General features: G+C 38.3%; 2 pseudogenes; both read left to right on the top strand.

Annotated features, from left to right (window-relative positions):
• Nucleotides 1–35,310: 35,310 nt before the first annotated feature.
• Nucleotides 35,311–36,566, top strand: LOC149162086 (DEAD-box ATP-dependent RNA helicase 36 pseudogene; annotated as a pseudogene).
• Nucleotides 36,567–40,987: 4,421 nt separating this feature from the next.
• LOC149162087 (DEAD-box ATP-dependent RNA helicase 36 pseudogene) lies at nucleotides 40,988–42,242 on the top strand (annotated as a pseudogene).
• The last annotated feature ends 29,847 nt before the right edge of the window (nucleotides 42,243–72,089 follow it).

Below are 72,089 nucleotides of genomic sequence, written 5' to 3' on the forward strand. Positions count from 1 at the left end.
TATTTATTAAAAATCTATATTTATTATTATTCTTAAATTAATTAATTCCAAATAAATAGTATTAAAATACTATTAATCTTTAGAATTTAGTTACAATGGTAATTGCGTATTTAAAAATTGTTTATACCTAAGGATCCAATGGTAAAGATATAATAGTTAATAAATTATGGTAAATTCAATGGTAAACTACCTATAATGGTCATTAATAAATTATATTAATATTCCCAAATTATTTAACTCTAAATAAATGGTAATAAATTACTATTGTTTTTAGAATCAAGTTATAATAGGTAAAAGTTTAAACCAAAAAATCATTTTAATTTAAATTTTTTTTTTTTTTTTTAATTGTAAAGGCCCATTCGAAATTAAATTAATAAGTACTAACCACTAATCTATATTTTCTTAATAATTTATAGTTCTAATAATATTAAAAAACAATAAATAGTATTTTAGTTAAATTAATATTCCTAGAATGTAGTTTACCTAAGGTAAATGCCAAAATTAACATACATGTTTATTAATAATAGTATATTCATTAACCTAATATTATTGGTATATCATATATTATTCTAATAACTTTTTGTTTATCATTTAACCTTAAGGGTCATTAGGTAAAATTGGATTACCTCTTATCATTAATTATATTCAATAATTTATCAATAATAATTTACTAAAATTCTTATTAGAATTAATTATGTTATTAGTTATTAATCTTATCACTTATAAGGTTTAGAAAAGGAAGGCCTTTATTAATTCAATATAAGGAAATCAGTTAAAAGTAAAAATCAATGAAACAATCTAATCTAATTTAAAATACCCCTTGGAATAAGGTTAATACTAACAAACTAAAACCTCAAGCACTCCAGATTAATAAGGCAACCCGCCAAAACCAGAACTTGAGGAGAGAGAAGACAGAAACCCTAAGAAGGAACAAAGAGGGAAGGGTGGAGGCTAGGAAGACAACGTTGGGACCCAGCAATTGCTAATCTTCCAGCCATCATCCCTATTAAGATTGTTCGGCCTTTTCTCAATCTCCAGGGCCTCTCTAAATTTACGATGGTGAAACTGCGCAACTTTGGCAATGACTTGAGCATCTTCTATACAAACATGATGCATAGTCTTCCCCGCATGCTCAGCCAGGGCTGAGGACTTGGTCCTACCATGTCTTAAGTCAGCCGAATGCTCACTGATCCGTTGATTGATAAAGTGACCAGTCTCACCAATATAAGGGGTCCCACAGGAACAGGGAATGATATAGACGCCTTTCATGTCCTTAGGGTCAATAGGGTCTTTCACAGACCTAAGGGAGCTATGGATAGTGCGGAGGGGTCTAAACGTTGCGGGCACATCGTATCTCCTCAGAACCCTCGCAATCCTATCTGTAGTCCCTTGGATGTAAGGAAGGTTCACACCCAAGACATGGTCTTTGGGAACCTTTCGGATTGAAGGCTCCTTCTTGGCCTCGAGGAAGGCTTTTTTACCAAGGCGCCTATTATAACCATTCTTCTCAAAGACATCAAGGAGATGAGCCTTCTCCGCTTCCAGGCTCTCCTCATCCGAAATTCTTACAGCACGTGTGGCAAGCGTGCTAAGGACTCCTAACTTCTGAGCGGGGAAATGATGCGACGACGCATGCAAGTATTGCTCAGTATGCGTCTTCTTTCTAAACACCTGATGAGAAAAGGAACCATCCACCTTCTTAGAGATGAGAACATCTAAGAACGGAAGACAACCATTATCTTCTTTTTCCATCGTGAATTTAATGGCGGTGGACTAGTTATTGAGGTGACAGAAGAAACGCTCCAGCTCGACCGGACCATGAGACCAGACAACACCAGTGTCATCAACAAATCTTTTCCAAAGCTTTGGTAAGAGACGAGAGGAGGCCAAAGCCTTAGACTCAAAATCCTCCATGAAGAGATTAGCGACGACAGGGGACAAGGGGGAGCCCATGGCAACTCCGCAAGTCTGCTCATAGAATTCTCCCTCGAAGCTGAAAAAGGTGGAGGTAAGGCAAAGCTCAACTAACTTAGCCGTATCAGGGTCAGTTAGCTTATTAATTACCATCATGGCCTCATTGATAGGAATACAAGTGTAAAGAGTTAAATGATAAACAAAAAGTTATTAGAATAATATATGATATACCAATAATATTAGGTTAATGAATATACTATTATTAATAAACATGTATGTTAATTTTGGCATTTACCTTAGCTAAACTACATTCTAGGAATATTAATTTAACTAAAATACTATTTATTGTTTTTTAATATTATTAGAACTATAAATTATTAAGAAAATATAGATTAGTGGTTAGTACTTATTAATTTAATTTCGAATGGGCCTTTACAATTAAAAAATTTTAAATTAAAATGATTTTTTGGTTTAAACTTTTACCTATTATAACTTGATTCTAAAAACAATAGTAATTTATTACCATTTATTTAGAGTTAAATAATTTGGGAATATTAATATAATTTATTAATGACCATTATAGGTAGTTTACCATTGAATTTACCATAATTTATTAACTATTATATCTTTACCATTGGATCCTTAGGTATAAACAATTTTTAAATACGCAATTACCATTGTAACTAAATTCTAAAGATTAATAGTATTTTAATACTATTTATTTGGAATTAATTAATTTAAGAATAATAATAAATATAGATTTTTAATAAATATAATGACCATTATATTTATTATATTCAATTAACTAATAATAGTAGGTTTCGGTTAATAATAAAATTATTAGTTTGACTAAGTCAAAATTAGCCGTTACAATATAACCGTTGGGATCTCTGCACACTCTATTTAATCAGGCTTAGCCAGATCAGTCCTTCAACTTGTCCTGACGATGAACCACACTGGTTGGTTCGAAACGCGTCGACAAAAGATTGATTATGTGATTTTGCCGAAGACTATCTTAACAATTCCAGGAATGTCACAGTATCTCATTTCCCATCACCATTAGAATGGTGAACCCCATATGGGATATAGAAATTCATCAATTCCTTCTACTTCCATTGGCTTACCTAGTGTTCTACTCTACCATCTCTCTACATTATCTTAAGTCGTACCTTGCAACACTTGCAACAACCATATAAGTAAAAAATTTCTAGGTTTGATGATGCTATCAATGTCATCATATCATAACACTTTTTTGGAAATGTTCAAATTAGGTTCCATATATTATTCATCTCATAGAAGTTATTTACTATTATCTATTCCCATAAGGATGATGTAGATAACTACATCACTGATTTTCGAACCACAATGTCATCAGTCATGTTTTGAGATTATGTTATGACCAAATCAACCACTTTAGCCTCTTATCTATTACTGTAAATCATTTTTTTAATATCATGATTGTGGGAGATTCCTTCCTCATTGTATAAAGCAATAAATTTTCTAAGAATATTATGGTTTTGAAAGTCGTTTCTTCTCCTTTCTTCAAATCCATCGTTGGTTCTCTCTCTCTCCCCCCAATACCATGATGATGTATTTTGGCTATATATTTTCTCTTAACCTTACACATGAGGGGGGAAATATTATCACCTAAAAATATCTCATATCAAAACACAACTCTCTCTCTCTCTCTCTCTCTCTCTCTCTCTCTCTCTCTCACCCCAATACTGTGATGATGTATTTTGGCTATATATTTTCTCTTAACCTTACACATGAGGGGGGAAATATTATCACCTAAAAATATCTCATATCAAAATACAAGTGATTAATGAAACCAACATCATTAAGGTGAATTGTGGCATTAATATACCCACCAAAATGTGTGTTGAAAAGCTATGGAATATTGTATTTTGTATATTTGTGCTAGTTTCCTTCATAAAAATCATGCAATTGCACAAGTTTTCTCCACAAAACTAACACAATTTTCACATTATCCTTCAAAGACATGCAAGTTAGTAAATTCATTCAAAACGACATAATTGATTCAGGAAAATATGTCCACATTGCTTCAAGTCTAAGTTCCAAAAGGCTCTAGTCCATTTTGTCTTTGGTGCATGTAAATCATGAAGAAACATAGAGATCACTTTGCCTTAAGTGACCAAAAAATTGTCAAGTCCAACGGGCATGAACCTCCTCCACAATTCAACTATAAAACGATCCATGGGTATGCATTTCCAAAGTGTTCATCAGAGTTCATAGGTATTTTTATGATAGTACTTTAATTCTTGAGTTCCACCTTCTTGAGAATTATTGAATTTTGTGTATGTGTGTGGGGGAGGGGGGGAGAGAGAGACTCAGAATCATCAGGGACCCTCCTGAGGAGGAGGAAGATCCCATTGCTTGTTGCTTCTTCTTGGTGTTTTAAAAAGCCATTTTATGTTACCATTGGCTTAATAAAGGTATACTTGATTCATTATTCAATGTGTCATTTTTTCTTGGTCATTTTATTTTTTCATATTTGTTTTTCTTATTTATTTTTATGATGCAACATACTAAGTCCATTACTTGGACAGATACTTTTTTTCTCACCTTGGCTAAACAATTCTCCCAACACATATTCAGTAAAATCTCAACTCTCAATAATTCATTATGAGAAATAATGAAACACTTATGAATCGAGGACATCTACCTAAAATTGAGTGGGGTGTTCATTTAATGATCATCTTTGATTCGGATTTAAACAAGAATGAAAAAAATTATAGAGATAACCATAAACATAGATATGTAGCAGAAATAATACTTCATTTAATTAATGTAAAATACTGAAATATGCTTACAAACAGTAATGGAAAAAAACCAGCTAGGGCGATGGTAGCTTATTTCTGAGAAGAGATGTGGCGGCTACATGCCTCTGAATTGTCTTACAATGAGGCTCGAAGGCCTATTTATTGTTGAGAAACAATGGAAAACCTTGAACATCCAAAACCTAATCGTAGAAGATGAAACGCCAAACTATGGGCCCCGTTTGGGTAAATTGGTACATCAACTTCCCAGGGTCGTAACTTTGGCATATGATCTCCGTTTGACGTGCAAAATATCTTGTTAGAAAGATCTATCCGAGAAATACAACTTTGGGAAGAGCAACATTAGTCCCATGTTGCTCCCCGTTTTCCCAGAAAACATCATTTAGGGCCTCAAAATGGCTCCCGAAGTTCAGGACCTGAAAAACTACTAAAAATAGTAAGTTGTGCTACAATTAAGGAAACTAAAAATGCTGAGAGAAAAAATGGTGGGGGTCCAAGTGGACTTGGCAGGTGGCCACCAGTGTCCACCTAGATCATTCCTCCTCCCTTAGGAAGCAATGGTACCCATTGCGTTGAGTTCCTCCATGAGATGAGGAAACTTCTGCTGAACTTGGTCCTTGGTGAGCCACTTGACTTGGTAAAGGAGTTGGCCTGCTTTGACAACTCGATACAGTTGGATATTCTGTTGGCGGGTGTTCTTGATTTTTGTGTCCATGATCCGGTCAGTTGTAGCTTGTTCCATGAAATTTGGATTTAATTATGTGGGTGTGAGCTATTCTGCAATGTCAGATGTGTCTAGTAATGGTGGAAAGTATGGCCAAAGGCGGTCCACATTGAACATTGGGTGCAGGCCAAGGAATGGGGGAATTCTGAGCTCAAATGCATTATCTCCCACAACCTTAGTAATGGTGTAAGGACCATATCGGAGTGGTCTCAGTTTCCGATAGGCTCCAGTAAGGCGTTCCTTTTGCAAATGCAACCATACTTTGTTACCCACCTGAAACTTGTGTGGCACCCGATGTTGATCATGTCGCTACTTTTAATTGACATTTGATTTCTCTAGAATGTCATGGACCTATTGGTGAATATGTTGGATGTTCTCAATGAAGCTGGTTGCCTTGTCTATTTTGGACTGGACATGAGCCAAATCTTGTGAGTAGCTGCAAGTGGCATGGCCACATCAATGGGGCATAGTGGTTGGAATCCCAAGCCCACCTAAAAAGGGATGTGGTCAGTCGAGATGTGAAGAGCTCGATTGTAGCTGTGCTGAACATAGGGGAGGCTCTCGTCCCATGTACGTGGATGCTTTGAGTTGTACATGCATAGAATGTGTACAATCATCCTGTCGAAAACCTCTGTCTGGCCATCAGTTTGAGGATGGAAGGCTGTGGACTTAGTGAGTTTGGTGTCCAGCATGGACCAGAGACTAGACCAAAATATACTGAGGAACCAACTGTCCCATCTCAGATGATAGACTGTGGGATCCCAAGGTGCACCCACACTCGTTCAAAGAAGAGTTTAGTAGTGGCTTCTGCTGTGATATTCTTCTTACAGGCCGCCATAATGGCCATCTTTGAGAACCTGTCGACGACCACAAAAACATAGTCATTTCCATGCTTAGTGGAAGGAAGGCCTGACATGTAATCCATGGAGATGGATTCCTAAGGTTGACTAGGGGTAGGCAGTGGGGTATAGAGGCCTTGCTTCTTGGTGGTCGATTTTGTAATGGCGTAGGCAGTATATGATTTGATGTACTTCCCAACATCCTGTTGAAGATTCAGCCAATAGAAATACTTTTGTAGTACTGCCATCGTTTTCTCGACCTCGACATGCCCAACAGCCTTATTGTAGTGTGCTTCCAAAATTATCTTGGCATGCTCACTCGAAGGAACACAAAGGTTACCTAGGTGGCATAACAAGGCATCCTGGAGGTGAAAATCTGGAACATGCCGACCCTCCAAGAGTGTCTAGTATGTGTGGCTAAATTCTGGGTCGCTTTTGTATAGAAGTGGCCAATCAGAAGTCTCATGCCCACAAGAGTTGAGCACAGTGGTTAATGCCATGATCGGTGGTCGACTGTGTCTATCTGCAACATTATTGATGTTGTGCTTCTTATACTTGATATTCAAATGGAACTGTTGCAGGTATGTAGACCACTTCTGATGGCGATCATTCTGTAATTTCCCTTGGGTTTGTATGAATTGCAGAGGTCGGTGGTCTGTGTGGATGACCGTTTCCTTCCCCAAAATGTAATTCTTCCATTGTCGGCAGGCTTGCACAATGGAATACATCTCTTTGTCATAAGTGGGATACTTCCAAACTGTGTCTGAAAGTGTCTCACTGTGATATGCCACTGGATGCTCGTGTTGAGTAAGGACTGCCCTAATAGCATAGTCAGAGGCATCTATCTCAATCTCAAACGGTTGTTGCAAATCTGGTAACGCAAGCATTGGTGTCATGCAGAGGCGATCTTTCAACTCTATGAATGCCTTCTGTTGAGATTCAGACCAAAATAATTTTGCTTTCCCTCCTCCCTTGGTGACTTGACTCAAGGGCCAAGTGATATGAGAAAACCCCAACACGAACCTGCGGTAGAAGTTGGCAAGACCTAGAAAGCTGCAGAGCTCTGTTAGAATGGTTGGAGATGGCCAATCCCGAATGACTTGGATCTTGGCTGGATCCACATGCACCCCCTATTCATCAATAATGTATCACAGATATTGAACCTGGGTCATGCCAAAAGTACATTTCTCCAAATTGGCACATAGCTTGTGTTGCTGCAGTGTTTGGAGAACCTGTCGGATGTGGTGGAGGTGCTCTTCCCAACTTTGGCTAAAAATCAGAATGTCATCCAAGTATACCACTACAAATGAGTTGGTGAATGGCCGCAAGATGTCATCTATTAGCCTCATGAAGGTTGCAGGAGCATTCGTCAATCTGAAAGGCATAACCAACCATTCGAAAAGGCCCTCCTTGGCTTTGAAGGTAGTCTTCCACACATCAGAGGGTTCGATTGGTACCTAGTGATATCCTGGCTTCAGATTGATCTTATTGAACTATTTTCCCCCCTTTAGTTGGTCTAAGAGGTCATCAATCCGTGGGATCGGGTACCTATTACAGACAGTGATCTTGTTCAGCGCCTGATAGTCAATATAGAGTCTCCAAGTCCCATCCTTCTTCTGTACCAACACGACCAGGATCCCACAAGGCGATGAACTTGGACGGATGTGACCTTTCTGTAGTAGCTCCTGAATCTGCCTCTTGATTTCATCGTTCTCCAAAATGGAGCGTCGATAGATTGGTCCATTGGGTAGCGGTGCACCTGGGGTCAGATCGATGGAGTGCTTGACCTGATAGTGCAGAGGAACCCCTGCAAGGGAGGTGAAGATGTCCTCGTACTCCTCCACGACCTTGTCCATGTGTAGTTGTCATGCAGAGGGGCCCTGTCTGGAGGTCGTGGCCATTTTCTTCTTCTTTCCTTGAGGGTGTATCATTAGGAAAATAAATTTCCTAGTTTTGGAAATGAGCTTACTACATTGTTTTGTAGTAACCAAAGAGACGGTGGTAGGCAGTGTTACCTCCTGTATCCTGTACAAATTATTTCCAAATGTAATAATAACAACACGGGGCTGTGATTCATACACAACATGTCACTTCCACAAGTATGGTTGTCCTAATAATACATCACAAACTTTAAGGGGAGCAATGTCACACAATACCTCATCCGTGAAGGGCTTGATGTTGTATGGAAGGTGACACTACTGGCTCACGTGAAGATCCCGTCCTTGGTGAAGCCACCCAATGGTGTATGGTTATGGATGTGTTGTGGTCAGTAGGCCCAACCACTTCACGACCTTTGCCGAAACGAGGTTATTTTGGCTCCCACTATCGACAATGAATTGTAGCGAGGAGCCATTTACCCACATCTGGGAGTGGAAGAGATGCTCCTCCTCCTCTGGATCTTCAGGTTCCTCCTTCTGTATATTTGTGGTGGCAACGGTGGCGTTGGGCTTCGCATCGATAATCTGCTTCCCTTTGTCATTCCCCTTGTCGAGTTTTGACTCAGAGTCGGAACATGCATCTGATTCTGAAACCTTTAGTTCAGCCACCAGTGACTGCTTGGCCTGACACTCATTGTGTTGTGGGTGGAGCTCTTATGGAACTCACACCATTTTCTCGTGTCCTTTTTCGGCTTCACTGCATTGTTGTTTGCTTGCAGCTTTGGTGGGTTGTATTTGGTTTCCCCGCCTTGGCTTTGTCCCTTGTTTTGTGGTTTAGGGGCACCTTTCCCTTGCTTCAGATTCGCATATCCAAAGTCTCACTTCTTCTGTTTAAACTTTTTCTCGACCTTGACAGCATATCGGTATGCTATGCTAAGCGAGGAGATGTTCAGGAATTCTATTTCTTCCTAGATGTACTTGTGCAGGCAGCCATGATATTTTAGTATCAAATGTTGTTCCGAATCCTTGATACCCAACTTTGTGCAAAGGGTTTGGAAAAGATTGGTAAACTCTGGCACGTCTTGGTCCCTTCCCTACCACAGCGTGGTCCACTTTATGTATTGATCCTCATAGCTTCCGACAAGGTAGTACTGCTTCTTGATGGCATCCTAGAATGAATTCTAGGTGGGTGTGGCTGAAAATAGTGATCTAGCATTTTCATCCTTTTGCTTGCAGTAGGTTTCCCACCAGTCCTTGACGTGTGGGGCTGCTTTGAGAAGAGCGAAAACAATTTTTTTCAGACTCAAAAATTCATGAAGAGAAAAATAACCCTCTAGTAGATTTAACCATTTATATATGGCATCTATGTCTATCTGACCCTCGAATATGGGGATTTCAAAATTAACTTGTACCTTAAAGGGCGTGGTGTTTCCAGAGTAGCTACTGGAAGCCGATGCGTCGCTTCTAGGTATCCGTTGAAGGATCTGGGCAAAGCTGTCCATCATAGCATTCCTTTGTCACTTGAGGGTTTATTCGAGCAATATTTTGATAGGATCTCCTGCCCCCTCGTATTTCTTCTCATTCACCACGGGATTTGCGATGCTGGTCTTGCAAAGGTTCGACCAGTTCAAGCCCTAACTCCTTATATCCTGACCTCGTTGGGGACATGCAAAGAAAAACAGAGAAAAAGTTGACCGCTTTGATACCACTGATCCAGATTTAAACAGGAATGCAACAAATTATAGAGATAACCATAAACACAGATATGCAGCGGAAATAATACTTCATTTCATTAATGTAAAATACTGAAGTATGCTTACAAACAGTAATGGAAATAAACTAGCTAGGGCGATGGTAGCTTATCTATGAGAAGAGATGTGGTGACCACATGCCTTTGAACTGTCTTACAATGAGGCTCAAAGGCCTATTTATTTTTGAGAAATAGTGGAAAACCCTAAATATCCAAAAATCTAACCCTAGAAGATGAAACTCCGAACTGTGGGCCACGTTTGGGTAAATTGGTACATCAACTTCTCGGGGTCGTAACTTTGGCATATGAACTCCATTTGATGTGCAATCTCGTTAGAAAGATCTATTCGAGAACTACAACTTTGAGAAAATAAACATTGGTCCAAGGACCCATGTTGCTCCCAATTTTCCCAAAAAATGTCGTTTAGGGCCTCAAAACAGCTCTGGAAGTTTAGGACCCGAAAAATTGCTAAAAATAGTAAGTTGTGCTACAGTTAAGGAAACTGAAAATGCTAATAGAAACAATGGTGGGGGTCCAAGTGGACTTGGCAGGTGGCCACCAATATCCACCTAGATCAATCTTCCATGAATGATCACACCAATAAATTTAAGAAAGACATGAAATTTTAACTTTAATGCAAGTGGCAAGGAACATCAATCCATTTGTAATGGAGTATAATTTCTTGTAGCCCCATTATAGCTTCATTTGATTCTCTGATTCTCGGGAAAAGGAAATTCATTTTGGGCACTATGGTGGGTTTCATGTTGATGATTTTGGATTGAGGTGTGATTGAGAATTTTTTTTTTTTTGGTTGCATCTTGAGTTAAAGAACAAGCATCTTGATATGTGCTCAAATATATGATTTTGAACTTTTGGAGTTTTCATGTATTTTATTTGGAAGAATGATCTCTTTTGACTTTGTAGTGTACATTTCAAGGTTGAATCACTTGTATTTTTACCGATTATTAATGTAAAAAAACAAACTTTTGAATAGAGGGTTAGAGGAGTATTAGGATGCTACAAGAAGTAGACATTTTGATTGAGATACATGGTTTGAACATCTTCTAAGCATTACATAGTTTGCACAAATTTTCATATGAGTTGTGAATAAAGGCATAAGCTCCATTGGGCACCTAATATCTTGTAGGCCATTATGCAATTTTGTCTTTAATAGCTAATGGCACGGTTTTAGCCTGCACACAAAAGTAGACAAAAATAAATTAGATTGTCCTAATTTTCCCCATCTAGAACAGGCAATACTGGATAACGCTAACACCGGAAGGATAGACGAGTTTCTAGTCGATGTCAGAAGGTGTTAGTATGCCTCCTCCTTGGAAATGCCTTATTGGGAACATATTGACAGTCCTTTAGACTCTCAGGCTTTGGTGGGACAAGCTTTGTTTACATGTGCAACAAGCGGGACTCATCATAATATTACCAATTACAATGGAAAAGTGAAACATATATGTGAATCAGATGTTTAAACAACTGAATATTCAGTATTCTATCCACAAGGTGTCCTGCGGAGCCCGAAATCTGAAAAGAACGAGTTCATAGGTCGATCAGGCTTTTATTACCTTAATTCTATAGCCCCTCAAAGCCACATTATGAATCAAAAATTAATTAGACTGAGAGGACAGGGAAGGAAAATATGATCAATTCTTCATGCATAAAAATTAGCATCATCTACATGAATAAACAAATAGAAACACATCAAGAACTCAGTAAAATATAAGACTTTTTGGCTATACACCAATTAAATAGGTTCATCAATTGAATTTCATAGCAGTTTCCTTAGGATGCCTCTTATGTAGGGAAGTTAAATAGAAGATGCCATAAAATATTAAAAATTTCAGAGAATAATGAATACAGATACCTGAAACTTTTGAGAAATACATCGCTTTTGACAGTCAGATGGCCAGAGAGAGCGTATTCGGGGGCAACATAACCGAGAGTCCCAACAGTCTGGGTGCTGTAGTGGATTTTCTCCTCTTCTTCTTTCTTCAACTTGGCCAGACCAAAGTCTGTGACAACAGCATTGAGATGGGTGTCCAGCAACACGCTCACAACCTTTATGTCCCTGTGAATGATAGTTGTCATGGCGAATTCATGGAGATAAGTTAGCCCCCTAGCTATGCCCACTGTAATTTTTTATTGCTTGGACCATGATTGGCAAGTTGATTTTTTGGAATTGAAGAGGCAGTCAGCCATAGTGTCATTTTCCATTAAATCGTAAATCAATAGTGTAGATTGCTCGTTAATATGTTAGTCAGTGAAACTGCTTGCTAATCTGTCCATCTTCGTTGAATTTGATGCAGTAGCCTCTAAGAGGAAGGAGGTTGCAGTGCTTAATACTGCTATTGACACGCAGTTCGTGGTTCAAATCCGCACCTCCTTTTATCTTAGCAGAGTACTTTAATCTCTTCACGACTATTTGCGATCCATTTGGGAATGTACCTGGGTAAATAATGTTGAAACCTCTTTCACCTCTGAGGTGAGATGCATTGCAGTTCAACTTCATGTCGGAATAATCCACCTTGCTCTCAAAGGTGCTTAGATTTCTAATTTCAATGCAGATGCTAGAATTTGACACCAGGCTTTGAGGGCTCACATTGTAGGTGCTAAACAACTGGGCTCCTATCCCGGTCCATGTTTCCAGCTGCCTATGAAATTTGTTTAAACAAATAGTCGTCGTGTAGTTAGTGGGCAAGACGAAGGAACTGGTGGTGTGCATCCATGAAAAGTGAAGGATCTTGATTAAATTGCTGATGCTTTCGCAACAATGAGATTTTTCTGCCCTGGAACATTGGTCAACCATCCATGGATGAGCGTCAAGCTCTTCGCTTATGTTTAGCGGACAAGATCCAGCGTTGGATTCAAATGAAATGTTCAATGTCTCTACCTTAATTAATGCGAAATTAAGCAAAAATGTAATACATAACCAGAAGCTCTGGTCCATGACAACATTCATCGAATTGGTTCCTGCAGAAAGATTCATAAAACGGGAATAGAATCATATCGGTTGAATCGAAGCACATCTAAAGCTTGTGAAACTTGGCAATTGGCAAATAATTCTACTCACTCAGCTGTTGTGCCTCTTCCACTCACCCAGGATTAAAATGATGCTCTGTTTCTGGACAAATGCTCAGTTTATTACTACATTTCGAGAAGGATTCAGAATGGATCTGGTTACTACATCACCATAAATTTCTGAAGGAGTGGAATACCTTATTCAAACCATGATTTTCACAAATTTGCGCTTTCTTGGTATGGGATTGTGAGAGCAGCATTTTAGGGAATGAATTTTAATTGACCATTGCATTGAATTGTAACTAACTAATACCTATTTTCAATCTGATGGCATACAATATTTTAATTGTCTAACATCAAAATCAAAGGCCCACGACAACATAGGTGGCATGGGAGGTGAGTTTTTCTCAAAGGAATGTCTTACAATGTAACTACCCTAGTTCCATGTTAAATTCAGATCTATCAAGCCCGTAGAGGGATCAAATCTCTCAAGGTGAAAACCTATTTTTTGAGTGAAAAACTTGAGGAAAAGTTTGCACCTCCAAAAATTTGATCCCTCTTAGGTGATTGTTAAATCTAGAGGTAAGATGGATATATATATATATATAGATATATTTAACTAATTCAAAATGTTTACATAACATAACATTACAACATCTCTTCTATGCTTGGAAGGAGATTGTCTCTTGGCTCAACAAGATGAAAACAAAACAAATGAAAATGAAATTATTGATGTTTTATAAAGCTATTTTGTTTTTTATTATAGTGAACAATTTACACTTAAAGAAATTGGATCCCTCTCACCTCATGTTAAATTCATTTTTAAGATGGATCTATGCTGGTTTTATAGTGCCTATACCCTCTCTAGGATGGTTTCTAGTCTTCCTTCTCATCTGGGTTCGAAGCTCAAACTATGATATATTTATCTATAACGTGATTATCTACTTTGACTCTTTATAATAACAAGTAAATGTGATATATAGCGTCACCCTCTATCATCTTCTGGCAGGTAGTCTGTCCTCTGGGCAAAACCTAGGCTTTTCACATTTTTTTGAAGTGCTTATGCCCTCTCCAGGCTTCCACTGTGATCCTAAATATTTTATTTTATTTCCTTTGTAGGTTGTCCATAAAAGCCAATGAAATTTGAATGCCTTTCCTCAGAAAAGATTCAATGGTTCAACCTCATGATTGCAAATCGACATGAATGGATCAAACCTTTGAAAAGTACCGCTCTCATGCCATTTCATTAGACACTCATTTTATCTGCCTGTTCGTCTAAATCTACTGAACATTACTAAACAACCTAAGATGTAAGGTTTCCCAAACGCTTGGTGGTTGCAATTTCTTAAACATCCAAATGTCCTTGTTTGATTTTAAAAAAAAATCGTCATGCGTGACATCTCAAGCTTTCTATGAATAAAATTATTGTTCCTAGGTTCAACCATAACAAGCAAATACTATTTTTTAAAAGAAAAATGTTATAGTTTTTGTGAGGCCTTCCAAGATGTTTTAAAACATAAAATTCACATCCCTGTTTATATGGCAATGTATGAAAGGGTTTACATGCTTATTATTTGTGATTATTCTTGCAAGTTATTTTTTGGTTTTTTTGGGTTGAGTTTAGCTTGAATTCAATGTTAATGTTCCATGGAAAAGAATGTGTTTATACATAGATGTGACATTAAACAATGTGAGAGACTGGGTTGACTTTAAATACTTTTCAAAACAATTTTTTATCACCATAAATAACTTATAGTCTCATTTATTTTTCATAAATATTAACACAATTTCATAAGAAATGATTCTTAATATTCTTAAAAAAGTAGAATTTTTTACTGTTCAACTTAATTTTTTACAAGTTTTCTTGATCTCACGCTCCAAAACAAGATGTTGTTGTTATAGCTGTTAAACGTGAAGCTGAAATGAAGACTTTGGTGTCATCTGCCACCTACTGTAAAATGAAGACTTCGGTACTGTCCTTAGCCATCTGTCGCCAATGCCGAAATGAAGACTTTGGTGCCATTCTCAGCCGTCTGCCACCCACACCGAAAGATTTGTTGGGAAAAATACTGAGAGGGGGTCGGTGAATCGGTATTTAGAAATCAATAACTTTTTCCATTTCATAATTATATTTATATATGCTACTTCAATGAAGGGAACTCGCATGAGCATGCAATGGTTCTTAAGGCAACCAACGTATATCCAGTGAACTCATGATTCAGTTAATTCATCATATGTTGATCTTTAATCAGTGCATCAGTACTTTATTAAACATTAAAAAGTAACCATGTGCAGTAATAATAGAATAAACCATCACACATAAAAAACACACATAAACACCAAGAATTAAGGTAGAAACCCAATGTGGGAGATAAACCACCTGCTATTGTCGTCTCTGTCTTCTTTTAATATAAGAAAAACCTGTTTACATTCTTGTACTGCTGCATAATCATACTAGTATGCAAGAACCCGTTTGTAGAAGGATACAACCTTCTCTTGTTCTCCAACTTCTACTGGAAGTGAGCTACAACCCCCTATCTCTTGTACTAGCTGATATGTTTACTAGTACGTAGGCGTCAACCTCTACCTTCACTTGTTCTCCATCTGCTATTGGAAGGGAGCTCCAACCCGTTGGCTCTTGTACTAGCCAATATGTTTACAAGTACGTATGCGCCAGCCTATAGAAGGCTACTAACTTCACTCTTCCTCCAGGGACCACGTAATAAGCACTGGTATTGCAACAAGAATGCTGCAACTCCCAAGGCTACCGACTTCAATTATCAACTCGGGGTTCATACAAACTTAAGAGGTATCGACACTATATGTGCAACATACAACGTGTCCTTCCTTTGCTGTTATGATGTAATGGAGTGCATGTACTGAAGTTAAATCCTAAACTAATTATAGAAAATGAAATGTTCGAAATGGAACCTTAACCTATTACAAGAAAGAAATCACCATAAATACCATGAACTAAATGTGAAATAAACCTAGCTTAACCCTATTTATCACATGTGATGATTTAAATTAACTGAGCATGAAATATGATCTAGAGAGTACTAACTACTATGTGCATGTGTAAATATAAAAGAATTCATTTTTTAGATCCTTTGGCTTTATAAATGCAAATGATAATCTTGCCTTGACCTTTGGCAGGGGAGACAAATGTGGAGCAAGAGGGTTAAAATGGTCTTGATGGCATGGAGGTCAAGTAGAGGCCTAGTCCCAACTCCAATTATGATTTTTCTCAATTCGGGTTCAAAACAGGCTTTCCTAGAGGATGCTATAGGATTTCCTACACGATGCTACATGATTTCCTACAGGATCCCCTGATTTACTACAAGATGTTACAAATTTACTATATGAAATTATAATTCTTCGAATGACCAAGAAAATCAAATCCAAATTTGATGGGATTTTTTTTTTTTTTATTATTGACTAGGATGTCTTAGGTCCCCATTCTAGGTGGAATCACTCAAAAATACCTCGGTTAACCCATGCTAAAAAATAACACAAGATTACTAGTCGAAAATATAGAAATTCGAGAACTAGTGAGCTAGTAAATATATAAAATGCCTAACCTAATCAAGTGCAAATGCGATGGGGTATTTTTTCTATGAACTAGAATGTTTTTATGATCTAATTCAAGTGGAAACAACTTGACTGAAGCTCATTAGCATGATCTAAAAGATAGAAAAAATTTATTGTTCTTTGCCACAAAGGAGTTCCAGAAATATAGATTTCGGAATAAGAAAGCTAACCCAAGTAGCTCAATGATTTCTAGGACCTTCAAAATATTTTCCAAGGATGAAATGATGCTTTTGATCCTAGAAAGAAAATTATAAAAAAAAGCTCTGAAACTCCTGGGATGGCCAAGCCCATGGAAACTCGGAGACCTATGGAGGAGAACAAGGTTTAGAAGCTGAACATGACACCAATCTTCATTATTTTCATCAATACAATTACATCCCTGCAAGAAAATACAATGGAACTACAGTAATAAGAGTTCTCTACACAAGAACACTAATGAAAAATCTATCCCTAGCAGAAAATTTGACTTGGTACTTATACAAAATGATTAGGAATCATTCCCCATGAAAGGAGGAAGCTTTCCCCACCCAATACCTCAAGTTGAGAAAGGCAGGTCTAGGGTAACATCAAACCACGCTTAACCTGGTAGCTAGCCCTACCAGGCCGGGAGAGGGCTCTCTCCTTGTTAATCTCAACGAAAATTTATCAATGAAGGCTTGAGATGACTGATATAAAAACTAATTTTAGGCTAGGTGTACTTGCTCAGAGGAATTTGTTTGAATTTAATGGTTGGTTGCCGGATCAGATGGGGAAGGCAGCTTTGGGTCCAGGAAATGAACACAAATTTTCAGAGGTTTCTGTGGGGCGAGGTAGTTAACTATTTTAGCACTTTGAAATGGGTGTAATGGTGAGTCTAAAGATTGGTGAGGAGCTGGAGAGGGCATGCAAGTGTCATGAGTCTTCTTCAAATAGTAGAAAACATGTAGAACTAAATAAACCCTAAGGTAGAGCACTGAAACACTAACGAATTCCACCTTTAAACTTGATTCATTTAGTTATGCCAAAAGAGAGAGATGATGGCACACATAAACATAAGATCAACTAAATTACAAAGAATAAAACAATGCTAAATCACATTACCACAAGAATCCCACAAAATGCTGCAAAACCCTAGTTTATTTCCTTGCCAAACTGTAGAAGTGATGTACAAAGTAGCTCAATGCATCCACAAGAGTCCAACCTTCACAAATGAATAAGAAAGTACAAGATATAGGCAAAAAAACACCTATGCTAGCCATTAGGGGTCGAATCCATGAGCCAAGGAGCTATTTCAACAAGATCTAAACTAGGAATTGAAAAATAGGCAGTGGAACAGCTTGCCTCTAAAACAATGGAAACTGATTCATTCAATTCAAAACCACCTATAACTGATGTATCTACCTCCTTAAGTCAATTTTCATCATTTTTACATCAAAGTACATCAATTTACATCAATTTACATCATGAATTTGACCATGAGAGAGAAAAAGTCAAACTGATAGAAAACTAGGCGAAAATTTTGAGTTTTGAGCAAAATTGGCAAAATTTTCTCCTATGCGTAGCGCCGCTGATTCTATGTGTAGCGCTTTTCCCATACCCGTTTTGGATGGCTTCCCAGAGTCCAAATTAGGTGCAGGATAGCTCATTGGAAAGCTTGATGAGTCTACTTTCGAGCACAACTTGAATTTTTTTTATTTGGAGTCCATTTGCCCCTCCAAAAATGCAATCTCCCAAGACTACTTCCTGTGTGGCAAAAAAGTGGCAGAGAGGGCACGTTTTGGGTGTTTTTGGTCCTTTTGGAGGTCTAGAACTTGTCAAAACTTCTCAGACATTTTTGAGCATGGATAACTTTCCATGGTGATTCCAAAAATGTAAAGTTTTTTGCAAATGGTGGCCCCCATCAAAAGCGTAGTGCCGGTGGCGCTACACACCTGCTGAAAAAAACTTGTTTTTTGCCTCAAAAATTCAAAAATGACAAAAACTTCACCAAATTCCTTGAAATTTGGCATGAGTGATCCTTTATATGTGCTATGTTAGGCCAATGATTCCTCAGCCAATATTTTGAGCTTATCTTGCTCTTTTTTAACTTTCAAGGCTCTCCTTAACTTGGATTTTAGGCTTCTTATCCTTGTCTTGCAAATTTTTTCCCAGGCAAAATAGTGATAAGCCATGTGGTGCAACATGTTCTTCTCCTTGTTAGCCTTGTTCAAAATCTTCTCAAGGTGGATATTCACTCTTTCCAACCATGATTCTCGGTCAGCCTCTATTTCTTTCTCTAGTGAAGTTAGCTTGATTTTCCTTCTTTTTGCCAATTGTCAGTTTTCCCTTATGGTTTGCAGCTCCATGATTGTTTGTTTGTCCTCCAATTGCTTGTTTTATTGCTCAAGGTAATTAATGATCCATTTAGCCCTCTCAAGGTCAAGTGATAGGCTTTGGATCTCAACTTCTTTCTCCTTGATGATCTCATCCTTGACTCTTGAGCATTGGGAGCCCAAAACAATGTCCTCTTCCTCAATCAAAATGAAATCCCTGTCTTGGCCTTCAGAAGGCCCTTCATCATGCAATGGTTGCTTTCCTTTGTCCTGTACCTGCTATGCTTAAGAACAAAGAAAAGCCCCTTTCAACCCAGGTGAAGATAACATTTTCCCATTGTCTGGTGAAGAGAACGAGACCCCATCCACCCAGGGTGGAGATAATACTCGTTTGGCAGCTACAAATAGTCTCCTTGTGCCTTTCTCATAAGTAACAAACACTGACACACCTATAGTTTGAGTCTCATGAACATCTGGCTAGTTTGAAGGCCTTCCTTCCTCTTGAAGCACCAATGGAGTCACCTGAAGGCTTTCGAAGACCTCATGTGCAATGAAAGTATCCCATGAAATATTCAGCAAGCTTAGCTGATGCAAAACAACAATTTTAATCAATGAGAAATGGTAAATGCTACTGAACTACTGAGGAAGAGGTTTCCTTTGCATATAATGAGCCATCTTCTTAATATTCTTGCATATAAAGTATGGGAGATTCATCATCCTCACTCTTGTGAAGTGCATCAGCAATCTGACATGGTATGTATATATATGGGAAAACCTTCCCTCACAGGTGAAATATTTGATGATGAGCTTCATGAGTGGAGCATAAGTATCTTGCAAGTATTTGAAAGGAAAGACCCTACTGATTTGCCTCTAATAACTAGCCTTCATGTAAGGCTCATAATGCTCTCTGCCCATATGTTGTCGCTTATTCCACTGTTCACCCACATTAGGGATGTTTGTTGCTGCTGCTATGGTTTCAGGTGTCAAGGTGAAAGAGACACCAGCTAGGTTCACCTGGCCATTGTGAAGATGAAGAACAAATAACCTAGCAAGCTCATGGTGATATTGCACCCTCTCCATCATTTCACAAAACTGGTAACAAGGCTGATGTTTAAAACAGGTTACTGCAAGAGGGCAAGCAAGTAACCCTGTAAGAGTGCTAGGCTCCTCCCGGATATGATTTCATCCTTTATGTGGTTTTCTTAGTGCATGAGCCTCTTGGTAAGAATCACTGACAATTTCATCATCCCTTTCATATGCTGAGTCTGTCTCCATGCTTGCAAATTTGGAGTGAAAAATGATGAGTATGAAGAGATTTTTTTAAAGTATGAGGGTGAATAGGGTGACTGTTGTTTTTCCTTTTGGGAAATGAGGGATTGACTGATAGTATGACTATAAATGAGGGTTTGATGGTGACAGGAATGTAATGAGGGAATAGGAAACGAGAATTAGGGTTTTGGGAATGTATAGGGTTAATGTTTGGGAATAATGTATAGGGCTTAGGGTTTTGTAATAGGGAGTGAGTACCAATGATTTTGGGAGGGGGAAAGAGAAAGGGATTTAGGGAAATTTAGTAGCAAGGGAAGGGAATGGAGTGTGGAAAATAATCAAAGGGGAATTGACAGCGGAAAACAAAACCCTATGCAAATTTGGCAAGACAATTTTAGAGACAGCTAGGATTTGTTTTTTAGACACACAAATTACCACCACAAATAAAAAATCCTTTGCTAGACCAGATGTGAGGCTTTACTTACTTGTTGAGAGGTTACTTGTGCATTTCGAGGCAGAGGAGGGTGATAAAATTTGATTTGGAGCTCAACAGGCAGATGCATAACGCTGTCTCCGAGGTGCGTAGTGCATTTTGTATGTGTAGCGCACAACCAAAATCCTGTTCAAAACCTACGCCAGATGCGTAGCGCCAGGCAGGTGCATCACGCCAGTGCCCAAATGCGTAGTGCTAGCAAATTTTCGTGGTTTTTGCTTAATTTCGCCTCTCTCTTCCACAAACTTGATTTTCTCCTTTTGGCTCACTTTCTTTGCACAAAACGAAGACTTTCAAACACAAAGAAGGACTTTATATCCCCTTGGTTTTAATTTTTCCTTTACAAACCCACTTTTCTAAAGTATCTTTCACTTTGCATTTAAAAGCCTTGTTTTTCATTTTGCAGTTTGACTCTTCTTAATCACTTGATGAATTGATGCATTGATGTTTTTGTTTCTTGTAGTAGCTTGAGTTGGCAAGGTGGCCAAGGGCAATAGATTTGAACTTATTACATATAGAAAAAATTAAAATTACATAAAATTTTATACATAGAAAATAAAACTCTGTTTTACCTCAAAATAGGGTTTTGAGGAAAAACTCACTTATTGAGTATATCATCATTGAAATTTTGATTTTATGAACTTATTTGACCTCCTCATGTGCCTGCTGACCGTTTATTGAGCTTTTCCATGACTATGGTGGCAAACCCTAGACCTAATGAGACCTAAAACCCTAAAAATGGCTTTTGCAAATGTAATGACAAAAAATGACTGTAAATGACCTAAACTTGTGAAAATAGGCCAGCAGGTAAAGACCATGAGGGAAATTTGATAATGAACCACTACCATCAGTTGATCCATGACCTAATGGAATGCAGCTGATTGGATGGGACACCTAAAATGCATGCAAAAAGAGAATTTGATCACTGATGGAGGGATGAAGATACCGACACTAACATTGGCTCCAATGGGGATGGTAGCTCCTAGGAGGTGCCAAGAACTACAGATCTCTGGAAAGCAGACAATGCCTCTTCCATTGGGCTAAATGGAGTCAATAACTTCAGCAAACTAGAACCAATATCTTGACTCAAAACTGACTCAATTACAAGACTGAAAACTGACTCAAAACTAACTCAAACAACCCACACTAAATAACCAAAAACTAACATCAGACCTTTAGTTTTATAGCCTTCACTTCGGGCCCCAAACTGAATGAATGATGATAATACACACTTTGCAATGAAGGAAATAAAATGGTATGTACAATGACAAATTATGATAGCAGAAAATTTCTCAAAGATAATACCGTTTTAGCAGCTGACCATTGACTGGCCCTCCTGGACAATCTTCCCCATTCATTTCTTTGAGGAGAAAATCATTTTGACCTCGATATGCAGCAATTCTATATGGTCCCTTCCACAGATTCTCTAACTTTCCGTGCTTGCCTTTTTCCTCGTTTCTAGCATCCCACTTTAGCACTATGTCTTCAATCACAGATTTTCCTTCCGATCATAGATTTTCTTGATTCTCTCTTGCATCCTGAAAGTATTCTGAAAAATTTCCTCTCTCGTTTGTTGTAAATGGATCATTTGGTTTATTCTTCACTGAAAAAGATCCTCCTCGCTGCTAGCTTCTTGCAGAAGTTTTACAATCGAGACTGTGAGAGATGTCGGGAACACCATGTCAATACCATATACTATTTCAAACTGAGACATGCCAATTGAATTCTTCTGACTTACTCTATCCGCCCATAGTGCGTTAACTAGCTTCTTGTGCCATCTCTTTTTGCTTGTTTCCAACAACTTTTTAATGATGTTAATCAATGATTTATTTGAAGATTCATCCAATCCGTTACCTTGCGGATAGTGTGCAGTAGAAGGCCCCAAGGAAATTTGATATTTGTTACAAAAATCAATCATCCTTTTGGATTTGAAAGATGCTGCATTATCTGTAATCAACTTATTAGGACAACCAAAACGTGAAAAAATATTATTTCCGAGAAATTGAATTATTACCGCATCTGTGGCCTGCTGAGTCAATCCATTTTGTAAAATAATCCGTTGTTGTTAAGACTCACTTGTGTTGAGCTCAAGATGTAGGATGAATCTCGCCAGTAAAATCTAGGTCCCACTGCTGAAATAGAGCACTTACTTCAACTGGCTTGAGATGTAGTGGCTGCAATTTTCTCCTTCCCTGAAAAATTTGGCATTCGTGACAACTCGTAATAGTTTTATAAACATCAGCAAAGAGGGTGGGCCAATAGTATCCTGCTCTCAGAATTTTATTAGCCATTGTTTTCCAAAATAGGTGGCCTCCACAGTCTCCTTTGTGAAAATCATCCATGACCTGTTTTGCTTCCTCCTCAACCAAACAATTCAGCAACATACCTCCGGGATCTTTCTAATACAATGCATTATTCATAATACAAAATTTAGCATCCCTTAATTTTAGAGTTCTACTTTTTGTTTATAGTCATCCCCGGTGGCGGTGAAAGGTGTTGGAGCACATATACAATATTTGAATACCAAGGAGAATGGAGAAAAATTTCAGATACCTGAACGAGTGAGCTGTCTTCATCTTCTTCGGACATAGCAGTAATCAAGTTTATGTCCAAGGCATGCAAATTAGACTCAACCATAAGTTTTGCTAGACCCTGCCCCTTGATGAGCTTTGTTGGCTTTATCTCCAAGTCATATTCTAACAAAGTTGTGATCCATTTACCTTGTCTCCCTTCCGGATCTATTTGTACCAAAACATCTTTGACGGCTGCGTTAGGGACATAAGCAAGAATATGAGAGTGTAGAATATATACTCGGAAATCTTTCAAAGCTTTCACCAAGGCAAGAGCTTGCTTTTCAATGATGTTATACTTTAAGGCTGCATCTCTTATTGTCTTGCTGAAAAGGGCAATTGGCTTCTCAAGCTAGTCTCTTTTATGCATTAGGACTACTACCATAGTATGCTCTGAAGCGAATGAAAATAAAATGAAATATTGGGAATAATCTGGGCTGATTAAAATCGGAGTTGAAGAAAGATCCAACTTTACCAAATTGAAAGACTTGATGGCTTCTTTGGTCCACTTTACCACACTATCTTTTTTTAACATGTTTGTAATTTCCCTCAAATGTCCAGCTAGATTTGGCACAAAACGACGTAATAAGTTCATCTTACCGTTGAATGCTTGGATATCCTTTTTACTATGAGGAAAATCAATTTTCTGAATGGCTTCCACTCGAGCAGGATCGATGCAGATGCCCTCCTTGGATATTATGTGATCGAGAAGCTTCCCCTCATCCACTGCAAACAAGCTCTTTTTGGGATTAAGGGATATGCCATATTTTCTGCACCGCTGAAAAGCAATTTTCAAATGGTAGATATGCTTCTCATATGAATTGGAAAAAACTGTCAAATCATCAAGATACACTACTAAAAATACATCTTTCTCATTTGCAAAGGCGATATCCATATCCCGCTAAAAAGTTGTGCCAACATTCTTTAAACCGAATCGCATCTTGGCATAATGGAATGTCCCCCATGGAGTGGTGAATGATGTTTTGTCCCTGTCATCCTCATGGAACAAAATTTGATTGTAGCCGGAATACCCATCGAGCAGTGACATACGAGATACCCCAACCACTCTTTGGAGTATGTGGTCCATTTTTGGCGATGGATAACTATCTTTCAAAGATACCTTATTCAGATTTCTGAAATCAATGCATAATCTAATCTCACCTGTCTTTTTCCGCACGGGCACCAAATTGGAAATCCATTCTGAAAATATTATTGGAACGATTATACCAGCCTTGTATAATCGGTTCACCTCCTTCTCTATTGATGGCAACAACTTTGGATTTATCCTTCTTAACTTTTGTCGAAATGGCTTTTGGTTTGGCTTGATTGGAATGATATGCTGAATTATACTTTTATCGTACTCCTTCAAATATGAATAGTCCCATGAAAATACATCAGTAAATGAAGACAATAAACTAATGTACTTTGCCTTTACCTGAGGAGATAATGCCTTTGACAACTTCACCATCTTTGGATTTTCTGTTGTTCCGATATTCACATCTTCAACTCCCTTTTTGGTCGGCATTAAAATTGGCTTGCGGGCTACGTCATCTTGGTAAAATAATTCTTCTAAAGGTATAAGGCCTTTTGGGATGTGTTATCACTCAGGTTTTCCTTTTGATCAGCACAAAAGGATACGGCCGAGGTAACCACAAACCAATCTTTGGACTGCAGGTTCTAGCCCACCTGCAATCAGAGAGGGCTCTCTCTTTCTGATTTATCTTTGTTGGAGATGATTTTTAGGCTAGTTATTGAGTTCAAGGGGGTTTTGTTTAAGTTTTGGTGGGAAGGATGCTATTTCAGGTAAAGAGGCAGGGCTAGCATGAAAGTTTTAGAACCATTGGGCATGGAGTCAAGGAGTAAGACTGCTGGTGCGTTTTCTTGGTCACAAGAAAGAATATGGAGCAAGCTAGCCGCATATGAAACAATCATTCAAGGTAAAAGATGGATGAAAGGCTAAGGAATGAGAGGCAATTAAGAATCTCTCAGTCAGTTTAGCAGAAAGGAGATAAATGAGCCCTATCTAGGAGCAGTTAAGAATTCCTAGATAATGGTCATTCATATGTGAAATAGATCAAACATGAGCCACAAAGGAATTCATATTTATGCCTAAATCAAGAGGAAAACATTAATAAGCCACAGAAACTGAGCATAGAGTGCAGCTAAGCAAATTCTAAACCAATCCTTTGTTTTGTAACTTAAGCATATGTGAAATTGGAATAACAGAGGTAAGAAACACTTATTGATTCATACTGCAGCACAAGAATTCCACATTCATTTCTTCAAACCATTAGACACAGAGCAGACAATCATTCCTCCAAAGCTTTCCAGCAATCTTTGATTAAATAAAACATTTCAGATATCCAGTGCGAGTCTCTCATGAAGACTATCAACCAACCCCCCCTTAAAACAATACAGAGGGTGGTATATATAGGGAAAAATATCCACAATTGTCTATTACAACTTGACCTAAACAGGTCTGAAAGAAGAATGATTACTTTAACCTAATCCTATCCAGCAATAAATGCAAGGAAATATCTTTGAGCTGCGCTGAGGGCGACCGTATCAAAACTGAGTTAATGTGTTGTCCTCGGTGACTTGGTGTAGGGCTTCTGCAATAACTGTGCATAAGTCTCTGGTCCATTGCTGTTCGGCAGCTTTAAATGCTTTAACTGTGATTTGAGAGCATTAATGGGCTTACACCGCTTTATTTGACTTTGTTGGAGGTCATTCAATGCTAAGCTGCCTTGGGAAATGAAGATTTTGATTAAAACATCCAACTGATACTCTTTGTCGCTCCATCTTTCCTCTGATACTCTTTCGCAGTGGAAACGGGCCGTTTCTCTCTTTTTTTGTATATGAAATTGTCAAATCAATAGTTAATGGCCGTTTTTCGGCCTTCTGTTGCTTTAAAAACTGTGTTTTCCCTTTTCTGAATGCCTCGCGAAGAAAAACGGGTCATTCTGCGCCTTTCGGGCTTGCTGGGGGCTACGCGATGAGGGTCTTTCCACTTTGGCCCATTTCCCGTAGCCATGCGTGATTAGCGCATGGCGCTAATCGCGCATGAAAAACTGCCTCAGAATTTGAATCCGGGCTTCCTAAGCACGATTTTCGCCTTCGTGCCTTTTTGCTGATGACATCAGCATGACGTCAGTGGGTGGGACCCAGTACGGTGGTGATGTCGCAGGGTGACGTCAGCATGTACGGCGGGTGACATGGCATTTACACGGTGGCAGTGACGTGGCAGGGTGACTAGGCAGTGCGGTGGCAGGAGGCCGATGCAGGCAGATGACGTCAGCGGGTGACGTGGCAGGGTGACTAGGCAGTGCGGTGGCAGGAGGCCGATGCAGGCAGATGACATCAGCGGGTGACGTGGCGTTGACACAAGAGGGCAGAAGCGGTTTTCGGTTTTGGGCGCACCACCTTTGAGCAGACAGCGGTATCGGATGAGGGGCTCCGCCACAGCCGAGAGGGCGACGCGTGGCGGGAGTACGGCGGGAAAACCACCCATCTCTCGGACGCTAACCCTCGGGCTGTTTGGGATATGAGGAGGCCCGCCCACCGTAGATCTGGGGCGCGGGCGATTAAACAGCTGGCGGCAGGAGGGGTTTAAAACTTAGGAAATGTGGGTTTTTGGGGATTTTAAAAGTGAGCGGGTCAAACATTTGGTGGGTAAGACCTTAGGATGAGGTAGAAAATGGGTTTTTTCAGGGTTAGGGCTTAGGGGAAATGGTTATTAGTTTGACCAGAGGTCAAACTAACCCCTGTAAGGACATAGGTGGGCTAAAAACAGCCCCAGCTGGACTGTTTTTCCCGGACTTAGATGAATAGGGCTATAGTGCCAGGGAAGGGGTATTATTATATTTTTGGGATTTTTATACATTGTTTTAGTAGGGGAAGGGGAAATAGATAGGGGGCTAGATAATAGAGTTAGGAGTTAATATGGAGATGACAAGAAAGCGCTAAGGTAAGGGACCTTAGGCTACAGAGGGAAAATAGAACTTGTAGAAAAGATATGAGTGTCTCTAAGTAAAGCAGATCTGTTCTTAGGCAAATGTTATGAAACATGATGAGAGTAAGAGGCTCAAGCAGATCTTGACCTCTTTCAGGGAAATTAGTAAGTGTTTTGGGGATAAGGAAGAATGGGGAAGTTAGAGATGTCCAGCTTGAGCTCCTCCAAATGGAAAACTGCCTCCAACCTGTGATCTGAAAAGATATAACACTTTAAAACACAAAATTGATCATGAATCATCATTCTACAACCTCAAAACTACCTACCCAGCCTACTAGCCTAACATTTTTTCTTGTTTTTGGTTTGGGTGCACTTAGACTTGTAGACCCAGCTTTACAATTTTTCTTTTGACTATCCTCCTATCTAAATCTACACTTATTTCTGCCAAGGACCCAGATTAAGCAGTTGGGCTCCTTTGATTCTCTACCTATCTACAAATCTGCCAAGATTAAGCTGTTTGGACAGATAATGATTCTCTATATTCTAAAACAAGAAATTGAAACCTAGGGAGGCCAAGATTAAACTGTTTGGCCTTCCCTTAACTGAAAAACTTCTTCAAAAATGGAACAACTCATCAAAATTGGAGTACAGCAGTGGCATTTAGACTAGCACACTTTCATGGTCTCTTCTTTGGCCTCTTCTAGAAATATGGAACCTTGCAGCAAGAAAGATGATATATTTGGTATGTAAAAATGTCAATCATGAAATATGAACACCTGTTGCAACAGGAGGCTAACAGGATGACATTATCCTTCAGCTGCAAAACTTCCATCTGATTTACTTCCATGTCTGGTTCACCATCATCTTGCTCGCCATCTATAGAAGTGTCTTGATACTTCATTTTGCAGAAATTCTTCAATCTCTTTGTCATCCCGAAACACCTACCAATATCTTAGATTATCAGGGACAGCTGGGCGATGTTTAACATGAATTTCAAACTCATAGTATGAATTCATCGGAATCTTTAAGTTACTTGCAGCTGTAGCAAGGGAATCTACAATAACATTTTGTGCACGAGGAACACATGTCTAAGTGTAATCTGGAAACAACCTAAAAATATCTAAAACCACATTACGGTAGGCCCTCATTCGAGGATGTTTGGCTTGGTATTCACCCTTTACTTGTTTGATTACTAATTTGGAGTCGCCATAAACTGAAATTCTCTTTGCATTCAACTTTTTGAGTATTTTCAAGCCTGCAATTAGTCCCTCATATGCGGCTTCATTATTGGAACAATAAAAAGCCAACTTATATGAACAAACTCTTACATTACTCGGGACTTTATTTGGTAGGAAAACAGGGCTGTGTATCCAAATACCAATTTTGATACCTTCCTTACATACTGCTCCATCAAAGTCCATACTCCACAAATTGGCTTCTTCCTCCAAGTGCTGGAATTTTGCCTGTTCTTCTACCTTTGGCTGTTGTCCATCAATTTCTTGCTGACAGTGGAATGTTGACTGTTCAATGGTACTTTCAAGCCTTTGTCTCTCTTGATCAAGTACAACTCTGAAATTTTCTGTTATCTCTGGTATATCTTCAACTTCAACTAATTGACTATTTACGTCATTGAAACCACTATCAGAATATAGAACAAAAGATTCTAAATCTGTATGTACATAATTAATTGGATGATTCAAAGGTTTCTCCTTGCTCATGATCATATACTTCATCTTTTTCTCCCTATATAACTTCCTCAACTGACCAAAGATGGGAATAGTGGCATAGGAGAAATCTAACTGCAATGTCCCTTTGAGTTTTTCACCCCATGACCTAGATAAAAGCATGCCAAATCTAGGGGGAATGTTAGCCACCACTACATCCATAAGAATATTCTTCGCTGGAATCTGATCTAAAGCCACAACCAAATCTTTAATGAGACCAATACATCTGACCCTACCCGAATCAAAGGAATAAAGATCATGGTACTTGCGAGTGATGTCCAAACCCAATTTTTCCATAATTTCCTTTGGCATCAGGTTGTGAGATGCTCCTAAATCAAACATGGCATTGTGCAAAACATAATCATGCAATCTAAGGCTGATGTAAAAAGGAGCTACATCACTATCCTCAAATTGGCCTTCTAATGTCAGACCAAAGATAAGTTCGGGTTGGTCATCTTCCACATTAACCATATCAGACAGAGGATCTATATTCAAAATCTTTGCCACTTGACCTTTATAACTGCTATTCTTCATTAATTCAGTCAAAGGTATTGACACTTTTAACTTAGCAATTTCATTTTCTAAGCTAAAGGCTATAGTTTTCTCTACCTCTTTGACTGGAGCATCCTTCTTTTCAGTCTTCTCCTTTGTTGCACTTGGCTGATTTGACTTTTCATTTGCTGATTGTACTTTGCTGGAAGTAGGATCTGCTGGCTCCTTTCCCTTTTTCTGAACATTTGGAGAATCATTCTTTGGTGGTGTTGCTTCCTTCTGCTTCTAAATTGGATTGATCGGTACATCCCTACTCCTGAGTGAGTACTGTCTTTGCTGCGCTGTCAATGCATTCATGTATCCCCTCTGATATTCATCTGATTCCTCTTCTAGGACTGTTTCATTTGCCAATATAAAATCTTCATCTTTTTGTATAGCTGGGCTTTCTAAATACTCTTCATCTTTGGTGATATAAATTGGAAAACCATCTGGTGTAAAAAAGTGATTCTCCTCTCCTATTGGAGTCTCATCATCCTCTGATTCAGTGCCATGGACATAGTTCTACTGTAATGGTGTTTTGACTTGTTGTTGAGCTGATGGATCTTGAGCTCTTTGCTCCTGTTGCTTGATTCTAAACTATGGTTGCTGCTGACCACGAAAATTTGGATTTCTGACCTATGTCTTAGGCTTATCTGCAATGGTGAATCTATCGAACATCTTCTCAAGCTTACGAAGCAAATGATCTGAGGAAGAAGCTTCTTCCTTTATGGTCACCTTCTTCTCGGTCTTTGTCCTAGCTCTCTTAGCTAGCATATTTGCTTCCACACTCACTGCGATATTCTGAATGTCTTCCAATGTCACTGGGTCTCTTTCTCTCAATTAATATGCCATGTTGGGATCAAAGCCATCGAGAAATTTGATCAAAGCCAGCCCCATTGGTGGATTGATATTAGCTGGAATGGCATTATAAACAGTATTGAATCTAACACAGTAGTCTTGGACACTTTCACCAACATTCCTCTTTATGTTTTCATACTCGAAAAGGATTTGCAGTGGATTTTTCTTTACCTCCCAACGATCCAAAATTTGTCTTTGAAGATTCGCCAATGTATTGATAGTTCCAGCAGGAAATGCTTTGAACCACTTTCGCACTTTTCCTCCAAAAGTTTGCAAAAATAATCTTATAGTCACATTCTCTTCATCTATCTTGTGGAGATCAAAGAAATCACTCATCCTATCGACATGTTTCTATGCTGTGATACCTTGGGAAGCATCAAACAATGGGATTTTACTTTGGTAATCAACAAGCATAGCATCCAAGTTCTGTGGCAAAACAAGAGGTGCATATTTGGTAGCCATTGCTCGCGGTGGATTTAAAACTGGTCTTGGGGATGTAGGAGGAGTGGGAACAATGATAACAGTCGATGTGACGGGTGTATGAGGTGTCGAAGGGGATGAAGAAATATTTGATGTTTGAGGTGTTGAATGGGTTGATGGGGGAGAAGATACTACAGATCTCTGATCAGATATGGTGGGCTACACGGGAATGGTGGGAATAAAAGGAGGCTCAGTAGGAATTTCTAAGCCAGACACAACATCAGATGAACCAAGAGTAGCAGGTGCAGATTCCAAGAACTCGGGAATATTGGTAGCCACAATTGAATTTTTAATATTTAGAATGTAAGCATCAATTGATCTATTTGCTCTTTCAGTTTCAAGATATTGCACAAACTCTGGATTTAGAACAGTAGCAACAACTGCACTTTCAGAATTAATTTCAAACAACGATAAATCAAAATGTTCATCAAATGTGAGATCTTCAAGATATTAAAAAACAACCGAGCATGAATGATATCTAAACACAGGAATCACAAAACTTTCTTGGTGGAGAATTCTTGGAATGAGATTTGGGTTTTCATACACGGGAGGAGGATCAGGATCAGGATTGGCTCTAGTATATCGTCTAGAAGCCAGTGTGTTGAATTATTCCCAAAAATCAAATTGACATTACAATCTTGTCAGCCTACTGAATTCTAAACTCATCATCCAAAAGTTTAAAATTATTTAATGTACTGAGGAAATTTGCAAGTCAAATGTTCAGTTTATAAAACTAAACCGAAGATTGACTGATGCAACATTCATCTACTTATGCACTTACAGAGAAAGAGCAGTTCGAAGGCTACCTAGCTAACTTCAGGCTCCGTTTGTAGTTTATAAAGCAAAGAACATTAATGAACAAACAAATTTTTCTTCCCCAGTATGGTCACCACTATGTTAGGGCCTAAATCTACCTCAGGTTGAGAAAGGTAGGTCTAGGGTAACATCAAACCACGCTTAACCTGGTAGCTAGCCCTACCAGGTCGGGAGAGGGCTCTCTCCTTCTTAATCTCAATGAAAATTTATCAAGGAAGGCTTGAGATGAATGATATAAAAACTAATTTTAGGCTAGGTATACTTGCTCAGAGGAATTTGTTTGAATTTAATGGTTGATTGCTGGATCAGATGGGGAAGGCAGCTTTGGGTCCAAGAAATGAACACAAATTTGCAGAGGTTTCTATGGGGCGAGGTAGGAAAGTGTTTTAGCACTTTGAAATGGGTGTAATGGTGAGTCTAAAGACTGGTGAGGAGCTAGAGAGGGCATGCAAGTGTCAGAAGTCCTCTTCAAAAAGTAGAAAACATGTAGAACTAAATAAACCCCAAGGTAGAGCACTGAAACACCAATGAATTCCACATTTAAACTTGATTCATTTAGTTATGTTGAAAGAGAGAGATGATGGAACACATAAACATAAGATCAAATACATTACAGAGAAGAAAACATTGCTAAATCACATTACTACAAGAATCCCACAAAATGCTGCAAAACCCTGGTTTATTTCCTTGCCAAACTGCAGAAGTGATGTACAAACTAGCTCAATGCATCCACAAGAGTCCAACCTTCACAAATGACTAAGAAAGTACAAGATATATGCAACAATCCACCTATGCTAGCCACTAGGGGTCGAATCCATAAGTCAAGGAGCTGTTTCAACAAGATCTAAACTAGGAACTCAAAAATAGGCAATGGAATAGCTTGTCTCTAAAACTATGGAAACTGATTCATTCTGTTCAAAGCCACCTATAACTGATGTATCTACCTCCTTAAGTCAATTTTCATCATTTTTACATAAAAGTACATCAATTTACATCAATTTACATCATGAATTTGACCATGAGAGAGAAAAAGTCAAACTGATAGAGAACTAGGTGAAAATTTTGGGTTTTGAGCAAAATTGGCAAAATTTTCTCCTATGCGTAGCACCACTGGTTCTATGCTTAGTGCTTTTTTCCATGCCAGTTTTGGAAGGCTTCCCAAAGTCTAGATTATGTTTAGGATAGCTCATTAGAAAGCTTAGCGAGTCTAATTTCTGGGACAACTTGAATTTTTTGATTTGGAGTCCATTTGCCCCTCAAAAATGCAATCTCCCAAGACTGCTTCCTGTGTGTCAAAAAAGTGGCAGAGATGGCACTTTTTGGGTGTTTTTGGCCCTTTTGGAGGTCCAGAACTTGTCAAAACTTCTCAGAAATTTCTAAGCATGCATAACCTTTCATGGTGATTCCAAAAATGTAAAGTTTTTTGCAAATGGTGGCCCCCATCAAAAGCGTAAGGCTAGTGGCGCTACGCACTTGCTGAAAAAACCTATTTTTTGCCTCAAAAATTCAAAAATGACAAAAACTTCACCAATTTTCTTGAAATTTTGCATGAGTGATCCTTTTTATGTGCTATGATGGGCCAATGATGCCTCAGCCAAGATCTTTAGCTTATCTTGCTCTTTTTTGACTTTCAAGGCTCTCCTTAACTTGGCTTTTAAGCTTCTTATCCTTGTCTTGCAAATTTTGTTCTGAGCCAAATAGTGATAAGCCATGTCACATAGCATGTTCTTCTCCTTGTTAGCCTTGTCCAGCAGCTTCTGAAGGTGGATATTCACTCTTTCCAACCATTATTCTAGGTCAGCCTCTATTTCTTGCTCTAGTGAAGTTAGCTTGATTTTCCTTCCTTTTTCCAATTGTCGGTTTTCCCTTATGGTTTGCAACTCCATGATTGCTTGTTTGTCCTCCAATTGCTTGTTCTGTTGCTCAAGGTAATTAATGATCCATTTAACCCTTTCACGTTCAAGTGATAGGATTTGGATCTCAACTTCTTTCTCCTTGATGATCTCATCCTTGAGTCTTGAGCTTTGGGAGCCCAAATCAGTGTCCTCTTCCTCAATCAAAATGAAATCCCTGTCTTGACCTTCAGAAGGCCCTTCATCATGCAATGGTTACTTTCCTCTATTCTATACCTACTCTGCTGAAGAAGAAGGCAGAGCCCCTTTCACCCCAAGTGAAGATAACATTTTCCTGTTGTCTAGTGAAGAGAACGAGACCCCTTCTACACATGGTGGAGATAATACTCGTTTGGCAGCTGCAAATAGTCTCCTTGTGCCTTTCTCATAAGTAACAAACACTGGCACACCTATAGTTTGAGTCTCATGAACATCTGGCTGGTTTGAAGGCCCTCCTTCCTCTTGAAGCACCAATGGAGTCACCTGAGGGCTTTTGAAGACCTCATGTGCAATGAAAGTATCCCATGAAATATTCAGCAAGCTTAGCTGATGCAAAACAACAATTTTAATCAATGAGAAATGGTAAATGCTACTAAACTACTGAGGAAGAGGTTTCCTTTGCACATAATGAGCCATCTTCTCAATATTCCTGCATATAAAGTATGGGAGATTCATCATCCTCACTCTTGTGAAATGCATCAACAATCTGACATGGTATGTATATAGATGGGAAAACCTTCCCTCACAGGTGAAATATTTGATGATGAGCTTCATGAGTGGAGCATAAGTATCTTGCAAGTATTTGAAAGGAAAGACCCTACTGATTTGCCTCCGATAACTAGCCTTGATGTAAGGCTCATAATGCTCTTTGCCCACATGCTGCCCCTTATTCCACTGTTCACCCACATTAGGAATGCCTGTTGCTACTGGTATGGTTTTAGGTACCAAAGTGAACGAGACACCAGCTAGGTTCACCTGGCCATTGTGAAGATGAAGAAAAAATAACCTAGCAAGCTCATGGTGATATTGCACCCTCTCCACCATTTCACAAAACTGGTAACAAGACTGATGTTTAAAACAGGTTACTGCAAGAGGGCAAGAAACTCTGTAAGAGTTGTTATCACTGAAAAAATTTCAATGCCAAATGTCTTATATTTGTTTGAATCCTTTTTAGTAGTTTCGCAGCGCTACATGTTTAGGTGGTTTCGTAGCGCGCTACGAAATTGGGGATTTGTCCGAAACCATAGCTCACCCATATCACCTTTGTCTCCTATGGGTTCTGTGGGAATATCTGGTTCGACATGTCACAGTGCTGGATCTTATCATCAATATACAAATAATACTGCTGTGTTTCATTCTCAAGGTTTTTCCTATAATCCCGCTACATTGGCCGAAGTTCTGGTATCCATTGGAGGTCAATATCCTAACATGCTTATTGTACAGAGTTCTGCTTCCCTTCAGAAATCTGCATCTAGTGAGAATCTCACAGGGGAACATACATCAAGTTACCTAAATTTTCCGTCATCAGATTGCCAAAGAGGAGCTATACAGATTACTTTTTCAGCTGCTTTTCTGGGGTTTGTAACACATGCAGTTACAGGCACAAATATCCGGCGTCATAACCAAGTTGCAGAAGGATCTTCCCACATTTTAAGACCTATATGGATGCAGGTGAATATGGATTTAGACTGACTGCTATGTCTCTTGATCCACTCAATGACTGTCCAAGAAATGCCTACTACATAGACGGGGTCATGGCTAGTGCCGATGGAGCACCTTATGTAAGACCTAACATGGTCTGCATATTTGAACGATATGAAGGCGACATAGCTTGGTGCCACATAGAGTGTCCAATTTCAGGCATGGAGATTTGAACAAGTCAGACCAAAGGTTCCTTTAGTAGCCCGTATGGCAGCATCTGTTGCAAACTATGATTATATTGTGGATTGGGAATTTCAGACTGATGGCCTTATCAGAATTAAGGTTGGACTAAGTGGGATCTTGATGATCAAAGGTACAAAATATGGGAATGTTAACCAGATCAGAACCCAGGACGAACTTCATGGGACTTTGCTCGCTCAGAATATAATTGATGTCATCCATGACCATTATGTTACGTTCTACCTGGACATGGATGTTGATGGTACATACAATTCCTTTGTTCAGGTCAAGATGGCCAAGCAAACGGTGAAGAATGGACAAACTCCAAGAAAAAGTTTTTGGAAAGTAGAGAGACACGTAGCCCAAACAGAGAAGGATTTGACACCTAGCTGTATCATTGGACCGCCTGGGAAAGGGCCTAAATGCGGTGGGATAGATATGATCAGTCAGGCCCAAGCCTTGATGCAGCGACCTCATGTTGTGATCGCCACACCTGGGCTCTCCTCGAAGACTATCCTGATGTCCCCAAAGTGTTTTCCAGGGCAAAGTTTCTTGTTTTGAATGAAGCAGATCGTTTACTGGATGTGGGTTTTGAAGAAGAACTAAAGGTAGTATTTCAGTGTTTGCCCACTGAACGTCAAACTCTTCTCTTTTCAGCGACAATGACTGGTGATCTAAGAGCCTTGCATGATTTATCTGGAGACAAAGCATACTTTTATGAGACATGCGAGGGATTTAAGACAGTTGAGTCATTGAACCAGCAATACGTTTTCGTTCCTGAAAATGTGAAGGATATATATCTCATGCACATTGTTTCAACCATGGAAGATAATGAGATCAGATCTGCCATTGTTTTTGTTTCCACTTGCAGGACTTGCCATCTGCTTAGTTTATTGTTGGATGAGCTTGGTTTGGAGGCAGTGGCATTGCATTCTGTCAAATCACAATCTGCAAGGCTTGCTGCCCTTCAGCGTTTTAAATCTGGGCAGGTTCCAGTTTTGTTAGAAACTAAGGTAGCAAGTCGTGGTCTTAACATACGACCTGTTGATCTTGTCATCAATTATGATATACCAAGGTATCCTCGAAATTATGTTCACCATGTAGGTCGTACAGCGAGAGCTGGAAGGGAAGATGAAGGCAGATGTTCAAACTTCACAGCTAAACGTAATTGGTCATCCAAGGTGAACCTGAAGCTGTCATCAGGGGAAAGAAAGGATCTGCAGGTGTCACCATTAAGAAGACAACATGTGCACTTATCTTTGTCCTTTATGATGAACCGGTGACTCCAGGCGAATGTAATATGATTGTGGAGAGGCTTGGTGACTATTTTATTGACCAGGGCATCTAATTCCCAGTTAGTCCTTAGTTATAATGTTGTATGGGGCGTTCTGCCAATTTAAGTTCTTCCTGTTTTTTAGATGTTGGTAATTCTGCCTAATCCTAGTCATTAAGTAATGGAATATATATGCATATTCTGTAGAGGGCCTATCTGGTGTGTAAAACAATGACGAGGTGCTTCATCAGTAACTCCTGTACGTTTCTCCTCGCGTTGAGGTTTCTGAATTTGAAGTGATATATTTTTCCACCATTTCCTGGCATAACAGGTTTGTCGTGTCCCAAGTTTGGACATGCTGATGGTTTGCCAGAAGTTTTACCATCAAGTTCAGATCCCAACATAACTAGCTGTAATGAAGAGTCCTGTGATGTAGAAATGCAGATAGAGAAAATCAAATTGTCAAGTGGAAGAACAGGATGATAATGCACTTTGTATCAACTTGCTCAATGGAGAAACTACAAACAGTAGAAAGGTATAAAAGAAAGGTTATCAAGTGGTTCAAATACACCTTCAAGTGCTGACCCTGAAGTTGATCCCTGTTTAGGGATGAACACTGAAGTGAAGGGCAATAGTGAAAGGGATTTTGAGTTTAACTGGGTTGGTAATAGAAGTTCTGATGCAGGAGGCGAGGAGGTATTAACCAGATTCATATAGTTATATTTGGAACAATGAATGGTGTTATCGGTGTCATTGCATCTTTTCCTCAGGAGAAATATCTATTTCTTTAAAAGTTGTAAGCAAATCTTGTCAAAATGATCAAGGGAGTAAGGTGCTTAAGTCATGAACAGTGGCGATCATTTAGCTATGAAAAGAAGACTGTGTTTTTGAAATTACACAGCAGTTTCGTAGCGCGCTACGAAACTGCTGTAGGTGATGGTTTTAACGCAGACAAACAGTTTGGTAGTATGGGCGGGAATTTTCAAAAGGAAACACCTAAAGGATATGTAAGAAACCAAATGAAGCTATCAAAGCCGTTCAAATCAAGACAGGTGTACCTTTAAAAAGGTGGAATATTTTAACTCAAGTTTAAAGTTTCTGTTATAAAGCCACTTTATCACCGTTCATGGGGTATTAAATGAATTGCATACAAGGAATTTTGGCCTGCACACTTGTCCATCGATGAAGCCTCCAACACATCAGGAACATGGTAGTGTTCTATATTTTTGGGATATTAAAGGGCTAGAAGACATGCTGCTGTATATTCGAACAAGTTGTGGAAAACTGGAACCAAAAAGCAAGGAATATCTCCTAACACCACTGAAGCAGTTAAAGGGGTCAGCATCCAAGGTCAACATGGAGCATTGATTACCCATCTCAGCCATCTCAGCCAAACTGAAAGAAGACCAGGTGTCAAAGAACGAGGAGGAATCATTATACATGGAAGATAGAGTTAGAGTCATAGTCAAATTAGAACTCTTTAAAACTCCAGTTAAGCACTTTATTGTATTTAATAGTTAGTTGAATAGCAGATAGGTGTCATCAAAAGCAGTTATCGAATTCCCCTCATGCTGGAGGAGGAATCTCGAATTAGGTAGAATAAGAATTCTATATATAGCTAAGACAGTGATGTAATGAGGGTTGGATATTTTATAAAACAGAGGACTGTTTTGGCTTATGTAAAAACAGAGTTCAGTAATATAAATGACTGTTTTACTTCTCAGGATTCATAAGGGATTTTCTTGTTCAGAATGTGTGATGGTATATTTTCTTTAGTGTTCTTTTACAGTTGTACAAATGCATAATCACTCAGAATTCATTGATCATGCTCTGACTTCCTGTATGTCTTTGTAAACTGTGGTTTTATATAAGTGGTATTCTGAACATCCAAATGCTAAATGCCCTGACTTCTATGTAAGGCATCATCATTGTTTGCTGTAGTATGTTTGACTCCATAGGCCCAATGGAAACCTATGTAATGTTTGTCCAGCCTTCATTATTTGTCAATGTTATTCACAAGAGTTAGCCATCTTATTAATAGTCAAAATCAATAATCCTTTGAGAGAGCCCTCTCAGGCTAAGGAGGCTAAGCCTTAGTCAAAGATTGGTGTGAAATAGTTACTTGAAGTCTTCCTGGGTTGCAGCCTTCCAGGGCTTGATTTTGAGATAACATTTTGGTGCGTCTGCCGGGAGTCTGAAGATTATTCATTCCCGAAATCAATGGTTGAACTTCTGAAGGTAGCAGGAGCTCAGACATATTTTTGAGGCTGCAAAACTACCTTGGCGACTCCACACATCGAATAATAAATTGGAAGGTGACTCCACTGCTAGAAGATCAGTAGCTTGATGAAGTTACAAGATGAGTTCCACTGCAAGGATGAATGCCAGGTATGCTCCTATGAATCGGTCTCATATCCCTGGTTTTCCAAATCCTATGCCAAAGGTTGATTGGTTAGAGGATCTTCCGATATTCAAAGATGAAAAGAAAGACAATGCTGCTCTTCATTTGGTTAGGTTTCATATGCATGTACGCAATCTTAAGGTTCACTTTCCTGAGGATTGTCTCATGAGGATGTTTATGACCACTTTAGAAGGAAAAGCATGGTCTTGGTATAAAAGTTTGGAAAATGGTTCATTATATTCTCTTGCTGATTTCCATGATGTGTTCTATGACATGTATAAAGAGTGTCATCCCTCCTTATTGCTGGTCAAAGACTGCTGTAGGAATTCTTTAAGTCTTATTCAGTACTTGGAGGATTGTTATGATGATAATGAATTTATGGATGAAGAAATTTTAGAGGCTCTTCATAACAATGCATTTCAGCACCAAGAAGAAAGTATAACATCTCATGAAACGCAGCATGAAGAGCAGCAGGGGTTTACTTGTGAAAACCATGTTTCATCCTTTGATATGAATCATAATGAAGATAAAAATGATTGCAAACAACAACAAGAAGTACTAGAAGATAGCTTTTACGACCCTCAAGTAGAGGAAAAGGTTGGTTTTTTATGTCAAACTTCTCAGCAGCTTACAACAATAGATGATCATAAGAAAGAGGAAAATTACATTGTTTATAGGCAGCATTCAGAAAAGCAGTTCGATAGCACATCAAAGGAATTTTGTGTGGTTGAGAATCAGTGGTCTAAAGATGTAGAGTGTTATGATGATCATCAACATAACCATGTATTCTTTGACCCTATAAGCGAATATATAGACAAGCTTTGCACTCCGGTCTTTCATTTTCATTTGTATTATGAAGATCAAGTATATTATGAGTTGACGTGGTCATCTCACTACCATGGTTATTTTGAGGTTGAATGCAGTCAAGAGCCTCCAATATCAGAGAAGACAATTGATTGGTTACATTGGAAATATCATGTTGCCTGAACTACAAGTGGAGCTTGCAGCTGATAGGGTAGGTAGGTAGGAAAGTGCAAATAAGCTCAAGGTTGACTAAGCATTTTTTTTTTAGTAGTGGTAGATATAGACTTCTTTCTCCTACAGTGATCATCAAGCTTAAGCCCGAGGTGAAGCCCCAAGGAACTTAAAGAAGATAATTGTCAAATAAATTTTATAAGGCACTGGAACTGCAGGTTCTTAGTGTACCACAAGGGCACACTATCCCAAGTGGAGCCACTGTTATCACTGAAAAAATTTCAATGCCAAATGTCTTATATTTGTTTGAATCCTTTTTAGTAGTTTCGCAGCGCTACATGTTTAGGTGGTTTCATAGCTCGCTACGAAATTGGGGATTTGTCCGAAACCATAGCTCACCCATATCACCTTTGTCTCCTATGGGTTTTGTGGGAATATCTGGCTCGACATGTCACAGTGCTGGATCTTATCATCAATATACAAATAATACTGCTGTGTTTCATTCTCAAGGTTTTTCCTATAATCCCGCTACATTGGCCGAAGTTCTGGTATCCAGTGGAGGTCAATATCCTAACATGCCTATTGTACAGAGTTCTGCTTCCCTTCAGAAATCTGCATCTAGTGAGAATCTCACAGGGGAACATACATCAGGTTACCTAAACTTTCCATCATCAGATTGCCAAAGAGGAGCTATACAGATTACTTTTTCAGCTGCTTTTCTGGGGTTTGTAACGCATGCAGTTACAGGCACAAATATCCGGCGTCATAACCAAGTTGCAGAAGGATCTTCCCACATTTTAAGACCTATATGGATGCAGGTGAATATGGATTTAGACTGACTGCTATGTCTCTTGATCCACTCAATGACTGTCCAAGAAATGCCTACTACATAGACGGGGTCATGGCTAGTGCCGATGGAGCACCTTATGTAAGACCTAACATGGTCTGCATATTTGAGCGATATGAAGGCGACATAGCTTGGTGCCACACAGAGTGTCCAATTTCAGGCATGGAGATTCGAGCAAGTCAGACCAAAGGTTCCTTTAGTAGCCCGTATGGCAGCATCTGTTGCAAACTATGATTATATTGTGGATTGGGAATTTCAGACCGATGGCCTTATCAGAATTAAGGTTGGACTAAGTGGGATCTTGATGATCAAAGGTACAAAATATGGGAATGTTAACCAGATCAGAACCCAGGACGAACTTCATGGGACTTTGCTCGCTCAGAATATAATTGATGTCATCCATGACCATTATGTTACGTTCTACCTGGACATGGATGTTGATGGTACATACAATTCCTTTGTTCAAGTCAAGATGGCCAAGCAAACGGTGAAGAATGGACAAACTCCAAGAAAAAGTTTTTGGAAGGCAGAGAGACACGTAGCCCAAACAAAGAAGGATTTGACACCTAGCTGTATAATTGGACCGCCTGGGAAAGGGCCTAAATGCGGTGGGATAGATATGATCAGTCAGGCCCAAGCCTTGATGCAGCGACCTCATGTTGTGATCGCTACACCTGGGCTCTCCTCGAAGACTATCCTGATGTCCCCAAAGTGTTTTCCAGGGCAAAGTTCTTGTTTTGAATGAAGCAGATCGTTTACTGGATGTGGGTTTTGAAGAAGAACTAAAGGTAGTATTTCAGTGTTTGCCCACTGAACGTCAAACTCTTCTCTTTTCAGCGACAATGACTGGTGATCTAAGAGCCTTGCATGATTTATCTGGAGACAAAGCATACTTTTATGAGACATGCGAGGGATTTAAGACAGTTGAGTCATTGAACCAGCAATACGTTTTCGTTCCTGAAAATGTGAAGGATATATATCTCATGCACATTGTTTCAACCATGGAAGATAATGAGATCAGATCTGCCATTGTTTTTGTTTCCACTTGCAGGACTTGCCATCTGCTTAGTTTATTGTTGGATGAGCTTGGTTTGGAGGCAGTGGCATTGCATTCTCTCAAATCACAATCTGCAAGGCTTGCTGCCCTTCAGCGTTTCAAATCTGGGCAGGTTCCAGTTTTGTTAGCAACTAAGGTAGCAAGTCGTGGTCTTGACATACCAACTGTTGATCTTGTCATCAATTATGATATACCAAGGTATCCTCGAAATTATGTTCACCATGTAGGTCGTACAGCGAGAGCTGGAAGGGAAGATGAAGGCAGATGTTCAAACTTCACAGCTAAACGTATATGGTCATCCAAGGTGAACCTGAAGCTGTCATCAGGGGGAAGAAAGGATCTGCAGGTGTCACCATTAAGAAGACAACATGTGCACTTATCTTTGGCCTTTATGATGAACCGGTGACTCCAGGCGAATGTAATATGATTGTGGAGAGGCTTGGTGACTATTTTATTGACCAGGGCATCTAATTCCCAGTTAGTCCTTAGTTATAATGTTGTATGGGGCGTTCTGCCAATTTAAGTTCTTCCTGTTTTTTAGATGTTGGTAATTCTGCCTAATCCTAGTCATTAAGTAATGGAATATATATGCATATTCTGTAGAGGGCCTATCTGGTGTGTAAAACAATGACGAGGTGATTCATCAGTAACTCCTGTACGTTTCTCCTCGCGTTGAGGTTTCTGAATTTGAAGTGATATATTTTTCCACCATTTCGTGGCATAACAGGTTTGTCGTGTCCCAAGTTTGGACATGCTGATGGTTTGCCAGAAGTTTTACCATCAAGTTCAGATCCCAACATAACTAGCTGTAATGAAGAGTCCTGTGATGTAGAAATGCAGATAGAGAAAATCAAATTGTCAAGTGGAAGAACAGGATGATAATGCACTTTGTATCAACTTGCTCAATGGAGAAACTACAAACAGTAGAAAGGTTATAAAAGAAAGGTTATCAAGTGGTTCAAATACACCTTCAAGTGCTGACCCTGAAGTTGATCCCTGTTTAGGGATGAACACTGAAGTGAAGGGCAATAGTGAAAGGGATTTTGAGTTTAACTGGGTTGGTAATAGAAGTTCTGATGCAGGAGGAGAGGAGGTATTAACCAGATTCATATAGTTATATTTGGAACAGTGAATGGTGTTATCGGTGTCATTGCATCTTTTCCTCAGGAGAAATATCTATTTCTTTAAAAGTTGTAAGCAAATCTTGTCAAAATGATCAAGGGAGTAAGGTGCTTAAGTCATGAACAGTGGCGATCATTTAGCTATGAAAAGAAGACTGTGTTTTTGAAATTACACAGCAGTTTCGTAGCGCGCTACGAAACTGCTGTAGGTGATGGTTTTAACGCAGACAAACAGTTTGGTAATATGGGCGGGAATTTTCAAAAGCAAACACCTAAAGGATATGTAAGAAACCAAATGAAGCTATCAAAGCCGTTCAGATCAAGACAGGTGTACCTTTAAAAAGGTGGAATATTTTAACTCAAGTTTAAAGTTTCTGTTATAAAGCCACTTTATCACCGTTCATGGGGTATTAAATGAATTGCATACAAGGAATTTTGGCCTGCACACTTGTCCATCGATGAAGCCTCCAACACATCAGGAACATGGTAGTGTTCTATATTTTTGGGATATTAAAGGGCTAGAAGACATGCTGCTGTATATTCGAACAAGTTGTGGAAAACTGGAACCGAAAAGCAAGGAATATCTCCTAACACCACTGAAGCAGTTAAAGGGGTGAGCATCCAAGGTCAACATGGAGCATTGATTACCCATCTCAGCCATCTCAGCCAAACTGAAAGAAGACCAGGTGTCAAAGAACGAGGAGGAATCATTATACATGGAAGATAGTGTTAGAGTCATAGTCAAATTAGAACTCTTTAAAACTCTAGTTAAGCACTTTATTGTATTTAATAGTTAATTGAATAGCAGATAGGTGTCATCAAAAGCAGTTATCGAATTCCCCTCATGTTGGAGGAGGAATCTCGAATTAGGTAGAATAAGAATTCTATATATAGCTAAGACAGTGATGTAATGAGGGTTGGATATTTTATAAAACAGAGGACTGTTTTGGCTTATGTAAAAACAGAGTTCAGTAATATAAATGACTGTTTTACTTCTCAGGATTCATAAGGGATTTTCTTGTTCAGAATGTGTGATGGTATATTTTCTTTAGTGTTCTTTTACAGTTGTACAAATGCATAATCACTCAGAATTCATTGATCATGCTCTGACTTCCTGTATGTCTTTGTAAACTGTGGTTTTATATAAGTGGTATTCTGAACATCCAAATGCTAAATGCCCTGACTTCTATGTAAGGCATCATCATTGTTTGCTATAGTATGTTTGACTCCATAGGCCCAATGGAAACCTGTGTAATGTTTGTCCAGCCTTCATTATTTGTCAATGTTATTCACAAGAGTTAGCCATCTTATTAATAGTCAAAATCAATAATCCTTTGAGAGAGCCCTCTCAGGCTAAGGAGGCTAAGCCTTAGTCAAAGATTTGTGTGAAATAGTTACTTGAAGTCTTCCTGGGTTGCAGCCTTCCAGGGCTTGATTTTGAGATAACAAGAGTGTTGGGCTCCTCCCGGATATGTTTTCCTCCTCTATGTGGTTTTCTTGGTGCATGAGCCTCTTGGAAAGAATCATTGACAGTTTCATCATCCCTTTCATGTGCTGAGTCTATCTCCATACTTGCAAATTTGGAGTGAAAAATGATGAGTATGAAGAGATTTTTTTTAAAGTATGAGGGTGAATAGGGTGATTGTTGTTTTTCCTTTTGGGAAATGAGGGATTGACTGATAGTATGACTATAGATGAGGGTTTTATGGTGGCAAGAATGTAATGAGAGAATAGGAAATGGGAATTAAGGTTTTTGGAATGTATAAGGTTAATGTTTGGGAATAATGTATAGGGCTTAGGGTTTCGTAATAGGGAGTGAGTGCCAATGACTTTTTTTTTTGGGGGGGGAAGAGAAAGGGATTTAGGGAAATTTAGTGGAAATGGAAGGGAACGGAGTGTGGAAAATAATCAAAGGGAAATTAACAGTAGAAAACAAAACCCTATGCAAATTTGGCAAGACAATTTTAAAGACAGCTAGGGTTTGTTTTTTAGACACTCAAATCATCACCACAGATGAAAAAATCCCTTGCTATACTAGATGTGAGGCTTTACTTACTTGTTGAGAGGTTACTTATGCATTTGGAGGTAGAGGATGGCGATAAAATTTGATTTGGAGCTCAAAAGGCAGATGCGTAGCGTTGCCTCCCAGGTGCGTAGCAGACTTTGTATGCGTAGCGCATGACCAAAATCCAGTTCAAAACCTGCGCCAAATGCCTATCGCTAGGCATGTGCACCGCACCAGTGCCCAGATGCATAGCACCAACAAATTTTCGTGGTTTTTTCTTAATTTCACCTCTTTCTTCCACAAACCTGATTTTCTCCTTTTGGCTCACTTTCTTTGCACAAAACGAAGACTTTCAAACATAAAGAAGGACTTTATATCCCCTTGGTTTTAATTTTTCCTTTACAAACCCAGTTATTGAGTATATCATCATTGAAATTTTGATTTTATGAACTTATTTGACCTCCTCATGTGCCTACTGATTGTTTATTGAGCTTTTCCATGACTATGGTGGCAAACCCTAGACCTAATGAAACCTAAAACCCTAAAAATGGCTTTTGCAAATGTAATGACAAAAAATCACTGTAAATGACCTGAACTTGTGAAAATAGGCCAGTAGGTAAAGACCATGAGGGAAATTTGATAATGAACCACTACCATAAGTTGATCCATGACCTAATGGAATGCAGCTGATCGGATGAGACACCTAAAATGCATGCAAAAAGAGAATTTGATCACCGATGGAGGGATGAAGATACCGACACTAACACATTGCATGAGTGAATGATTGAGCTGAAATTAACTAGTTGAAGGTAGCTGAGACTATCGACCTATCCTTAGCTTATAAAACCTCATTTCTCATGCATTGACAACAAATTTCTAACTATAATATGCTCAAGAGAAGAGGTCAAGAATATTGCATACATATACCTACCTGATGGCTGTTGGAGAGACATGCATGTTGCTGCTGAGTTGATGTTGATGTGTGGGTATTGGGGGACCTATATAAACCTTCCTAAAGAATATCTGACCCATTTCTCCATCATATTTCCTCTTGTAGCTTCTTCTCGGCCTTCCTGTAGATGATGTTTATTGGAGAGTGAAGTCCTTGATTGTATTTGTTGCATGTGTTTTTCTCTTCTTCTTCTTTTCTCCGATGTTTTTGCTTGATGTGTAGGTACTGGATGGTGATGCTGATGAACCTGATGCTGCCACTAAGCTCTGGAGGAGCTTCTTTGACCTCTGGATCTCCATGTTTAAGCTAATTGTAACCTATGATTTTTTGTTTTGTGGGACATGTTGCTACGGGATTCCTATAGGATGTTTTGTAGCTGCCTCTCGCTCAAATTTTTTAATCCTTTCTTCACTTATGGAGCATGAGGATAGTTGGAATGGGTAGAGAAGGGGTATAAGGATTGGTGAATGAGATGTATAGCTTTCAAGTGTTGTCCCCTTGTTCTTTGTCTTCATCCTCTTTTGCCTTGTTTTTTTTTGAAAATTGTAAGTTTTTTGAAATTGACTTTATTGAATCAATGCAAGGATGATCATGGTGGAGAGAGGCATGGTGATGAGTTGGTGAGGTTTGTTGGGTTGTGTTATTCTTTCCACAACTAGCCCACGTAGTGAAACAGGGGTTAGAGGGGGGGCAGAGCCCCCCCTTTGTTGTGTCGATTGTGCAGCAGGGGGGTCACGCAGGGTTTAAGGGGGGTAGGTAGCCCCCCTCTTCGAGGTTCCCCTGGGAATTTTTTTTTTTGGACACTATATTAGGTTGGGCGGACCTATCTATGGTTTTGTGCATGATTTTCGCACATGGTTTTGGACACGATGGTTTTCCGTCCATGGTTATGGATGCAATGGTTTTTGGTCCATGGTTTTGGATGCGATGATTTTTGGTCCATGGTATTAGATGTTTCGGCATGTATAAATGTGTATTGTAACATTGAAAGGAAAATAATGAAAAATCAAGATGGTAGTCCCAGTTTTGGGATCCAACGGAAAATCAATGTGTATATGTGTTTTATGTGTTATGCTCTCGCATTGTTTATTTTCTGTGTTTTAGAATTCATATACAAGTAATTTCTGTATGGGGTTAAAACCGGCATTTGGTATCATAGATTTTTTGGCTTCAAGGGGACACCTTTTTTGCTGAGGGGTTTTGCTCGGGCCTATGGTGGACCCTGTTCAGTCGGAAATCTACGGGATCAATTCTGGTGGTGAAAGAAGATGGCCAGTAGTTGAAAGATAGAGATTAAGAAATTTGATGGTCAGAGTTTTGAGTTGTGGAAACTCAAGGTGGAGGAACTGTTGGTTTTTAAAGATCATTGGATCATGGTAGACCCGGGTACTAAACCAACGGGAGTGTCTGATGAGGAATGGAAGAAGTTGGATCGGAAGGCAAAGAGCACAATACGATTGTGTGTCTCAGATTTAGTATTGCTGAATGTATCAGGGGAAGCTACAGCAAAGGCTTTGTGGGACAAGTTAGGTACTTTGTACCAATCTAAGTCTCTGGTGAATAAACTATTCCTATAGAAAAATCTCTATAACCTGAGGATGAAATATGGAGACTCGGTGACAGAGCATCCGAATGCGTTTAATAATGTGGTAAGTCAATTATCGTCTGTTGATATCAAAATTTCAGATGAAGATAAGTGCATTAGTTTGTTGTGTTCTCTACTAGATTCGTGGGATAGTCTGGTTATTGCAATAGGTAGTAATGTAACTGCCTTGTAGTTTGATGAAATACTCTCATCCTTGCTGACAGAGGAGATGAGACAGAAAAATATGGAGAGCCAGAATGGTGATGCGTTGTCTGTACGAGGACGGTCCCATAACAGAAACAAAAATAAGTCATCGAGTGGGAGATCTAAATCTAGAGGGAGATCTAAATCTCTAGGAAAACATGTAAAAGTGGTGTGCTGGAAATGCAGAAAGGAAGGGCACTACAAAAGGGACTGCAAATCTAAAGCTCCTGACAAAGGAAAGGGATCTGATGATGCTCCTTCTGTAGAGGTGAAAACCACCTCAGATGAAGGTAGGGATGTGTACTTGGCTTCTTCAAGTACACATGTAGATCATGAGGCATGGTTGATTGACTCAGATGCTTCCTTTCACTTCACTCCCCATAGAGAGTGGTTCTACGATTATGAAAAATATGATGGTGGTGATGTCTTCATAAGGGATGATAGGAAGGCTAGAATCGTTGGTCATGGAAAAGTAAAGTTGAAGTTGCAAGGTGGAAGGGTTATAACACTTCCAGGTGTTATAAATATTCTTGCATTGGCCAAAAATCTAATTTCTGCAAGCAAGCTGGATGATGCAGGTGTAAAAACAATGTTTGAGAAAGATTCCTGCAAGATGGTTCAGTGAGAATTGGTATTGATGAGGGGAGTTCGGATTGGAACTCTGTACAAGCTGCAAGGTAGCACTGTTGTTGATGGGTGCAATAGTTCTTTGTTTCCTTCGAAGGGCCTTCGAATACTTCATGGTAAAGGTATGGTAGAAGGTATGAGTAATAGCTCTTTGGATTTTGATTTCTGTGAAAATTGTGTATATGGGAAGAAGAATTAAGTGAGTTTCCCCTCTGGTGGTAAGAGGGCGAAACATATATTAGAGCTTGTGCATAGTGATGTGTTTGGACCTGTGAAGGTTCCATCACTAGGTAAGTCTGTGTACTATGTATCATTTATATATGAATTCTCAAGGAATACATGGATATATTTCCTTAAGAAGAAATCTGAAGTCTTTGACAGGTTTAAAGAAATTAAGGATCTGGTGGAAAACTAGATAGAGAAGAAGATAAAGGCGTTGAGGACAGATAACAGTGGAGAGTTTTGTAGTAAGGAATTTGAAGAATTCTATAAGAAGTGTGGTATAGCACGACAGGAGACTACTCCATATACACCTCAACAAAATGGAGTTTCAGAAAGAATGAACAAGATGTTGATGGAAAGGGCAAGAAGCATGCTCAATGGTGTTGGGTTAAGACAGGAATTTTGGGCAGAGGCGATGGAGACAACATGTTAGCTGGTCAATAGATCACCTTCATTAGTGTTGGATGATATGACTCCAAAAGAGGTATGGACTAGTAAGAAATCCTCTCTTTCACATCTGAGGGTATTTGGATGTGATGCATATGTACATGTTCCAAAGGAGAAACGAACCAAGTTGGATAGTAAATCTGAAAAGTGCATCTTTATTGAGTAGAAGGATGGTTTAAAGGGTTAAAAGCTTTGGAACCCAATAACAAGGAAGGTTGTGTACAGCCGAGATGTGGTGTTCAGAGAGGTGAAAGATGTTATTAAACATGAAGTCCAACCAAAGGAACTTGAGAAGATAGAGTTTGAGCTAAAGGAGGAAGAATCAGACTCTTCAGCAGAGGAGGAATCAGAAGATGAAGAGCCAGAAACTCCAGGTGTGAGAAGATCAATTCGAGAATAAAGGCAACTAGAAAGGTATATTCCATCTGCTTTCTGTTCAAATTTTGCTTTATCTATTACTAATGATGATCCTAAAACTGTGAAGGAAACCCATTGGTAGTAAATGGGTGTTCAAGAAGAAGACAAATGCATAAGGAAAGGTAGAGAAATACAAAGCTCAATTGGTAGCAAAAGGTTATTCCCAGGTGTCAGGAATTTATTTTGGTGATATCTTTTCTCCTGTTGCCAAGGTAGATTCTATTAGATTACTTTTATCTGTTGCCACTACTTTTGATTTTGAGGCAGAATAGATGGATATGAAGACAACATTTCTTCACGGGGATTTGGAAGAGGAGATCTACGTGAAGCAAATTGAAGGTTTTGCAGTGAAGGGTAAGAAAGAAATGGTATGCAGGGTAAAGAAGTTTTTGTATGGGTTAAAACAGTCACCAAGGATGTGGTATCAGAAATTTGATACATTTATATGGGGACTTGGCTTCACCAAAAGCAAAGCAGATCACTGTGTGTATTTTAAATTAATTGGTTACCGTGTTATTTAACTGGTCTTGTATGTGGATGATATGTTGTTGGTTGAAAATGACAAAGAAATTATCAAGGATTTGAAGACCTAATTGTCCTCCAAATTCAACATGAAAGATCTTGGTGCTGCAAAATATATTTTGGGCATGGAAATTAAAAGAGATCGGACAAAGAGGAAGCTTTGGTTAAACTAGAGGAAGTATGTTGAGACAATATTGCAGAGGTTTAATATGCATGATAGTAAAATGGTGAAGGTTCCTATTCCTGTAGGTGTAAAGTTATCTGTTGAACAGTGTCCCAAGACACAAGAAGAGGAAGAGGACATGTCCCGCGTTCCATATGCAAGTGCAGTGGTAGCCTGATGTATGCGATGGTCTATACTAGACAGACATTTCACATGCAATGGGAGTATTGAGCAAGTTTATGTCAAAACCAGGGAAGGAGCATTGGACATTAGTGAATCTGGTTTTCAGGTATTTGCGTGGCACTAGTGATTATGGTTTGTGCTACCAAGGAAGACCAAGATTGGACAAGGTTTTGGATATCCGTGGCTTTGTTGATGCGGACTGGGCTGGAGATCTGGATTAGAGAAGATCTACAAGTGGGTATGTGTTTAACTTGTTTGGAGGAGCAGTTAGTTGGATGAGTAAGAAACAATCTGTAGTGGCACTATCAACTACAGAGGTAGAATACATGGCAGCTACTCATGCAAGCAAGGAAGGAGTTTGGTTGTAGAGATTGTGTTCAAGTATGGGGTTAGTACAGGGAGCTATAAGGATAGACTGTGATAGCCAAAGTGCAATTTTCTTGGCAAAGAACCCTTCTTACCATTCAAAGACGAAGCACATTGATGTTCAGTATCAATTTATGAGGGATTTAATAGAAGACAAAAAGGTGTTGCTGGTAAAGGTGGACATTTTGAAGAATACTGTAGATGCATTGACAAAATCTGTGAGCTCTGAGAAGTTCTCTTGGTGTAGAGAAACAATGGGAGTTGCATGGCTAGATAAATGACAAAGCTCTCTTGTGGTCCCCAATGGAAAGAAAACAACAAGTGGGAGAATGTTGGGTTGTGTTATTTTTTGGACCCTATAATAGGTTGGGTGGACCTACCTATGGTTTTGTGCATGATTTTCACAGATGGTTTTGGATGTGATGGTTTTCGGTCCATGGTTTTGGACACGATGGTTTTCGGTCCATGGTATTGGATGCTTCGGCATGTATAAATGTGTATTGTAACATTGAAAGGAAAATAATGAAAAATCAAGCTAGTAGTCCTGGTTTTGGGATCCAGGGGAAAATCTCTGTGTATATGTGTTTTATGTGTTATGCTCTCACATTGTTTATTTTTTGCATTTTAGAATTCGTATGCAAGTAATTTCTATATGGGGTTAAAACCTACAAGGTAAACATTTTTTTTTTGACATAAGAAAGTCATCCCCTTGCTCTAGGGTTAATTTTTTTTGCATTCCCAAGCCACTGTAATTCACTAAATCCTGTAGAAAACACAGAACCCTTGCAAACTGAGCTAAATGAATAGAAAAATAGAGGTAATGATGAAATGATGAAGGATGTGGAATGGAGAAATGAAAACATGAACTGTATAGGCCCCCTTCGCTCCTATCCTATTGCTCTGATCCTCCTCCTACTGTCTTGAAACATTCTGAGCATGTTGCCATCATCATTATGCACCTCCCCATAAAAACAAATTGGTCAATGGATGCACAAATCTCGAGAAAAACTAAAAATGGTTGAAGGTGATGGAGGCTGATTTCTTGGAAAACATGCCCTGGAATTTTCTGAAATTTCTTGGGCATGTTACAATCATCCATATGCATCTCCCCATGAAACAATTTTTTAAATGGATGCACGGATATCGAGAAAATGTAAAAATGGTTGTAGGTGATGGAGGTTGATTTCTTGAAAACTATGCACTAAAGTTTGCTAAAATTGCTTGCAAATGTTACCATCATCAATATGCATGTCCCCCTAAAACAACTTGGCAAATGGATGCATGGTTTTCAAGTTATGGCAAAAACAAATTTTTGCTCTATGTATTTTGTTTCCTGCATTAAAACAAAGCCTTCCTGTAGTATTTTGGAACGACAAGGAAAATGAGTGGTAGAAGTTTGGGAATGATGAGTGGATGGCGGAAATAGATGAGGGTGATGGATTGGCATGGCCTTGGTCATGTTGAAGCATTTGAGCAATGGAGGAGAAAGTCAAAATTTGACTTCTTTTGACTAGGTTTGACTTAATTTTTTCTTTCTTTGATGTCAACTTGTTTTTGTTCCTTGTAGATGTTGGAGAGCACCTACATTCATCAAAGAGATACATGGAGAAAGGATCTTTTTATTTTTCCCCTTTTTTCTTCTAGACCTACTAGCCGCCTCAAGGAGGTTTTCAACTAATAGGTCTCACTAAGTTCCTCAAAGGAGGTTTTCACCTAGGATATTTTCTTTTTTCTCTCTTTTTTCCTTTTTTCCAACCCATTGGCTACCTCATTGAGGTTTTCAATCAATGAGCCAATCTGAGGTGCCTCCAAGGAGGTTTTCACCTAATATTTTTATTTTTTTTCTCTTATTTTTCATTTTTTTCTACCCTACTCTACTTGAAAAAAAATCACTTTCAAGTATAAGAATACTTCCAATAGAGCCATGTGCACATCAATATGATATAAAATACGATGAATGTATGCTTTGACATGTACCTGAATTTGAGAGATCAAATGACTTGACTTTGATGATATTAAGCACATTTGAAGAAGAGGGTATTGCTGCAACTTAGTGACTGTCTGGAACCATATTTCAATATAGTTGTGATGCCCCTAGCCCACTTGCTAATTTGGATCATCTTGGATGTCTTCTTCTTCCATGACCTTCAAATCTTCCTCTTTTTGCCAGTTGTTCTCTTGAACACATGGAGGATTTGATGGTAACCATGAGGGAGCTTTATCAATCTCTGATTTTGTTGTTTTCTCTTCATCAAATGCAGCCCATGATCCTCTGGTATTCACATTTGAATCTTCTTCTTCTGGATGTGGTCCTTCAATGATATCAAGATAATATATTTTTTGCAATACACTTCCTGAGCTATGGTGAATATGATTGATCTTAAGAGGATATGTTTGGAAGTGTTGTACCTCAGCATTGTAAGTGGGCTGAGCTACTTCAATGTGTGGGTTTGGAAATGGTGGTATAGGTAGTTGAGTGGGAGTGGGTATTTGAGATGGATGTGATTGGGGTTGTGGTTGTGGTGGAGATGAATGGTAGGGATAACATGGAGTTGGGTATGGAGGATATTGAGGAAAATACTGAGGATATTGTGGATGGCTCCCATAAGTTCCTTGCTAAACTTGTTGCTAAGATTGGTTTTGGGGTTGAGATGGCCAATGTTGCCAAGGAAAGGGTGTGTTCCAATTACTTTGAGATGGATATGCATAACCTTGAAATTGTGAATTAGGCTCGTGGATCATACTAGGTTGACTAGGCTGCCATGGTCCTCTTGGAGCTGCATTAGAAATTGACTTGCTCCATTGTCCTCTTGGTGAACTTCATTCAACCTTGGTAATGAGGAGAAACATTTAACATCATGTGATTCTGCATGGACAACATGAATATCAACATTTTCTTTTTTCTCATTTTGTATTCTTAACATTTCTACTTGTTCACTTAGATTGCTAGGAATTTCTTTTTTAAAGTTATCAAGAAAATTCCTAAGGTTAGCTTGACTTACCGATCTTGATGCTGATTTACCTACTGTTGCCTTTCCTCTTAATATGTGTTTGCATGTTTCACAAATTTCTTCAAATGATAATTGGTATACATCACCTCTACTCATGAGATCAAAGAGATCAATCCACTCATCCCTAATTGTTCTAAATAAGAGAGTTTTTTGTCTGTCGAAACCTAAATGATGTAGTTTTTCCCTCTTAACATTGTACATGAACCTCTCCATTAGATCCTCAAGGCTCTCATCTTCTCTTTGATTCATTCTAAATATATCTTCCTTAAGATCATGATCTTTATATTTTTCTATAAATATATTTTGCATATCATTCCATGATCTTATTGAATTAGTCCCTAAAATCATGAATCATTTAAGAGCATTATCCTTTTATGTTGTTGGAAACAATATCATTTTTTGAGTTTCTAATAGGTAACCATAAGATCCATAAACAATTTCAAATTGATAGAGAAAGGTTGCCTAATCCTCTGACCTTAGACCATGAAATTTTGGAAGAAAAGATGGAGGGATGTTCTTCATGCGCACACTACCATCAGTATCTTGAATGGGAAATCTGGGAGGATTTTCCTCACTATCATCATCTCCATCCATTTCTTCTACATTATTTTCCATCTTCTTCTTCTACTTGCAAAAGTGAATGTTGATGTGGCTCTTATTGTACCACGTGATCAAATGGGGGGGGGGGTGGGTTGGTGTTGGAGATTTTTGTTTTGTTTTTATAATTGAATGAAAACACTAATGCAATGCACTTTTCTATTTTTTAAATGAAATATGGCTAACGCAATAATGGTTTTGTTTTTTTCAAAAAGTAAAAAGAAATGAATCAACTAGGGAAGAAAACAATGCATACTTTGACACATCCCCAAAAACGGCGCCAAAAAGTGATGAGCCTCGGTATTGCAACAAGAATGCTGCAACTCCCAAGGCTACAGACTTTAATTATCAACCCAGGGTTCATAAGAACTTAAAAGGTATCGGCACTATATGTGCAGCATACAATGTGTCCTTCCTTTTTTGTCATGATGTAATGGAGTGGATGTACTGAAGTCAAATCCTAAACTAATTGCAGAAAATGAAATGATCAAAATGGAACCTTAACCTATTACAAGAAAAAAAGTACAAGGAAAGAAACCTATTCTAATTGCATAAAGATCATGAACTAAATGTGAAATAAACGTAGCTTAACCCTATTTATTACATGTGATGATTTAAACTAGATGAGCATTAAATCTAGTCTAGAGAGTACTAACTGTTCTGTGCATATGTAAATATAAAAGAACTGATTTTTTAAATCTTTTTGCTTTATAAATGCTAATGCTAATGTTTCCTTGATCTTTGGCATGGGAGACAACTGTGGAGCAAGAGGGTTAAAATGGTCTTGATGGCATGGAGGTCAAGTAGAGGCATAATCCCAGCTCCAATGATGAATTTTCTCAATTCGGGCTCAAAACAGGCTTTTCTACAGCATGCTACAGGATTCCCTATAGGATGCTACAGGATTTCCTACAAGATCCCCTAATTTACTATAGGATGTTACATATTTACCATACGAAATTATAATTCATTGAATGACCAAGAAAATAAAATCCAAATTGGATGGGACAAATGTTTTTATTGACTAGGATGTCTTAGGTCCCCATTCTAGGTGGAATCACTCAAAAAAACCTCGTTAACCCATGCTAAAAAATAACACAATATTACTAGTCGAAAATATAGAAATTTGAGAACTAGTGAGTTAGTAAATCTATAAAATGCCTAACCTAATCAAGTGAAAATGCAATGGGGTATTTTTTGTTTTGAACTAGAATGTTTTTGTGATCTAATGCAAGTGGAACCAACTCGATTGAAGCTCGTTAGCATGCTCTAAGAAATAGCAGAAATTTATTGTTCTTTTCCACAAAGGAGTTCTAGAAATCTAGATTTGGGAATAAGAAATCTAACCCAAGTAGCTCAATGATTTCTATGACCTTCCAAATATTTTCCAAGGATGAAATGATGCTTGTGATCCTGGAAAATAACTTACACAAACCATTTACCCAATCCTACAACAAGGAATCATTAGTTTTCCTTAATTTTCCATCCCATATGCACTCTTCCTCTTGTGAAAATGCGTGCATACATATATGATCCTTTTGTACAGTGAGGCCACTTGTTACACTACTTGAACTAGGTGAACCCACGTATACAACTTAATATACCTGAAAACATTCTTTTTCCTCAATTGCTTGATTCTGATCTATAGTCCTTTGTCCCATCATCCTGTTCTTTTGTACCATTACCTTGTTACCTCTGAATTGACCTGTTACAAAGTGAGTTTCCCTTTATCAAATTTGAACTGACCTGTGAGTGGGTTTCCATCAAGGACAACACATGTACCATAATTCCAACAATCTCTCCCTTTGGACTTGATGGCAACCATATTGGAGTTTATTACATCAAGCTGTAAAACTTATTATATCTATGAAACAACACCAGGATACTTTCCCCCTTTGATATCAAGGGAAAAGGGCAAACCAAGGTATTCTTCCCCTTAGAGATGCACTATGTTGTCCATGCTCCCCCTGAGCACATGCAGAGTCTGCAAATATATTTTTCAAAAGAATAACATGACTCTATAACTCAACTATGTAAGTATGACCTTCCTATCACCAATGACTCATACATCAATCACCCAACCAAGTGGGGATATACCAAATGTTCATACATGACTGAAAAATTACAGTTATTACATCATCCTTCCCATGCATAGTGGGGTTACAAATTCCATCATAGGTATTTACATTACCTTTACATCAAATGATATTCATAACATCAAAAACCTAGGACTTAGACAAGGCCATGATAGTTATCAACAACTATCATACATAATATATGATTTGCACCATAAGCATCTGTCAACAGCATCAAGATCAACGACCTGTATATCTCCATCATCAAAAGAGTCAACTGAATCAAAACAACTACAGTATGATGCAACATTTCAAAAACACAAGCATCATTAAGCACCAAGGTCTTCTAAAGCAAAACATAATGCCAATAATGCATTGTTAGAAGCATAGCATATGCTCCCCCTAAACCTGTGCCAACTATTCACTGTGAGATCTATTCATTGCATTTGTCAGTAAGAGTCATTAGGGCATCATCATCAACCAATTATTCATCAAGTCATTAACAATTTATGAGGCCCAAAAGCACTTCTACATATCATCAACAAACTATAACCATCATCAATCAGAATAGAAAAGATAATTGATAAGTGACTAAACAATATCAGACCCCTTTTCATGAGTCTGTCCCACTGCTTTTTATTTAAACCAACATATACGTGATTGTGAAACTTCTAACTCTCGTATATATGTGATTTGTCTTCATGATAACTGTGTACTAAAATTTCATACTTTCAATTCCTCACGATTCTGTTCTATCTGTATATTGAGCTATGCTGCATCTTTCTGACTGTAATTCCTTCTTCTTCCATACCTTGGAATGTGATGATGCTTTCTCCTTTTGGTATGTTGGCTGACCTTTTCTCCTGTATTCTTTTGCTATATGCCCAACCTTGTTACAAGCATAACATTATATATGATTCATATTCCTTCTATAGAAATCAATGGCTTTGTGACCAATCATATTGCAAGAAAAACAATGTCCCTTAAAGTACATGGAAGTTGATGATATTTTTGAGTGACGGTTATTAGCTTGAACCATTCTACTTCCGCAACTGGCTACAACATGTCAAAAATTATGACATATAAAACATTCAACATTATTCATCAAAGGAAATAACTCATTATCACTTCCATAGTTAGGAGTAAATTATTTTCTTTGAAGTCTTTCTTTCCTTGGTTGTTGATGGGGTTGACCTCTTATCTCCTTGTTGAGCATTTCATATTTTGCATTAGAGTTCCTTGCCTCATCTTGTGAGCTAGATTCACCTTCAATGGTTTCATGAAAACCAAGACCATATTTCATGGTAGGAGAACTTTGACTATTAAGAATATTATCTAGAACCTTAGTACTATCTTGAAATTTTAACAATTTATCCTTTTCTTCTAATTTACCTTTTAATATATTTACCTCAACCTGATATTGGTCTTCCTTTTCTAGATATTTCTTCTTCATGATTTCTTCAACCTTCCTTCCTTATTCCACTTGTTGTATTAACTTGAGAATCTCATTTTCTTGTTCTTCATCTGCTTGAGGTAGTTCTTCATTTTTCTTATTTGAATTGTCAGGATCTTCTTTTAGAGATATGGCCTTAGCTTCAAGACTTTCATAGTAACTTGATCTATCTTTAAGTCTCTTTATTTTTTTATTCTTTTCATTTACTTCATTTCTTAATGATGTTACTTCATCCTGCAACATTTGACATTGATCTTTCTTTTCCTTGTACTACTTCCTTACTTTGTTTCCTTCCTCCAACTGAGATTTTAATCTAGTAACTTGAAGGTACACTCCCTTTTATTAAATAAATCTTGTTGATTACTAATTTTATCTGTGAGTATTTTAACTTCCGCCTCTATATTTCTTTCACTATCACTTTCAATATCTTCAACATTGCATGAACAAAGAAAAGTATCACGAGAATACCAAAATTTGTAACTGATACTTCTTTTGCTTGTTCATCTTCAATCTAAGGTGATTCTAAATCTAAATACTTGCTTCCACATGATGGCTAATTGTCTCTCCTATTGTCATTGTTCCTTTGAGATGTCTTCTTCTTAGGCACTTTCTTCTTTAGCTTCTTTCCCATTGTTTATACGGATCTCCTTTAAGCGATCAAGCTTTTTCCAAAGGACCTTCTCTAATACCAATTGTTGGAAAAATACTCAGGGGGCGGGTGAATTAGTATTTACAAATCAATAACTTTTTCCATTTCATAATCAAATTTATATACGCTACTTCAGTGAAGGGAACTCGCGTGTGCACATAACTGTTCTTAAGGCAACCATCGTATATCCAGTGAACTTATGATTCAGTTAATTCATCATATGTTGATCTTTAATCAGTGCTTCAATACTTTATTAAACATGAAACAGTAACCATGTGCAGTAATAACATAATAAACCATCACACATAAAGAACACACATGAACACCAAGATTTAAGGTGGAAACCCAATGCAGGAGAAGAACCACCTGTTGTTGTCGTCTCTGTCTTCTTTTAATAGAAGAAAAACCTATTTACAATCTTGTACTAGTGTAGACTCATACCAGTATGTAGGAACCCACCTGTAGAAGGCTACAACTTTCTCTCGTTCTCCAGCTTCTATTGGAAGGGAGCTACAATCCCCTAGCTCTTGTACTAGTCAATATGTTTACCAATACGTAGGCATCGGCCTACAGAAGGCTACCACCTTCACTCATTCTTGAGATGCTACTTGAAGGGAGCTCCAACCCCTTGGCTCTTGTACTGACAGATATGTTTATCAATACATAGGTGCTAACCTACAGAAGGATACTACTTTCTCTCTTCCTCCAAGGACCACGTTTCATAAATTTTCAAACTAGATACTCCTCGTACACAACAACACAATATGAAGGCCATGTTTCATCTAATTTTCATACTAGACCCATCAGTAACATTGAAGCTCAAAATAAATAACCACTTCAATAAAACAAATCACTAAAACACATCAAGACTGAAGCAAATCTCAAATAATCAATATGAACATTCAGATCATTGTCACCAAAACACAGAGCTGAACCCAGAACTCTACATCAACAACTAGAACCAACTGCAACTTCAAACATCATATTTCATAGTGTATACGCTACTTCGAAGTGCTGAACCAATGTGTATACACACCTTCACCAAGGTGAAACAACGTATATATCTGCAGATAAATACTTATAACTTCATAGATATTCCAGACTTCACATATACTTAGATCATAGCATATAAAGGATAAAACATGTGTTAGCAATCAGATCTTGACTATACACTATCATACCACATAATGATAATTCATTTCAGATCTTATGATCCTAATCCATCATTAGATCTCATCCATCATCAACCACTTAGGTGCACACTTAGTTCAGATCAAGCAAAGCACCAGAAAACCATAACATCCATATTTGCTAACTCTTCATAAGATATTCATTACTTGCAGACTTAGCCCCTTGATCTTCTCCTTTTGATATAATTTTAGCCTTTCTTAATACCTCGGACCAAACCAACACTTAGAACCTATGATATTATTAGACAGGATCAAGTAACCAATATTTAGTTCAATATTGTGGGCTAATACCATGGTATGGACCCTTGGTATTCTTTAAATTTAATTTTCCTTAATTTTCCATCCCATACGCGCTTTTCCTCTTGTGAAAGTGCGTGGATATGTATACGGTCCTTTTGTACAGTGAGACCGCTTGTATATGCTACTTGGACTAGGTGAACCACATATACAACTTAATATATCTGAAAACATTCCTTTTCCTCAATTGCTTGATTCTGATCTATAGTCCTTTGTCCCATCATCCTGTTCTTCTGTACCATTACCTTGTTACCTTTGAATTGACCTGTTACAAAGTGAGTTTCTCTTTATCAAATTTGAACTGATCTGCGAGTGGGTTGCCATCAAGGACAACACTTGTACCATAATGCCAACAAGATCACCAACACCAACCTACTACATCATCCTCTGACTCCACTGTGTAGTCATGTATTCCACATGACAAAATGGGAGAATTCTAGAGCTTCCCTCATCTATAAATTTGTAATCTCTCCTCTTCCTAAGAAATGAAAGCCAAGGCAAGGCCTGCCATGGATAATAGAAGTTTTTGTTTTTCTGTTCTTCAGTGGTTTGATATCATTTTATATATTTATTATTGTCTCTGTCTGTAATCGACCATGTTATTTGAACTTATCAAGTGGTATTATAGCTCTGGTTGATTTTGACATTGATTATGTCCTCTCTCTTATACGCCTTGCCCCACATTTTCCATCTTCTGAGATCAAGACAACCATTGTTGGCCCTTTGAATAGAGTATTGAAGTGAGTTTAAATGAGCCATTGAGATTCAAAGTAGAATTTTTGGACATTCTGGTGGCTTGTATGAAAATGGGGTTGTCATCGATTGCACAAAGGTCGAGAATAAAGGAGGAGTTCCCTTATTTGCGAGCATTTTCTGACATTAAGCAGGGATCGAGGGAGCAACAAGCTCTTTAGTTTCATGTCCCAGAATCTGCTTCTTCGTTGTCACTTGAAGAAATTCGTTATCTGTAAAACAATTTTCCCGCTGGCTTGCGGTGATCATCTAGCATCTTCTCATGGGAGGCCAAATCGATTGATGATTCCCAACCAATCAATAATGAAGAGCAGATGAGTGAAGAAGTTATAATGGTTTTCATATTTCATTTGGTCATATGCTCCATTTCAACATTTTTATTAAGAAGTCAAATGGATTAACATTTATATGTTTTATAATTAAAAATATTATATATGTTTTATAATTATTATGAACATATATAATTATATATATGTTTTATAATAATTGTTAATTTTAAGTTTGGACAGAGTAAAAGGGAAAAAGGGGAAAGTTCATACTTTTTAAGGAGTTTGATTTTGGATTTTCAATTTAAAAGTTGGTAAAGCATTTTATATCATAAGTGGAGTCTTTCTTTTGGGGCTTGAATTTTATTGAGAATGGAGATAATAATTACTGATATGGAGAATTTGAGCGGGGCTAAGTTTTCCCTCTGGAAATCACAGATGGAAGATATACTGATTTTACAGGACAAATATTTGTTGATTGAGGGCACAACAAAGAAACCTTCATTAATGATAGATGAAGAGTGGAATAAGCTAGATAGAAAGGCGATTCCAACAATCTGCCAATATCTATCAAAGAATGTGTATTTCAATGTGTTCAGAGAAAAGAAGGATTATGGAAGAAGCTCCATGATCTATATGAGAACAACACGAAATCAAACAAAGTGTTCTTGATGAAGAAGCTTTATAATCTCAAGATGAAAGGGGGTGTTTTAGTTGTTGAGCACTTGAATGAATTCATTATTATTACTAGTAAGCTTGCCTCTGTTAAAATCATACTAGATGATGAAATTAGAGCTATTTTGTTAATGTGATCTATTGCAGACAACTGGGAAAATTTAATTGTAGCTATGAACACTTAAACACCTGAAGGGACCTTGAAGTTTGATAATGTCAGTAGTAGTTTAATGAATGAGGAGTTGTGACACAAGTCAATTGTGGAAAACCAGGAAGGAGAAGCTCTAGCTCTGGGTGATCATGGTAGGAGAATTGATTGAGGCCAACAAGGGTGATAAAGATTGAGAGGCCGATCAAAATCAAGGAGGGGCAGGATCAACTACTTTCATTTTGGTAAACTCTGGCACATGAAGAAAGAATGTTGAGTCCGGAAGAAAGGAAAAAAGGATCAGAGCCTGGCTAGTACAAATCACAAGTCGTCCATCACAAATGAAGGTGAGACTACTATTGTAGTCCTATATGATGATGTTTTATTTACTGTTTTAGTAGTGGATGCATGTTTATATACATCTAGGACGATCATATAGGACTACAAAGATTTGATTGGATCATTGACTTTGGGGCATCTCACAATGTAAACCCATGCAAAGATAGTTTTGTTTCATATTATCCTTGTGATTATGGTAGAGTGTATTTTGGGAATAATCATTTTTGCAGTATTGTTGGAGTGGGAGACATCCAGATCAAGATGAAGGATGGAAAAGATATATTGTTGAAACAAGTTGGGAATGTACCAAAATATCACATGAGTTTCATCTCTATGGGATGGTTGGATGATGAAGATTATTCCACAAGCTTTGGAAAAGGAGGGTGGAAAATTAGCAAAGGAGCATTGGTCATGGCTAGAGGAATTAAGACAGGAACATTATATACATTGAAGAAAATGATAGGGAAATTAGATTTGATTGTTGTCACAGAAATAAATTCAACGGATCTGTGGCATAAGGGCTTGGGTCACATGAGTGAGAAGGGATTTAAAACCATTGTTGGTAAAAGTTTATTTCCATGTTTGAAATACTATAATCTTGATCTTTGTTAGCATTGCATATATGGTAGACAAATAAGGGTTTCATTCCTTAGAGGTGGCCATGGCAGAAAGAAAAATGTGTTAGATTTGATACACTCAGATGTGTTTGGGCCTGTTAACATCAAGTCATTAGGAGGAGAATCATATTTTGTAACATTTAGATATGATGCATCCAGGAAGGTTTGGGCCTACCCTATGAAAAGTAAAAATGAAGTGTTTTAAATATTTCAAACATTCCATGTTGTTGTTGAAAGAGAGACTAACAAATTTCTCAAGTGCTTAAGAACAAATAATGGTGGAGAATATTGCTCAAATGCATTCAAGGAATATTGTAATAGGTTGACATAAAGCATGAGAAGATTGTGCTTGGTATTCCTCAACAAAATGGTGCTGCAGAAAGGATGAATCACACCATTATGGAAAAGGTGAGGAGAATGTTGTCCAATTTTGGTTTAGAGAAGTATTTTTAGGTGGAAGTTGTAAGGACAAGTTGTTATCTTATAAACCGATCTGCAAGTATAGCCTTGGATGGCGACATCCTTGAAGAAGTTTTGACTGGTAAGAAGTTGAACTATTCTCATTTGAAAACCTTTCGATGTGAAGCATGTGTACATATTCCAAAAGAAAATAGAACTAAGCTAGATGATAAATCTATGAAATGAATTTTTCTGGGATAGGCAGATGAATAATTTGGTTATCGTATATTGGATCGAGTCAAACATAAAATTATTAGAAGCAGGAATGTTATATTTAATTAGTCAGAAATGTTTAAGAAAAATGTAGGTGAGATGGATCTCAAGAAAGTTATTGATAGCTTTGAAAAGTAGCATGAAGACATCCCACCAATGCAAGAAAATGAACAACAAATCTATGAGAAGAAAGGATAGCAAGTGGAAAATGATGAACACCAAGAAGAAGGAATATTGCAAGAACCTTAATAGGAGATACAACCTAATAATGCACCACCACAGTTGGTTCACATATCTTCTCAGCCTCATAAGCCTTCACAAAGGTAACCTCCTTCAAACTATATACTATTTACTGATGAAGATGAGCCTAATTGTTTTCAAGAAGCTTGTAAAGTTGAGCGGAATAAAGAATGGAAGAAGGCAATGCAAGAGGAAATGAAATCTTTGCTGGAAAATAAAACTCGAGAGTTGGTAAATCTCCCCAAAGGTAGAAAAGCTCTACAAAACAATTGGGTTTACAAGATTAAGCATGAATGTGATGAAAATAAGGAGAGGTATAAAGCAAGGATGGTGGTGAAGGGATTTTCCTAAAAGGAAGGTATCGACTTCAATGAAATTTTCTAACCTGTTGTTAAAATGTCATCCATTAGAGTCATTCTTAGTCTTGTTTCCTCTTTATAGTTAGAATGTGAACAATGAGATGTAAACGCTACTTTCCTTCATGGTGAATTGGAGGAAGAAATTTATATGGAGCAACCATAAGGCTTTATAGGAAAAGGCAAAGAAGACCTTGTTTGTAGGTTGAGGAAGAGTATCTATGGGCTGAAACATGCACCTCAACAATGGTAGAAGAAATTTGATTCATTCATGTTGGAACATAGTTTTCACAGCTTGGAAGCTGATCATTGTGTATATCTTAAGAGGTATGATCAAGGAAAGTATCTCATATTATTTTTCTATGTCGATGACATGTTGATTGTTGGAGAATATGATCAATAGGTTGAAGAAAGATTTGGGCAACAAATTTTCAATGAAGGATTTGGGTCAAACACAATAAATTTTGGGCATAAGGATCATGCGTGATAGGAAAAAAAAGGGTTGTGGTTGTCACAAGAAAAATATATCAAGAAGTTCCTTGACAGGTTTAATATGAAGGATGCCAAGCCAATTGGTACACCCATTGTAGCCCACTTCAAGCTAACTACTGAGTCATGTCCTAGTGAGGACAAGGAGAAGGAAGAAATGAGCAAGATTTCTTATGCTTCAGCAGTTGGCATCTTAATGTATGCCATGGTATGTACATGACCAGACATTGCATATTTAGTGGGAGTAATGAGCAGGTTTCTTGCCAATCTAGAAAAAAAAACATTGGCAAGAAATGGATTTTGAGGTATCTCAAGGGTACTAGTCATTATTGTTTATGTTATGGTCATAATGAGACTGTGCTTGATGGATTTACAGATGCATATATGGCTAGAGATATGGACACCAAAAAGTTTACTACATATTATTTGTACACATTTGTAGGAGCCACAGTATCTCGGGTGTCAAGGCTACAAAGAATCGTGCCTCTCTACAACAGAGGCAGAGTACATAGATGCAACAGAGGCTTGTAAAGAGATATCGTGGATGTAATGATTCCTAGGAGAGATAGGAATAAATCAGGACAAGTATGTGTTATATTTTCATAGTCAAAGTGCCATTCACTTGGCTAAAAACCCAAAATTTTACTCAAAAACCAAGCATATTGACTTAAGGTATCATTAGATCTAGCATGTGTTGGAGGAAGGGAAGTTATCTTTGGAGAAGATCCATACAGATAGAAACCCCACTAATATGCTCACTAGGAATCTATCAAGAAACAAACATGAGATATGTAGAGGATTGGTAACTCATTGTGACCTATTTCAAGATTCTTCATTTGGTTTCAAGTGGGAGAATGTCAAACATGAAGGCGAAATGAAGAATTCAGCATCGTCCTCAGTCATCCATCGCCCACACCAAAATGAAGACTTCAACGCCATCCTCACCCGTCCATCGCCCATGCCGAAAGATCATTGATGCCAACCTACTATGTTGTCCACTATGCATTCATGAATTCCACATGACATAATTGGAGAATTCTAGAGCTTCCCTTATCTATGCATTTGTAATATCTCATCTACTTGAGCAATGCAAGCCAATGCAAGGCCTTCCATGAATAATAGAAGTTTCTAGTTTTTTGTTCTCCAGTTGTTTGCTGTTTTTTATCTCTATTATGTTGTCTCTATCTGTAATCAATCTTGTTCTCTTAACGTATCAATAACTACTAGCTTAGATCCATCTAACTTTGGATTTATCATAAGACAAGAGGGATCAAATCCATTGAGGTGTAAACAAAATGTTCACACTTGAAGGGATTTGATCCCTCTCAATGCATGATATATTTGGAGTGAGATGGATATAGGTTGGTTCTAGTTGCAAGCAACAATGTCACTTTTTTCATATTATCATTATCTTGTATATGTTTCAGATGAAATTCATACTTTGAAATTCAAATAATACGCGAATTAAAATATTAATATTTTAAAATTCATTAACTCTCATGAAAGAGGGAATCAATCACATTGTTTACTACATATATTCACAGTGAGACAAATAAATTCATAAAATTATAAAAAATTTAAACATGTATTACTGTTATTTCATTAAAAATAAATAAAGAGCTAAATTTTAATAATAAAAAATAAAAAATAAAACAAACCATTAAAAAACAAATTTCAAAATTATATGTATATATATAGATATAAATTAAAATTATATATGAAATTAAAACAAACCAATATATATATATATATATATATATATATATATATATATATATATATATATATATATATATATATATATATATATATATATATAGAACAAAATAATAATAACAATATTCCAATTATTTTTTCACAAATTTCCCTAGGGGTGGGAGAAAGAGCTCTGCTAGGATCTTGAGCAACATTTTCTGAAGCTTTTGACAACAACAAAACTATCCTTTCCGCAAACATAGTCTCTTCGCCTGATTATAGGGGGAATGAGTTCCCCTACTGGAGGGGGATTCCCTCCTATCGGAGTGTGGCAGCAAGAAAATCCAACGGAAAAATAGGCATTCCATCTGCTCATCCTCATGAAGCCAACCTTAATGATGGGCTTGTAATGAGAGTTGAGTAGCAAGCAAGAATCTGAGGGAAATTCCTCCCAAGAGCAACCAAGAAGCCAATTTTTATGATCCCCTCTAAGAAATTGGAGAATTACTGTAAGTACATGAAACATCACACCTTGATCTATAAGTTTATTGGCATTTGGCCTTCGGAAAAAGATCTGATCAAGAAGATCCAATTAAAACGACAACCAAAAGGCCATATAGATCTAAAGCTAGGAGCCAAAGGTTTCTTCACAGTTATATTCTCCATTCTAGAGGATAAGGAGAGGATTTTTTGAAAATGGCCCATATATCTACTACAATGCAGGACTTTTCATGAGATATTGGGAAGAATGCTATAACCCAGATCAGGAACAGTTCATGGCTGCCCCAGTCTAGGTTCGTCTTTTTTCCCCACCAGTAGATTTTTGGGATCCAAAAATCTTGGAAGGGATTGGTAATTCCATTAGAATATTTGTGAAATTTGTTGAATCCACGCGCCAAGGGAGATATACTTCTTATGTCTGAATCTATGTTTACAAGAACATTACTGAGCCCCTTCCTAAATTTGTGGAGATGGAATATAAAGATGAGGTCTGGTAGCATCCACTAGATTACGAACATATTCCCTTTCACTACAGAAGTTGTCACGAGTATGGCCATTTGTAAAAGGCATGCCCATTAAATCAAATGGAACCGGAGGTCGCGTAAGATGATTCTGGGGTTTTCAAGAAGTCTCATACAAGAAGAAGAGCATGAAGCCAACCCAATCTAACCCCTTAGTGCAATGACAGAAATTGGAGAACCAAAATTGATTTGGTGTACTGCAGGACCTAGGGAAGAGTTCCAAGTCAACAGATTAGTAAAAAGACTCAGTAAGAGTGAGAGACATGCCAAAAACAATTCCTAAGCCAAAAAGGAAAGCTTAGACAGAACCCTTAGACAAGGAAGAATTGTTGGGTTGTGTTATATTCTTTTCACGAATAGCCACAATAGTGTAACTGAGGGGTTAGATGGGGGACGAAGCCCCCCCTTCCTTGCGCCGATGCATAGCGGCGGGTGCAGAGCGCCCCCCCCCCCCACCCCCCCGCCTGTCGGGGGGTTTGAGGGGGGCAGAATTCCCCCTCTACGAGGTCTGGAGTAGTGCCCCTGGAATTTTTTTTTTTTTGACCGTATATTAGGTGGGTGGACCTACCTATGGTTTTGTGCATGGTTTTCGCACAGGGTTTTGGCCGTGATGATTTTTGGTCCAAGTATTTTGTAGATCCATTCAAGGGAACTACAGTTATGTTCTAATCCAAGGTTAAGGAGTTGGGGCTTATGGATGATTCACCATGTATATATATGTATTGTAACATTGAAAGGAACATAATGAAAAATCAATCTGGTAGTCTTGGTTTTGGGATCCAAGGGAAAAATCTCTATGTATATTTGTTTTATTTGTTATGTTCTTGCCATTGTTTATTTTCTGTTTTTAGAATTTATATGCAGGTAATTTCTATACGGGTTTAAAACCTATAAGAATAAGAGCCGCCCGTGGTTCAGTCCATCATTGGCATTGATGCACCAAAGGAAGATTTGAGTGTAGAGGAGTAGGTGGAGAAAAGATAACAGCATGAGTGGTGGAATCTAGACAAGAGGTTCATACCGGATGACCAAAAGAAGCTCTATTGTGACACCTTTAATCAATATCAAGCAAACAAAGCCAAAAGCCACCTGATCCTTTGGATCCCCTTGGATCTTAGATGGGAAGCACACAAGATCAAGGAAGCCAAAGTAAGGGAGGAAAGAAATGTGGGAGGAAAAATCTTCAGGAATTGATCCTGATGGTTGGATATCTATTAGTCAACTCAGGATGGGTGGTACCACTCTCGACAGTCTTTCACCAAATCAACAAAGTTTCCCAATGATTATAATCTCTTGGAATGTGAGGGGTCTCAACAATCGAGGTAAACAAAGATATTTACAATATCGTCTCAAAAAGGAGAAGCCCCAAATTGTGATGCTTCAGGAAACAAACATCATGGGGGTAAGAATTAAATAAATAAGTAGTCATATGCATCCCAAGTATGAAGTGGTATCTCTAGATACAAGGAGCAGTGTTGGGGGTATTTCCATTCTATGGAACCCTTCAGAGCTCCTCTTTGATCATTGGCTCAGTATGCCTCACATCCTCTCAAAGAGATTTAGACATATCGGGACTAGTGAGTGGGTATTACTTTCGGCGGTCTACGACCCTCATATTCCAGGGGAGAAGGAAAATTTCCTTCAGAATATAGGAAAACTTCAAAATATGTGCAAGGAATTTTTTTTTCTAATTGGGGGTGATTTCAATCTTATCACCTCTCTAGAGGAGAAAAACGGTAGGATCAGATGTCACTAACCATAATTGGAACTTTTTCGGAATATGATTGTGGATTTGAAACTCGTAGATATACCCACTATGAATGGGCTATTAATGTATAATAACTGTTAGGGAGGTTCGCTCCAAGTTTCCTCCCATTTAGATAGATTCTCGTTTTCAGAAGATCTTATTAGTAAGGATATTTTCTTTGAGGATTCTATAATGCCATGCCTTGGATCCAATCAATAGTCGATCCAGCTGGAAATAGATCTGAAACTAGGCCACTACAACAGACCTTTCATATTTGAATTCTTTTGGCTGCAAGACCCATCCTTTCTTGACAAATTAAAGGATCGGTGGGCATCCAATTCTGCGTAGGGTATGAACTACATGCATACCTTTCAACTCCTCTTGAAGGAGCTTACGCAATAGATAAAAAAGTGGAATAAATAAGAATTTGGAAATATCTTGAAAGATCAAGAACACCTTGAACAGGCTTGCATGTAAAGGGTGCAACAATAGATGATCACTCAAGGTTGCTCTATACCCCTTGCAATTGAAGAGGGACAACTCTTAACCCAGATAGAAGGACGAAGAAAGAAGGAGGAAATCTGCTGGAAACAAAAATCTAGGGTTTAATGAATTCATGAAGGTGAGATAAACACTTGTTTCTTTCATTAAACAATGCTACAACATAGGCAACATAATAGAATGTTTTCCTTGGTTGAGTTAGCAGAGAATCGATTGGTGTGACATGAAGAAATGGAAACCCTCTTGGTTGACTACTTCCATAATATTTTGTTGGAACCATGTCCAGACAGATTAGAAGCAATTGGGAGAATTACAAGACATGTTATCTAATTGGTCAACAAAGACCAAAATCTAACACTAATGAGGGCCATCACACTAGAGGAAGTTGAGGAGGTGGTAAAAGGAATAGCGAATAGCGAATAATAAATCTCGAGGGCCTGATGGATGCACTACATAATTCTTTCAGGCTTCCTGACCCATCCTTAGACAAGAAATTTTGTTAGTAGTGGAGGAATCATGTGGATCCAAATAGGTACACCCCACTCTTAACTCTACTTTTATCGCTTTTGTCGCGTGGAATGGGTTGATCTTGTGGACAAGATGGACCTTCCTAGAATCTAAAGAAGACCTAACGACAAGCAGACCAACTAGACACTATCTTTCTCTAAATATGCTTTAATTAACAATAGCAAACAAAGGTTTTTAGGGCCTACCTTTGGTCCAACGCAAGCTTGTGGATGCCTCGCTCCTTTGATTCAAATGAGCTCCTTTTCGCGAATCTGCAAACACAAACAAGGCAAACACATTAAATAGCATCTGAAAAACCAATTGCATAAAACATATTTAACATGAAAGTCAAGGAGTCCATGAAACAAATAACATAAGATACTTGTTGAGAAAAATGAGTTTGATTGTATTAATTCAAAAGAAGAAGAACCTTACAACCTTTGCCTTAACACTGTACAAGCTCCTCCCAGGGTCCAACAAGATGTCTCCTCTACTTTGACAAGTTTCACTCACTCTCCAATGGAACCAAGAGGTATGTGATCTCTCCTCTCAAGCTCAACCAAAGAGTCTCAATTTCACCAGCATTTACCCTCAAAATGTTCAGCTTCTAACCTCCCTAGTCCTCACCCCAATGCCTGTATTTATAGTGCAATGGAGGGAAGTTACTAGGTCCTCCTTCAAAGGGATAAAGCCCTCCTTCAAAGGGATAGCTCCTTTAGTCAAGGGATTAGCTCCTTCTCTTTTGGGATGCATGAACCACCTGAGAGCGAACAATCCACGTCAAAATTCCTTCTAGAAAACTCTAGAATTAACCCAAAGTGAGTTTTTTAAGATAAAAATTGCGCCTTTTGACTTTCACAGGGGTCCGCACCTGCACCGTTAGGAACAGAGCGGGCAGGTACGCAGCTTTTGTACATAGAAGGTGCGGGACCGCAGGTGACCATGAGAGAAAGTGCGGAACCAGAGTTACATTGATTTTTAATGTCTTTCTCCCACTTCCAAAGCTTGATTTGAAGAGCTGAGGTCCTAGACTTGCTTAGGAGGACAATACAAGTGATGATAGACCCATACTGACTGCAAATAATCATGGTGACGATATTTTTGTGTAACAGATTGCCCCCTAAAGTGCGAAGTCTGTAGTAGATGAGGATTTCATTTATCATATAAGAAGAGTGAAGTACTTTATCATTTCGAGGATTATCTTGTGGAGAGCCCGGTCGGAACCCGTAAAAACATTCAATGCAAGATATATATATGAGATCATATCATCGCTGAGGTAGGCATTCCCATACTCAGATCAAAACTAACTAGAAAACCTATCTATTATCTAATACAAGAATGATCTTGTAAAACATCATAAGTATAGACTCGTGTGAACATAGTATGGACGCATCCATCTGTTTATGAATAGTCCACAACACAATGAATACAAAATTCCTCGCAGCCTAGATGGTGGAAACTAGATCCAGGGTCTTCATTTCTATATCCCGAATAGTACGATTCTATCCATGCGAATAAATGTGTTGATGACGAACATGGTAGAAACCACTTGATTACCAGTCAATGATGTAAAATGTTAACAAGTGTGAGAGAAACCACCAGTGATGTCAACGGCTCTCAAAGTACCCAGTACAATCCATGAGATGTGAGTAGATGTGTTGATGTCGAACATGTCACGGAATCCTTCGATCGAAAGTCAATGATGTAAACTGTTGTCAAAGGCGAGAAACTTGCCATTGAGGCATGCAGATTTCAAGGTACTGATGATTCCTAGATCATCTTCCTAGATAATGTGCTGATGTCGATAGAAAGCGATCCGTCGTAGGCAAGCCCACAACACAAAATCATAGATCAAGTTGAAGAAATTTAGTTGCAAGGACTGACTCAGGGATGGTCAAGATGGATGACAGATATTTTGCAGATGAATGGCTTATTGGCAGTGACCTCTTGAACACATAACGACACAACAGATGGCTTGGTGACAATTGACCCAAAGTTAATACCTAGAAACCGGCTGAAGACTTTCAATGTGGTTTGATCAACTGTTAGGCAAAGGATTCCCCAACCCAGGTGAATAAAAGTGTCGTGTTCAAGAGTGGTTACAAAGTATGACAAACAGACTCATTTTCCTCTCTTTTCC

The sequence above is a fragment of the Pinus tabuliformis genome, chromosome 5_2, assembly GCF_031772625.1.
Source record: "Pinus tabuliformis cultivar Carrire ecotype Pingquan chromosome 5_2, CPIR1, whole genome shotgun sequence".
Taxonomy (NCBI): domain Eukaryota; kingdom Viridiplantae; phylum Streptophyta; class Pinopsida; order Pinales; family Pinaceae; genus Pinus; species Pinus tabuliformis.